A 72,089-nucleotide genomic window follows, 5' to 3' on the forward strand; every position below is an offset into this window, starting at 1 on the left:
ATCACTTTAAACTGTTTTGTTGGAAATGTGAAAATTTTAAATTATGAAATATTGCCCAGGTTTTATAAAATTTTGTCATTTTATTTATTTCATTTTTAAAAATTCCTTCAGTTGTTATTTCTCCCATTATGTTGGTGTAATTTCCCATTAACTATATTAATAGTGGTATTAATGTAGTCTTCAAATGCCAAGGTGGTTTTGATGACAGGCTGTCATAAAGATATTGGTGCAAATTTTTTGTATAATTAATTACATTATTGTTAGTAATCAGTAAAGATTGGATCTTGTTGTACTTCTTTATATATATATATATATATATATCCTTTTGATCGAGTAGAGTATACATTTTTTCTATGTAGTCTTTACGGTTAAACAACGCGATTTGCATTGTTTTATCACTAGGGAATTAATATAATGTTTTTATTCTTCCTAAAAAAAATCCTTTCATTTTTTGTGCAAAATGTGCTATACGGTCAAACCATTTTTATTGTTGCTAATGTATCAGTTAGTTGTATACAAATCTCTAATCTAGCTGAGTAGCACTGATGGTTTACAGCATAAAGCTGTTAGCTGTCGAAATAAAAGAACTAAATAGACGATAAGCAAACATTAAAAAACAGATTATGAAAAAAAGAATTCAATTTTGTAGATTAGATGAAAAACTTCCACTATTTGTATATTGTTGAATATTCTCTGTATAAAAAATTGCAAATAGAATAAAATGTGTAATTTTGAATTTGGGAGGGCAAAAGTTTGCTTGAAGTAGTTTCCTCTCACTTTCCTTAATTAACGAATTATCGGTCTTTTATGTTGCATGTTCCACGATAAAAATAAAGTTAAATTACATGTTTATAACATATTGGGCACATAGATGTGTGGTTAGAAATGTGGGATTTTGAATTTTGGCGGGCTATGCTGCGGCGGATTCAGGAACTAAAACGACGAAGAAAAAACGCGAAAATAAAATCGAGGAGTGAAGTTAAAATTAAACCGGGTAAGGAAATGGATAAAAAGTGAAAAATGTGATATTTTGGGTAGTAAAAAACAGATCTCGGTCCGATTGTATTGTCCGGGCTGCAACTGGGGCCCTACTCACTGGCGCGATCCCACTACTGCAAACCACGGGGACTTTTGGCTGCTGAGTTTCCCCCCTGGCCCGGTTCGCCCCTCCTTAGCAACCTGGACATTTCCGGCTCCCCGGAAACAACCATGTTGATGATCAGCTTAGTGCGGACGCCTGGTCAACGTAGAAACACCCAACCACAGTGGTTCCCGGACTCAAACCATCCTCGAGACCCGACCTCCAAGTAGCTGGATTACAGGAGCACGCCACAACTCCCAGTCGAAATCTACTCCTACCATTCGGGTTCATAATCTTAGACTCAAACCGATTTTCGACCATTTGGGCGGTTTTGTCTTTGTAATATCCGTATCCAGCATTTTGAAATAAAATTTTTTAATAATAATAAATTTATTTTATGCCAATTTAACAAGGAAAAACCTCTAAAATGCTTTAATTTCGAACGGATCTGGATTACAGCACACAACAGGCGCATGCGTGACTTTTTCCCGCTCATTTTTCAATTAATGCTCGTTTATTGATGTTAAAATTTATATATTTATAATAATAAATGTATTATTATTTTTATTTTCTTATTATATTTTATATATTTATTATTTCGTAAGAATTTCTGAGTTGTTCATGCAATTATAGTTCAGCGAGGAAAAGCTCATTTACGCTCCCGAAACAATCAAACTGGATGAGAACAACACTTTGAGCCCAACAATAATTAATTAACTCAGACACCCATTCTAGAGAAGAGATTGACTTCATTATCCCGGAATCACTCTTTACAACATACAAATAATAAATAAAGTCAACAAATAAGCAATAAAATCTCAACAGACTACAAAGGAGAAGAATTCAGGAGGACATCAGATACAAGGACCAAGACAATTGAAGGAACTGGATGCATTTTCTGTATAAGCCTAAAATAAGAGTAATAGGTCTTTAATCAGAGTAATCTTTCAAGCTGAAATACATCAATCCTTGTGCCTTAGAAAATCTCGAAAGTTAAACAAGCAATAAATGATCATAAGATCAGATATACGAGCAGCTATTAAAGCATTAGCATGTAAAAAAATATTCACTGGATGCCGCCAAAATCGCCAAAATCTCCAAAACCTAGGAAACACGTGGCGGTATCTTGGGTACCAGGACACAAGGGAATCTTGTAATGAAAAAGCAGACACTGGCCAGGGGAGGATCTGCAAGACTAATGTATAGGCCCAGAACACACTCTTGGGATTAAAAAAATGGATCTAAAAAAGGTGAAGCGGTTAAACTCTAATGGCACTAGACACACTGAACCTTGGAAGCACAACAACCTGGTGGTATCTTGTTGTATTGGTAGCTGGGCATAAAGGAATCTTGAGTAATGAAAAAGCATACACAATGGCCAGGGGAGGATCTGCATGACTAATATATAGGCCCAAAATCTATTCTTGGGATTTAAAAAACAATGGATCTGAAAAAGGTGACGTGGTTAAACTTTTGGGGCACTAGGCACAGTGAACCTAGGAAAGAACTATGGTGGTATCTTTGGTACCAGGACACAAGGGAATCTTGAGTAATGAAAAAGCAGACACAATGGTCAGGGAAGGATCTGCAAGACTAACATATAGGCCCAGAACCTATTCTTGGGAATAAAAAAATAAATAAATAAAAAATAAATAAAAAAAAAAGGATCCAAAAAAGGTGAAGTGGTTAAACTTTAGAGGGCACTAGACAGTAAACTTACACTAAAACAACCCTCACCACAAATTGTAAACTCTCTGCTACTGTTAGAGCTAAACTCAAAGGAGTAATAGGAATGTATACTGGTCACTGACATCTGAGAAAATTTCTGCACAACATGGCCACCTTTGAATGCAAAGCAATCGTTCAATGTAGACAACCTGGGATACAAAGAATACCCAGGGCATGGAATTACAGTAACATAGTCAATGACCTAGCAGTTTTTAAGAGAAGGATCAAGTCGAAATTGTAAGAAAATATATATGTATTACATAAGAGAAATAAGTCAATTTTAGATTCCACTGGCTGCATTAAAGATTTCTGACCTGTTGTGGTAATTGCCTTACCCATAATAGCTATTGTGAGTTTTCTTCACTTTGTAGATTGGTCATTTTGGTTGAAATAATTGTTAAAAATGTAGCTACAACAGTGAATGAAACTGGTTTGTTAGAAGACGCAGATGGTTGAACCACCTATCAGTTTTCCTTCAATCCATCCATCTAAAATGGTGAACCTTTGTCACCAGTTTGTTCAGCCTTTCACCAGCCACCACATGCAGTCTCAAGGATTTCGTCAACTGAACTTGACCACACAATGTAAAAAATTCCCAATTTTTTTTCTGTTCTGCTAGAGCCACATTGAAGTATACTTTAATTAAAATAGAATGAGTTAATGGTACAAGGTTCCAAAAGAGAAATAATTATTCCCATACAAATCTTCTCAATTAATTGGGTTTTCTCTGAAGAATACCACAAATTGAATTCAGTGTCTGGGTGAAAGCGTTCTTAGTTTTTAAATTGGATGATATTTTGAAAGAGTTACGGAGAAAAAAGAACAAAACATTTTTCTTGACAGTCGTCAACTTTGTTCTGGCAATGATCAGAAGAAGAGTTATCATTTATTATAACAATAAATAAAGGGCAAAGTCGATAAATATTTTACTAGAAATGATAAATGAAAGCAATTTGTATGTGGTAAACATTCCGTGGTGCTTAAAAAATATATAAATTGTGTAGGACATTCATAACATAACAATAATAATAAACTTTATTTATCAATGATTATTCAGAGATGCTTTATTTATCAATGTATAAATAAAATTTTAAATTATAAATTAAAATTTTAAAAAAATTAATCATTAGATAATGTAAAAAAAATAGTGTAAATAAAATTATATCACATCTACACATGAAATTTTTGGTATAAAATGTAAATAAAATTTTGCATAAAAAATAAAATTTTATTTATAAATTGCCTATGTACATACTAAATAAATAATATATAAAGTAGAAGGTTTAAGGGCGGACAAACAACTGTGGTCATCGCTGGCCCTCTGCATGATTTCCTCTTTTTTTCTGTCCTTTCGTGTGTATTTTATATTAAAACTGCAACCATTCAAGCGCCTCGATCTGGTTTCTAGCTCTCTGCTTTTAGATGTGGATATCCTAAAACACTAGTCTCTCACCTGTACTCAGGTTGTCAAATACAGAAAAGAAACAAAACACACAATACCTACATATACATCATCTAAATAAATAAAGATTATAAAACAAATTTTTAAAAAAATAGTTATTGTAGTTTTCAGTTGAAAAAAAATGGGTCTAAAAAGACCCGCCAAACTGTCCATGTTATTTTTTTTACAAACAGGTGAGTGTTAATGTACGCACAGAAATGACCATACTACAGCTTCATTCTCTACAGAACTCAACAAGAAATCTCATAAAACATTTGGTATTGGCTTATATTCAAATCATCTTCTACATTATGATTTACATTGTTGTTTTAATATTATTTTGTTAAATCTTCGTATATGTTTGTCACAATAATGTATTTTGCTAGAAAAATTCTTTGAAGGTCAAACAGTAATTTTAACCTATGGTAATTTTCTGTGAAGAAATTAAGGGGAAAACCCCCAGCCCAATCTGTACAAAATCATTTTAATCTGTGGTTGTTAACATCATTATCAACAGTGTTAAAAGTTCTATAAAATAAATACAAACAAATTATATTATAATAAAGGTATAAGAGTATAATGAAACACGTTTCAGATTCAATTGGTGTTTATTCATAATAAAATTGTAAAAAGCAAGTTCTATTTATTATACATAAACATAACGTCTGTGTGTGTACTCGGTGCATACAGTCTGAACAATCTGATATGTATAATTTGCGGTTAGCTTTTTCGCCTCTTCCTCCTCGTGACACACAAACTTTACATATAAATCAAATAAACTGTCCCAAATAAAATGGCTATTTGATTAGAAAAGAAACCAAGCCTACAAATTCTATGTGTTAATTAATCTGCCCATTAAAGGATTGGGAAAAATATCAGTCATACGATTTTTTACATTGCAATAAAATATTAAACATTCGCTTTTTTATTCATTTATTTTTTTTTTTTTTGCTTTTTATTTTTAAATATATAAATATTAAAATTACGGGGAGGGATATTGGTGTTACTCCTACGAAATTGGCCTTTCTCTCAAAATGGCACATAAGGCAATATGAAATTTAAAAATTAACTCATTTTAATCTTGATTTTTCCTTTCAAATAATGGATGTGTTATTTTATCTACAATTCAAATTCATTACGTTAACATAATCTCTTTAATTTTTTTCTTAATTATAATAAACTGATAAAATAATTAGCGATAACATGATGCAAAACGGAAAATAAAACAATAGAAACAAAAAAACATCAGTTTGTATAAATTGGAAAAATTATTTTTTGTCTAAAGTCAAGCCAAGTATATGTCGTGAAAAATAAAACTCAATGTCATATGTATATCTTTATAAATGCTTCAATTTCTGAAAAATCTCATTTTAAAAAAATGTTATAATAGTAAACTATATCTTAAAATTTAACATTAAAAATAAATAATTATAAATTTTAAACAAATAAAACAAGGAATATTGTGTTTTAAAGAAAAACCTGGTAAAATGGTACAAATATAAAAAGAAGAGAAAAATTAAAAATTAAATTCACCAAAAAAAAAAATTAATAAAATTCTAAATGCAATTTATTAAAATATAAAATTACGTTTTTAAGTATTTATTTCCCATTATTTTGAAATTAAACTCAAAAATAACAATTATTTGATACTATTCACAAATTATTTAATCACCAAGTTCAATTTATCCACAATATATATTTTCTTAGTTATTAAAACATTCCTCTGAGTTTAAAAACTTCTTAATGAAGCATATTTCATCATTTAATATATTAACTTTAATATAACAATATTTGTCTGCCCAAAGAAAATATGAAAATCGACAATCCCGAACGACGGGCCTCGTCAATTTTGATGTCGTCTTTAACAAATAGAAGGGATTCTTTCATATAAAAACTGTATACTATGTACATGAAAAGGAGCACCTGAGAGCATGGCACTGAAATCGAGTGGTACGACTTTTCTACTATCCTAACTTTTTAATTTTGATTGCTAGGAAGACGACGTTCTATTTAAACCTGTCAGTTCCAATTATGATGATATCTAAAAACCGCCCACTTAAACAATTTGCCAAGTGGTTTAGAAAAAAAGAAGAATAACTGGAACGAAATTGAAAATCCAAAATCTAGAAACGCAACGCTAAGTCTTTGACCGCACACCTTCCGAGGGTTTTTGGATGCTTACTCTGATAAAGTAGGTGAACTAAGATATTTTAAACATCAGTCACACAAATCCACTTAAGCAACACTCATGCTCTTTTCTTTATATAATAAATGTAAACTTTAAAAAAAAAATATTCAATCTGCTATGGGAGAATAATTAAAATTGTACAAATTAATTTAAAACGCTTAAGCATTAATAATAAATTGTAATCTCAATAATTGCTTGTAAATAAAATCCAAGTAGTTTAAAATTCTGAACAACATAATTCATTTTTTTTTTATGAAACTTTGAATAATTAATTAATTCCCATTTATAATAACTTATAATTCTGTTTTAAAGCATTCTTTGACAAGTATTGCTTATGTTGGTAACTTATCAAGTCACCTGAAATGGTAAGGTAGACAAAATACTCATATCAAAAATAAAATTGGCAACACAAGATTCCCCGTTCTGTTCAATCTAAGATTGTCCATATTTACATATACACCCTTGTAGAAAAGTGTACCGATAACTTCAGTCTTATTTTGAATAGGCCTCCTGTAAAATGAAATGTCCAAATTGCAGTAACCATGCAGAACTAAATTTTTCGCCTTGATACAGAAATCGTTTTAAAGATCCGCTGCTTCAAGTGAGTCAGAAGGGGGGGGGGAATATGCCGAGGTTTCTTAGGTGCTCGCTCATCATGCCTCTCACAGTCCATTGCCTCTCTCATTTGCTCCTCCTATACGTTTGTACTGCGATGTTCAACCGCCCTGAAATCAATTATTTACATTATAACAATATTAGGCATAAACCATCATCATATATAATCTACCTCCATGGTACAATAGTTAAAATTTTATTCTGCATAGTTTTGCATATTAGAAACTTTTTTTTACTTAAAGACAAAGAAAAAGAAATTAGGCAACTAAGAACATGACAGGGAAAAAACAAAAGGCCAAGAGTGAATCACACACTGTAGATAAAGAAAAGCCGAAACCATCTGAACCAACAAAAGAATAGACAGAACAAGATGATAGGTAACTAGCAAACAAAGCGTTTTTCAACCCAAAGACTACAAGAATAAGAGGACAAGAGCCTAAAATTTTGTTAAGGATTTCAGTTTACTTTTAAAGTTAACTGTTTGTTTAAGCATACTGACAATAAAACATAAAAACCGCACCTAGAAGCAAGGACTGAAATAATTAGCATCTTATTTAAGTCTTATTTCTCCGTACAATTTTTGTCTTTATCTTTATTTCTAAAATAACAGTTTGGATTTTTTCTTTCATCACAAAACAGAAATTAGTAAAATGATGCAGGAATTACAAATTTAAAAGAAAAAACCTTGACAAAAATACCAGATTAACTGTATTGAGGAAAATTAATTAAATCTTTTATGAAAACAATAAAGTTGTTATACATATCAACTTTCAAAAAAGTTTTCAAAAAGACAAATATTGTTGAACGATTAATGCTGTAGTTTCACAGATGCATCTCATTGTCAATTTTAATTCAGATCACGAACTTGATTAAGTTAGTTATTTATTTTTGTATTTTAATTACAGTTTTTGTGTGATGGACACTTTTCTGTCCTATTACTTTTCAAATTAGACCGGGCTATTTAGTAGCACTGTAGCTATGAGTGCAATGACAACTACAGTCTTGAAGGTGTTGTTGAACCTTTCACCACTACATTTCAACGGCTCACATGCTTATCAATGGACAACCATCTGCAAGGATAGGCCATGTCAACAAACAATACAAGAAGAATGGAGTAACGGGCAGATGCCATTCTGCATTACCAATCGATGCTCCTACTCCTAATAAACTTCACCAACAAGTAAAAATTCTTAGTGGGCCAAAGGAATATCTCTGATGGCCAATTCCTACTGGTATATTGATGGCTCAAAAATGGACAGAGGCATGGGAGCTAGAGTTCTCAGGATAAATCCAAAGAACAACTGACTTAGGTAAATAAGCTACAGTTTTCCAGTCTGAAATCATAGCAATTCAAGCACCAGAGAAATAAAAGGACTAAAAACACATTCCAGGAAGATTATTTTCTCTGACAGTAGGCAGCATTTAAGGCCTTGGCTTCATGCAAGCTAAAGGCAAAAAGTGTATGGAATCCTTGTCGGATGTCAGCGACACCAATGACCTGACCCTGGCATGTGGTTCCCTGGACATTCGGGACCTAGAGACAATGAGAAAGTGGACATGTTGACCAAAAAATGGATTGTTAATAAGTACAAAATCCTCTGGAGCAACACCCCTGTCGTGAAACTCGTGGAGAGATGCTTAGAACACTTACAAAGGAATTACTGAAAGGTAACCGTAACAGAACCAAGATTCTGGTTGGACCCCTGACAGGGCACTATCGCCTGACAAGACACAAACACCATATAGGAGTACAGACAAAAAAAAAAAAAAAAAAAAAAAAAAAAAAAAAAAAAAACAACTTTTAAATGTAGTTACTTGCAACAAGGAGAAGAAAAGTCGCAAGCAAGATCCTACACTAAGCAGGATGTTAATACCTGGCAAGGTTTTAAAGATTGATTAACAACTTTAGCTGACCAGTGAGTTATAAAAAATAGAGGAGCACAACAAATCTACTCACATTGAGGTCCAGAAATCCCTATCCCTATCCTTTCAAAAAATAAATAAATAAAGTTTTGCTAAAAAAAATGGTTAATTATTAGTCAGGTAATGTTTCTGACATTCATGCTGTGTATTTTAATATTTTTAGTGCAAATTATGATATATTTGAGTTTTTATTAGTGTATATTATATGACATATTGGAGGATTTTTATTGCATATATATATTTGTAATATCTATTTTGATATGTACAAACTACAAATAAATTATTTATGAAAAAATGTACATCTTTGCAGACATGTATTCAACATTAATTCCCAGCAACTATTATAGAAAATAGGAATTGTCCTGATGAAAACAAGAAAAGTTCAAGGTCAACACTATTAAGTTATTCTCAGAAACGGGAAAACAATTCAATAAACGCAACAAGCTAAAAACAGCAGCCGTGAAATTCACACCTAATTCACTAAGTAATTTGTCTTCTTTCTTATAAAAAATCTTTTAAACAACATGCAGATTATAATCTTAAGCCAGTTTTTAATAAGACCTTGTGTAATATTGTAGTAAAAGACACTATTAATTTTAAAAACCTAACTGAAACCACTTTTTTTTTTAATTCTCCTTTCTTACCTGTACTAACAGTGGTAAGGTGTGATATATGTGGCAGGGAAGAGGCCTCTTCGGGGCCCAATTTCTCCATGCCACCAGTGTTGGTCCGACCGATCTGTCACTGTTATGACGTCGCCTCGTCTGAAACCAAGTTCACCAGCCTCTTGCGGTGTGAAATCGTATAATGCTTGTACCAGGCACTGCAAATAATAAAAATAAATTTGCTTAAAACCTAACTGAATAATAAATGTTTATAGTTGAATCGACCGAAAATAAGAACCAGTAGCTTGATCGTCTCAACTCTCCCGTCTTGAGTTGATTTTGTGTCATTTCTCCATTTTTAATGCCAACCGAACAAACGTGCATGCACGCCCAAATCAGACAATCAAGCTACAAGTTCATCACCTCGCAAGCCTCAACAAAATATTTCATAATGATGAAGCTAATCCAGATATGAAGAAATTAGCAGTCAAAGTTTAATTTTAGGGTTTAAATAACTCCACAATATCAAAGAAACAATATTTCAATATTTTTGCCATATTCATTTGAAAAATATGAAATTCAATATACATTCTGTATTTTCCTTAGCGTAGGTCTTTAAACACCACTACAGATAACATTTTCTAAGCTTCACTACATATTATTCCATAAATTTACATAAGCGTTTTCAGTTTTGATTCAATGTCAAACTACATGGCTACTCCATCCAATTTTTCTCCAAATTCCCAACTGTTGATTAGCAATTTTCATTATAAAAATATTTTTCACACAAAATTAAACAGTATGACAGGAAATACACATCTGTGGGAAGGTGAAGAATTGAAAATGTCGTCTTTTTTTTTAATTAATTAGTTTTTACAGGATTCCAGATAAATAAATTTGCTACTCGCTTTTCATTTACAGAGAAATATGCACATTTTACCTTTTGGTAATTGAGCTCCCTTTGTAGTCATGCAACCCCCTCCACCTGAATGTCATCTTTTCCCTAACAGATCAAATTAACAACAACCAGATTAAATAAAAACAATGTTCCGCTACAAGCGCGTTAATCTAATTTTAATTCCTTTGACCCACTACTGGCTACAAGGGGAAAAAATTCTTTTTTCATTCATTAACTGGATTAACATAGCAAAGGACTGCAATATGGGCCTCAAATCAAATATATTTGCTCTATAAAATTCACGCTAAGAAGAATAATTTGAAACGTCCATTTTTACCTGAGACAAAGAAGCTTTAAAGGCAATGAGCAAATTAATAAATATGTAATAGGTTAAGATATAATTACTACACTACTTCCAGTTTTATATTTTTCTATTATAAAATTATTTTTTAGGGAGGGGGGGGTTTGTTGTGATGCCATTTTTTGCAAAATCCAATAAAAAATAATTATTACTGTCGTTTGTTGAAAATATTAAAAAAAATCACTTCTTTGTCAGAGATAGAAGAGACATGGTTGACGATAAGAAGTCTGAGGACCTGGGCAGATCACCTGTTGTAATAGTTACGGGAGAATGTTTTTTAATCAGAAATGGGACTGCTTTTTCCCTAATGGCTTACATCCCACAAAATTGTATATTAACAATTTTTTTGCAATAAAGCCCACAAGAAATTTAAGCTGATTTGGGTTAATTATTAATAAAATAAATAAATTTATTAAATAAATGAAAAACTATTAAAACAAAAAACGTTTTATTTTAAAACATAAAAAATTATTGTTATAATATAAATAACTATCCCAAAACTTATTAAGATATAATTTTAGTTAAAATAATTTATTTACAATAAATAAAATTATAAAATAATACAGTTGTTAAAACATTTAATTAATAAACCTCTCTTTTATGGTATAAAGATTTTTTTTTTATCTTAAACAACGTAAATAAACTCTTGTCTTCTGTACATTTCTTATCATGCTAGAATTACTTTAACCGTTCAAATGTAATCCGTAACGAGCAAAGGTGATAAAGCCGCTGGCCTGTCAGTAATATTTGGCCCAGTTTAACTCATAAACAAAAGACCAAAAGTCTCGATTCTCGCACTCGACATTTGGAACATCAACAATTTTTTGAATAAAGATCATTGTGTTTCTAAAACAATTAAGATTAATTTAAAGCAGATAAGAACTGAGCTCCCTTTATTCAAATCCAAACAAAACCATTAGCATAGAATAGAGATTTGTCACAGCTTGTCCGAAGAATGTCAGTTGTTATTCTTAACTTAACTAATGACCCAAATAATTAAAATAAATTTTAAAAAAATACAATTGTGAATAAATGTGCAAATTCAGGAATAAACTGTTATTGTGTGTGTTTGTGGTAAAATTATGATAATAATGTATTCAATTATAAACATAAATACAGTGAAATAATTAAAAATAATAAGACTGATGAAATAATAAGAATTAGAATTAGTAGAATACATTCAGGAAAAAAATTCAGATAACGACAAGAGAGATTAGTCACAAACTGGTATTTCCTAGTCCAAGGGGAGTATATTTTTTTATCTTTTATTTTTAATGTGATTCACTCAGCCATAAGCTCTCACAAAAAATAATAATCTTTTGAAATTCCTACCCAAGAATAAAAAATAATATTTAAATCTGGTTATATAATTCACCTGATGACATTTTACACTCAAAACAAAAAAATCAAGAGAACAAACAAAAAAACAGACAAATTACTTTTTCAACTGACCTCTTCAGGGACCATGTCCCTTAATTTAACATCCTGCGATCTCGACACCGAAGCCGTTCTGTGATATTCTACTAATTCATTCAAACTATTAAACTTAACAACCCATAAGAAAAATTTCCCTTGTGAATCCCTAAGAACTTTAAAGTGCTGAACTCCGTCAGAACATCTGAAAATGAAAATATAAAAAAAAATTAGACAAAATAAAAACTATTGTGAATATATATTCAGAAAAAAAAATACATACTTTACAGATAGAGAAAAGTCACCAGGGGAGCTTTCGCTAACTCTTATTAAAAATGCTCCTTCGTGTTTATTTAACAGTAGCTTTTCGGAATCTGCCCTTGTAATTTTGCCATAATACCAGCTGGAAAAAATCATTGATTTTGCATGTTGATAAAGCAATTTCAGGATGAAAAGAGACCCGGATATGCAACCTTCAATTAACCATTAAACAAAAAGGAAATGCAATTCAATTAATTTGCATCAAGGAAACATTTCAATTTAATTCCTTAGTTATTTTAAAGAAACACTTTTCAGACCTACCTGGACAAAAATTAGTTATGTAATATTAAATAATATTTTAAAAAAAGCATTGTAACAATAGAGTTAAGTCTGGAGAATCAAACCATGACATTTAATCAAAGCTGTTTACAGCAATTAAGTGAGATTTATATTTGAGCAGGCCTTGTGCTACTCGAGGATAAACCATTCAATGAAAACCAACTGACAATAGCATTGTAACTGATTTTTTTAATTGTCATCTTTATTCTACCTTGTACCAATTAACAAGCCAAAATAAAAGGTTCTGTTAATTAAAAAATTTACATAGTTTATAACAAGAAAAATAATTTAAGGACTAAAAGAAAATAAGTTTTTTTATCAAACCTGAAAATCAAAGTTGTACCTAAATTGTACTTTGTACCTTCTATAATAATTTTTAAGATCCATTAAACTGTACTTTCTAATTATATATTCAACCAACAATTAATAAAATAAATATTTGAAGAATTAGAAGCACATAAGGCAAATGTAAAATGCATATTATAATGGTACAATATAATGAATACAATTAATTATACTTTTTATTTAAGGTTTTGCTTGAGATGAAAAAGTTAGTGTCATGAGCAGGATTCGAACCAAAGACAGGCTAATAACTGCTGCTCTAACCACTTGAGCTATCGCGATTTTGATCTACCTGGACACTCGTCATCTAAATCTACAATGGGTGGGTTCGAATCCCACTGTGACACTAATTTTTTCATCTCAACCAAGACTGTTAAACATATATGGATTAATACAATTAGTTATAGTTTTGCCTAAAGTCTTGGTTGAGGTGAAAAAGTGTCACAAGCAGGATTAGAACCCACGACCTTCGGCTCAATACGCCACTGCTATAATCACTTGAGTGATAGTGATATAAATCCACTCATCTCATCTTAATCTACCAACTTTTTCCTTCTGTTTGCTATATTCTCAAATATTGTGTAATAAGGATTCGATTCTCAGTGACTTATGATGGGGAACTATTAGCAAAGGAATAGTAGTAATAAGTAGCAAAGCTTCTTTTTAATTATTATATTAATTCTTATATAGTTTAGCAGTCATAATTGTGCCATTTAATTATTTCAATTAATTACTTTTTTATCAAAAGTCTTGGTAGAGATGAGGAGTTGGTGTCGGAATGGATCGAAGTCACGATAGTTCAAGAGGTTATAGTAGTGGTGTATTGACCCAAAGATCGTGGGTTAGAATCCTGCTAGTGTCACTAACTTTGTCGTCTCAACCAAGACTTTAGATAAAAGGTATAATTAATTCAAATAATTAAATAGGTCAATTATAACCACTAAATATATAAGGATTAGTAACGAATCTATTTTCCAGACAATTATAAATATTTGACTTAATTGGCGTGATTTACATTCGGATTAAAATCGGCAATCTTCAAGCGATTTAGCTGAGATTGACAACAGTCCTTTCACAAGGCTAACTGCTTCTCAGAAAAGAGAAAGTACTTTTTACAAACAATTATCAAAGCCTGAGCAACAAGCTGGAGGTTGTAAAATATCATTTTCATTCATACTATTTAAATTACTACATTAACGGAGGTGGACGCAATGGTTAAGGCATTGGTGACTCATCAGTACATAATGATTGTGATCATTAAAAAAGGATTATAAGACAAATTAATTTATAATGTAATTATTTACCTTCTACCCGAGTTTATTTGGATTATAAACTCGAGTATACTCATTGACAAACACCGGTTTTAACGTATTTGTCAGCCCATTCAAAATGCTGTAAAGCCAATGAGAGGCCCAATGTCCTTTCAATTGGTTCAGGCTGCTAAATTTCCTGGACCTGGCGAAATAAAGGAAATGACTCATTATTGGCAGATTAGTCACCCGGGCCCAGGTGGAACCTGAACCAAACCAATCATCTGTTAATGATTCCTGTTTGTGCGCATGTGGGAATGAATTTGTGCTAACATGCTACAACAGTCCTACTTATTAAATGTTGTAATTATTGACTGATAAGTCAACACTCAATTTTCTCTTTAAACGATTTTTGGAATTTTAAGATTGAAAAATAAACTTACTATCTCTAATTATGATTTATTTTTGTAATATGGTTTATTTAGTTAAGTCAATTTCTTTGGTGTCGGTTAATTAATAAGCTAATATTCAATTATAAAATTGAAAATCTAGTCAAAAATAAAAAACTTGATTGCTATGACTTTTCATTCATTTCAACAAACTAAACAAACAGCAATGATTTTAAACTGTAAAAAAAGATCAAAGACATTTGCTCACAGTGTGTGCATGCCTATATTTTCTCTCTTTTCTTACAAAAGAGTATTGTGAAGTGATTGCTTCAAGGATTGTTTGCTTTTAAATGGTTTGTTTTGAAAACAGGCATGTGTAAAAATCTGGGTGAACTGTGATTTTACGGAAAATCCTTTTTTTTAACTATAATCCCAATGCAACTAGACAATTTGTTTTTCTTCAAAGAAATATTAACTCTCTTTTTATGGTTTATCTAAATAAACATGCTTAAAGATAAAAGTATATAAAAGACTTTTTAGCTTGGAAAAAAAATTGATATTTGGTTAATCTATAATATTCCAGGAAAAAATTTTCCCAAAGAAAGCTCCTGTCAAACAAAATATTTTTATAAATTTAAAACAATTTTATGCTGGCAATGCTAATTAATGCCGGAGATGTTCTGAAGATTGTTTTGGCCAGAAGATAAAAATGAGAATATATTAAAGAGTACAATTGACAAAATATTCTGACAAAACAGGTTTCCCCACCTTGAACTCAATTCATTAATTCAATAGGTAAACCATCCAAGGATTTTTAATATGCCACTGGCTAAGGACTTATTTTATATGCCAACTTTCTGTCCCAATCTGTTGGTTCCTTGATGGGTTCCTTTTGTTTAAATGTAATTTAGATTGAATGAAAATGTGGATAGTGTTATCAATAATATTTCACATAAATGGTGGACAAATAACCCAAAACATTTCATGTTAAGATTTACATGTAATAATTTATTTTAAAATAGGAAGTTGGACCTTGGATGGTTAAGCCCTACTGTGTAACAGGAAATACTTTTTTTTTACTTTTTCTTCTCTGCTACCCATCATGCTCAAAGAAAAAAATCTTACTAAATGATCAAATCAAACCTTGATGTGTTAATAGTGCTGACTATGATTGCTTACACAACATATTTTTCAGCTTGTTTACTTTTTGCAATTAAATTTTTTAAAAATTTGGCCTCCAAAATTTTATCGTTTTCAATATTTCATTATAATCAATAATATTTTATAATATTGGGTTGTCCGGAAAATAATGCAGGATTTTAAGTTTTCATAAAAAAAAATCTATATAAAATATTCTGTTTACGTTTACAGGATTACTCATTTGTATGAATGTCAGCACTTATTAATCCTCTTCCAAATGATATTGTTTGTTTACCTCTGTAGCATTCCGCTACTTGGAAATAATTCAGTCATCCTTATAATGTCAAAGCGAGAATTTCGTACGATTTTCTTTTACGAGTTTAAACTCGGCCGAAGCGGAGCCCAAACGGCTAGAAACATTAACCAAGTCTGGGGCGAGGGTTGTGTTAATGAGTGCACTGTGCAAAGGTGGTTTAAAAAATTTCGGGAGGGAGATTTCAGCCTTGAAGATGAAGAAGGTCGTGGAAGGCCTTCCTCTCTTAATGATGATGTTCTGCGATCAGTGGTGGAAGAAAACCCCAAAACAACTGTTCGAGAACTTGCAGAGCAACTCAAAGTCAGTAAAACGACCGTCGCTGACCACCTCAAGGCGATTGGAAAAGTGAAAAAACTCGAAAATTGGGTTCCACACTCATTAAACGATCGCCAAAAAAATCAGCGCTTTGATGTTTGTGCATCACTTCTTTGTCGAAACAAAAATGACCCATTTCTGGCCAGAATTGTTACATGTGACGAAAAGTGGATTCTCTACGATAACACTAGACGTTCTGGACAGTGGCTCGACAAAGGAGAAGCTCCAATACATTTTCCAAAGCCCCCAACTCATCAAAAAAAGGTAATGGTTACGGTATGGTGGGCTTCATTTGGTTTAATACACTACAGCTTCTTAAATCCTGGCGAAACCATCAATGCTGAATCATACTGTAACCAAATTAATACCATGCATCAGAAATTGGCAGTAATGAAGCCCTCTTTGGTCAATCGGAAAGGGCCCATTTTGTTGCATGACAACGCTCGACCACATGTGTCACGTGTAACGTCACAAAAATTATTGGAGCTTGGCTATGAAACTTTGCCTCACCCACCCTACTCTCCGGACCTCTCGCCTACTGACTACCATTTTTTTAGACACCTGGACCACTACTTACAACACATAATATTCAAAAATCAAACGGAACTGGAAAATGCATTTATTGACTTTATCAATTCTAAAAATTCTGAATTCTACTCAGACGGAATTAATAAGTTACCAACACGTTGGGAGAAATGTATTGAGAGTATGGGAAATTATTTTGATTAAAGAACATTGCTTTAAAGTAACTAGTTTCTTTTTTTTTGTTTAATACCAAAATCCTGCATTATTTTCCGGACAACCCAATACATATATAATATTTTATAATAATAAATTTATAACTCGAAAAGTCATTGTGGACTCGACTTGTGTATATAGAAAAAAGTAAAAATTTACTGTGGGCTCCTCTTGTGCATATAGAAAAAAAGAAAAATTTACTAATCTAGCAATCTAAACAAAATTTATTTATGTACATTTTTACAAGCCAACTTACTCATTTGATTCTGTAAGAGATGTTTTAGTTTTATAAAAAAATGGATAACAGTTATCAGTAAAGTGTAAAGTTAGACAGCAGATAATAAACAGTTATTAAAAAAGAAAAAATCTCTGTTGATAATGTAAAGTTATAACTTTCAATTAATTATTCATTTTATTAAGATCTTAGTTGAGATGAAAAAGCTAGTGTCACAAGCAGGATTCGAACCCACCATCTTCGGCTCAATACACCGCTACTATAACCACCCACTTGAGCTATCGTGACTGTTGTAGGTTGAGATGGGGAGTTCGAAGTCACGATAGTTCAAGTGGTTAGAGCAGCAGTGACACTAGCTTTTTTTATCTCAACCAAAACCTTACATAAAAAGAATAATTAATTGAAAGAAGTAATTTGGCCAATTAGACCACTAAGCATAATGGATTTTTTGTAAAGTTAAATGTTTGAATAAAATTGACTTTCTATCTTCCATTCATATGTTCCATAATTTTCTAGTTGTTTTTTGGGTAGTAGAAACTTATTGAAATCACTTGTTAAGCGTATGGGTACTTCAACTGTGAAGTTACATGAACCATCGGGCACTGAAAAAACCCATTTGTATGTCGGGATTGAATTCAGGGCTGCTGAGATCTGAACCCAGAACCCTTAGAGATGAGCGCTTAACTGTTATGGCCAATGGAGCCACTATAGTTTCATTATAACAGTTATGGGCCTTAAACATTTGCAGGTGGCCAATATTTAATTATCTACTTTTTGTAAATGATGGTTGTACTCACAAGATTTATTATTTACAACAATCCGGATTTCAAATATTAAAATGTTCAAAGTTGTTGTTGTTAAAGAGTTACAAACATTTTTCTTAACATGTGAGAGGTGAGAGATTTGTGTGTAACTCTGCCTGATGATGAGCATTTATTGCTTGAAACATCATTTGAATGTCAATGTATAGCCCAAGGTAGCAGGCTACATTAGCTGGTGGGAGAGGGATAGTGAGCAGTTCTCTGAAGGGTGAAAGTGACATGTTCACATTTTTGTATGTTTATTGCCATCTTCCACCAACTGAACCACTCAAGGGATGTAACATGGGTTTGCAGGTTTCTGATTGGGATGACAGGTGTTTGTCCAGCAATATTTTAAGAACTCTGAAATATCTGTTAACCTCCATGAAAGTCATTTATTAACGTATAGCCCAAGATAGAGGACTACATTAGTTGGTGAGATAGGGTTACTATTGTTGTAAACGGGACCAGTGGTTATTCTCTGAACGATGAAAGTGGCATGTTCACATTTTTAAATAAATTTAAAAATTTACTTCTTGATTTTTTTACTGCACTATATTAATTAAAAAAATAGATTATCAATAGCAAATTGCAGAAAATAAAAGAAAGACTAAGAAAAAAGAACCTTTCTGATCGTTTCTTAGTTAGTGAAAACTTGTTTAATTCAATTGTTAAGCAATAGTTTCTTTTTTACGAGGTTATATAAATCTTCAGGGTGCCTGTGTTTTTGAAGAAAGGCCTATTTCTCGGGGCCGCTGGATTTGAACCCAGTACCTTTACTAAAGGTTGAGTTATAGTTTAAAGGCTGAACCAAAATTTAAGGAAGACGACTAGATGCTCGCTTTAAAATAAATCTATTTGTAGACTAAATAGAACTTGTAAAAAACATTATTTTATTAAATTACTTCAAATAAACCTAAGATGTGATTAATATGCAAATTGCAGGTATATTAAAGAAAAAACACCTTTTTGATCCTTTTATAGAAGACAGACAAATTTGTTTCGACAGCTTGTTAAGCAATTTTTACTCTTTTTATAACACTCCTGGGCGTTTCAGGGTGTCCAATTTGTGCTGTTAATTGTTCTCTTCTAATTACAGGTGAGCATACATCTCATCCATACGATTCTATTTATTAATTAAAACCTTTACTTATTGATTTTTTACTGCAGCTTATCAAATGAAAAATATATTATCGATAGCAAATTACTGATGTATCTAAAGAAAAAGAATTTCTGGTCCTCTCTTAGGCAGTGAAAACTTGTTTAAATCTCTTGCAATAGTTTCTCTTTTTTTTTTTTTTTTCTTTACAAGGGTATTTCAACTACAAGATTATATGAACCATCAGGGTGCTGGTGTTTTTGAAATAAGCCCATTTGTCAGTATGCAGGGTTGGAATTCAGGTCAGATTCGAACCCAGGACGCTTACCTTACAGTGATGAGCGCCATGCCGCCAATATTTTAATTGTATATTCTGATTATGTAGATGATTGTAATATTAACTAAAATGTCTTATAATTTTTAAAAAAGCTTTTTCTAACAAAGGTTATTTCAACTGCGAGGTTATATGAACCATCAGTGTGCCGGTGTTTTTGGGGAAAAAAAAAAAAAAAGCCCATTTGCAGGTATGTCGACAGATTGGAACCTGGGACCCTTACGCCTTAACCGTTGCAGCCACTAATGCCATAACAATTTTTGGCCTTTTAACATTTGAAGGTGGTCAACATTTAATATCATATTCTGATTATGTAGATTATTGCAATATTCTAAAGGCTGAACCAAAATTAAAGAAAGATTTTAAATGTCTACTTTTTTCCTTCACTTATTTTTATCTATGTATTATATACAACCAGCAGTTTGGATATAAATTTATGATTGTGGTTACAGGGGTTATAGAAAAAGCTACCCATTGGCAGTCACTCTGGATTAATAAAATGATGTTAATCATTTAAGAGTCCTGTTATCCATATTCTTTTCAGTCGTTTACGTGGTAATTGTGGGAAATGGAGTCATCTGTATTTGTATGAAAACGCCTGTAATATGTTTTGATGGATTAATTTAAAATTTTGCATTGAAAACTGTAATCTTTGAACATTGGAATATTTGTCCGATCCATAAGCTTGGCACCCGTTCATCCAAATAAGTTTGTGAGGTATGTGTATGTTGAAAGTTTGAATTTTAATGATAATTTTGATCGTTGGTTGAGTAGGTAATAAAGCATTTTAAATCGTTTGTTGAGTGTCTGTTTTTTTTTTTTTTTTAATCGTGTGAGTGGATTCCAAGTTAGTTTTCTATCAAATGTAAGTCCTAAATAGTTAACTTTATCAGAACGATTTATATGCTAGGATGTCTCACGGCGGAGAGTAAAAGTGGTATGTTATGACTTTAAGGTGTTAAACTTTATTTTCCAAATATTGCTCCATTTTTAAATATTGTATATATGGTTTTGGCAAGTAGGTTGGCAAGTACTGACTCTTGTGGTACACCTGCAAGCGCTTCTTTCCGTCAAAGATACGATTGTACATAATCAGACTCCTGGGGTAAAAATAATTTTAATTTGTAAAATAAGTCCCTCGTGCCGTACTTTGTGGAAGGCCTGAGAAACATCTAAAAACAGTCATGTACGTGCTTGAGACATTGAGCAAGAAAATCTGTAACTGTGAAGTTAATGAGTAGTGGAATGATAGGCTCAAAAGCCAAACTGTTGGTGTAAGTTGTTTGAAGTATCAATAGAGATAATTCTTTAGTAAAAGTAAACGTCTAATTTAAAATAATAAATCTAATTGTACACTATTTTTTTAAGCATTTTATTGATTTATTTCAAATCAATCTAACGTAGGAGATGATTAATGTGCAATTTGCAGATGCATACAAAGAAAAACCACCTTTCTGGTCCTTTCTTAGAAGAGGAACTTGTTAAAATAGCTTGTTAAGCATTTTTTTAACTTCTGGCCGTTTGAAGATGTTCAAGTTTTGCCTGTTAATTGTTGGATTTTGTTGATTTTTTATTATAAAACATTATTTGAAGGTTGCCGGTAGAGCAAAAAGGTGGACTGTAAATGGCTAATAAAAGAAAAAAATCTCTCTGTTGGTAGAGCGAATCTAGAACTTGAGGTAGGTCCGAAAAAATGTATCACATCTAAAAATAATCATCTGTTTCGAAAATAGTCACATTTCCAGGACGGATCTCTTTTCCAAAGTGGTCTCTCCGATTGAAAATCAAAGGGGAATTTGAACAAGTTGTTTTAAAATTTGTGACATACTCGTGGTTCTTCATCTCGATGTAGTTGCTAGGTATCAATCCTTCGTTTCCGTCCAATTCCGCCCTGTACCAATTCATATCGTCTTCCATGTTGAGAATCTGGGGAAAGGAGATGGAAAAAAAGAAAAAAAAAGAAAAGGTCCTAAGTTAAATATTGAAATGAGTTTGAAATAAGAAGTATTTGCGGATCGGATCCGGTTGAAGAGAAGTTACCTTCAAGACTTGGCTTTTCCTGAAGCTGAGCTCATCTTCGGCCGTCGCCTTGAAGTCGTGCTTGGCCGTCGCCTCCATTTCGGCAGCCGGTTCACGCGACGAGTCGTCCCTCGTAAAGAAAACTGGTGGAACACCGTTCGGGGGGAAAATACAAAATCGTTTCCACGTCCTTGACGCCGGATCGAGGTTAGGCTCACCGAGTCGGCCGAGTTCCGTGCATGTCACTCCTCGCGGTAAAACTCGGCAATCGCAGCGTCGGGCGCTTCGGGGCCGAATGAATTTCAACCACCCGCGGCCCGAAGGAGGGGGGAGACGTCGCTCGGCAGACGGCACTCGGCAGTCGTTACTCCGTGATGAGAAGAACGATTCTTTTAAGTGAATCGATTCTCTACGATTCAATCTCTGGTTGTGGTCCATTCTTTTTTCCCATTCTTCCATTCCCTCCCACTACAGTCACAAGTACTTTTTATATATTGTTCCTCCCTTCATCCAAATTTCCCACCATAATTCAAATTTTTTTTTCTCTTCTGATAACGATTATTTGGAAATCGTGAGATGTGGTCTGGTGTGACGAAGGTTTAGAAAAACATTTTCTTTATCGTGCCAACGTTTCGATCAGTATTGAGATCATCTTCTATATTTGCAATATCTCACTAGCACTCTAAAAGTGATCGACGCAGCACTCTCGATAGGTTCGGGACTGAGAACATTGAGATTGTTATTGCCAAATTGAATAAAATATTTCGGAGGACTCGGAGAATGGGATCCGGATGGGGCTAGGAGTCGGGAGTTAGGAATCAAAGGAATCGGAGAGCCCAGTCAAAAGAATCAAACTGGGAGTACGGATCGTGACGTAATCCGTCTTGTCAGTTTCCTGAACTGAACCGCAACTCACTTGAGGGAATCAATTGAGTTGACGATTCTTTGAAACGATTCTCGATTCCTTTGCCCATCGGCCATCTCTAGTCGGCACACAGTCAAAACTCGACTCGCACCCCACCCCGAGCCTATCGCCTCATTCAACGCCCCTGCGATCTACCGGCACTCGCCTCATTCACTCACTAAAACTCAACAGCCCTCTTCACCATCCTAATAATTACTAATTAAACAATTAAGACTGCTCAATTAAACTGCGACAATTAGAAAAAACACACTTCAGTCCATTAGTTTTTTTTTAATCCATTTAGACTTAGAATTCTACTAAAACACCCAACTAAAAAAAAACCCCGACTGCATCTCACGATACCTGAATAACTAAAAAAAAAATTACAATTTTTCAGTCCCTTGTGTTAAGAATGGGCTAATCTGCTTGTGCACAAATGGATCTAGAATGCAAGAAGGTACTGGGGCAGGGGTATTTGGTCATGGAATCAAGTACTCAGAAGTCAGAACCCAAGAAAGCATCTTCCTGGGTGAAGTCCATGCAATTGAGAGAGTACCCAGTTCAATCTGAACACTGTACAAAAACAAGAATATAGCTACCATGTCAGCACAAAGCACTAAATCATATCAACAGCTCAAAGATGGTGCTGAATTGCAAAACTAAACTAATAGATTGTTATACGATTGGAGAATTTGTCAGGCTGACAGCCTGAGAAATAACAACTCAGTTCATGACTTTTATTATTGGCTACGTTTCGGACTAGTAAGTGGCTGTACAAGATTTTATCGAATAATGGATAGAAATTGTTATTTGTATTTTGTCTTTCTAGAATGTTTTGCCTGATGAAGGGCTAAAAAAAGTGTGAAACATCGCCAATAATTTTGGAAAAGTCATAGACTGGTGAGTTGTTCGTTCTCTGGCTGCCACCCTGACAAATTCTCCAATCATGTATCCGCCATCCGGCCGACAAGAAAACCAACTAAATAGATTGGGTTTGCAAAAAAAAGTTACTCTCTGTTGGGACCCAGTACTTGTACGAGTTGAGGGAAATGAGAGAGCAGACATCTGCCTCAAGAACATGAGAGGGAAATAACGTTATTTTTTAAGAATTTATTTCATGTATAATTAATTCCAAAATTAGCAATACTAAGTTTTACTTTTGAATTAAGTTTAAAATTCAATTAGAAGAATGTGTGTCACATCAAGTTATTTATTAACAACTACATTCTCACAATTGATTTTCAATTTTTTTCTAATTTTAGCTTTCTTCTGACAACAAAAACAAATTTGAAGTAGTTTGCTATAAATTAAATCATTACTTGTTGAAAAATATAATTTTTATTGCCACACCTGGTCGTCCGTATGAGAGGACTCCTTCCACCCACAGGCCACCTTCTACTACGAAATAGTAAATATTTTTAATAAAAAGGGAAAAGAGCAAAGGGCTTAACAGGTACCCACGATTAAGACCCGCCTGGCATTCAGAATAATCCATAGTTCTACCAGGACACTAAGTAACTGATCATGTATTGATATATTAGGCTTGAAAATTTGAATACATTTAGCTGAGATTCCTAAACATCAAAAAGAAAATAGTGATCATGTTTTAATAAATAAATTAAATAAACAAACATATTTTCAAAACTTTAAAATTACTTTATTGATTTTAATAATACAAAATTTAAATCTTTAAGTTTTTATCAAATTTATGGTCATTTTATATCAATTATTTAACATGTAAATTTTAGTAAATTAAAAAGTTTTTTTATTGGTCTAAAAAATTATATTTTATTACAAAGATGATATAACCCCACAGTTATTAAAAATAAGCTAAATTATAGAAATGAAATGGTATAATTATGAACATACAAATTAAATGATTATTGTCATTAGTCTTGTACGCATTTTCCATCAATGCACCTCAAGTTGTGCGCACAGTGGTATGAGGTTTCCAATGGCGGGCCCAACACAGAATGTAACAATACTGAGCAATCACCTCCTTCTTCTGAAAACAAAATTACACTACTATTTATCAGTACATTTATACACGCATAAACACACATTCCTAGAGAGGAAAAAGGAATAGATGCTTCATTTTTCTCCCAAATTTAAAATGATTGTATATAAATCAAAGTTCCAAAGAAAGAAAAGATATAAAACATATTAAACCTACAGGGTGTTACAGGGTTAAATTTCAATACTGCCATAGTGGATTCATTAAATAAAACATAGTTCAATGCCACCAGAAGAAGGTTTCTATCTTGACTCTTTTTTTGAGACATTAACGTTTTTGTGATTTAATGGATTTGATTTTTGTTACCAACTAATAAATGTTTTTATTAAAAATATAACATGTACGATGTTCTTGGGGGTGCTGCTCTCCTTGGGATCAATATCACGTTTTTCAACCTTGCAAAGGAGATTTTAGTAAGAAAAATTTTAAAAAATGTAAAAGTACGTCCTTTTAATACTTATAAATTAAGGCAACTTTGGTGAAATCCCTGAAATTTTTGAAGGAAAAATCACTGCATGAGCCACAATCGAGTATAAAAAAAATGTTATTCTTTGAGTGGCTACTATTTATTCGGAAACGTGAATTTTTCAACTAAAATGTTATCTTGTGGAAAATTTAATGTAATTTGTGAAATAAAGGTCAGATTTGTATTTTAATAATGCTAAAGTTGAGAAATTATGATTTTATGGAAAAAAATATGATTTTAGACTAAGATTACAAAAATGTTAATATATTAGGAAAGAGGCAAGGTAGAAACTCGTTCTGGTGACACTGAACTGTTTTATTTAGTGAATCCATTTTATATAATAAAATCAAAATTATATAATTTAAACAATAATATTTTGAGATAAGAAGTTTTGGTGAATCAAATTTTACCATTTCCTTTTTTTTTTTGTAGAAAGAAAATTTGAAGGATTTCAATTATAATTTAGCCATCATCTTAACATTCTTAAAATTAATAATAAACCCAGATTAAAATGTTTAATTCTAAAAGTTTGTACTGATATAAAAGTCAATGTACTTGTCACTTTATCAAACCTGATCATCTAGGTCTGCCTTCAGTTGATGCCCAATAGGCCTGAGAAAGTTTGCAACTTGCTGATATATTTCTGACAGATAAAACTACCTAGAATAGAAGATCAGGATGATCGGAGATGATCAAATTACAATTTTTTAATAAGTTTGCAAATACAATCTGATCATAATCTGCTTTGAATGCAATTATAATGAGGGGTAGTGTAGAAAAACAGAAACTGAAGTCCAACAAGCGAGATCAAGTAAAGGACTTCATTAGGCATTCCACCACATTCGCTTAAACAAATGAAATATCAAAGTAAAGATCGTCGACTGCAGACAAGAGATGTCCAACCTTTTAACCGTGGTGTACCCTCAGAAGCACTCCTCCCCCGCAGATAATACCAGGTTCACACCACCCCTCATTTGGGTGTTAGTTTATTAAATTTTGGGTAACAGATCAATCAGACTTTGACCCAACTAGCAGAAATATGACATATACACCTCTTGAGATCAAATCGAAGACATTCACTTTGTATGTGCTTGACCGTTTAGCAGTTCCTGACAGCTTTGGATCAGAGGAGGTGCCGCCAATTTATTTATTTACTTATTGAGCCACCCATCTGTGGAAACCGTAGGTGCTTGGTCTAATATATCAGAGGGATGTGGATAAAAACCATTTACATTATTTAAAGTGCAATGGATAAGCCCATATGACTCCCGTTGTCCGGGGCTCATAGCACAAGACACATATGTCCTTTTCTTAGGCATTCGTTATTTTATTTTTATGATTAATTAAACAGTTGTAATTTCAATTTATTTTTTAATTCACAGGTAATCTAAATAAATAAATTAGATTTGCTACAAAACAAATTACATTTGAATATTTACAAATTACCTTTTAAGTTTTACAACTGTAATAATACGTATTAATAATAATAAAACTTTATTAAAACATTTTTTTATGAGGGTATTTCAACAACAAGGTTATATGAACCCTCGAGGTGCTGGTGTTTTTGAAAAAAAAAAAAAAGCCCATTTGTAACTGTGTTGCGTTCGGATGCAGGGCTGCTTAATTTGAGCCCGAGACCTTTACACTCTTCATGATAAACAGTACTTATTTTAGATGGGAGCAGTGATAATTAAAAACCTTATAAAGACAAGTTCTGAAGTACATAAGAACTGACGAGAATGTTTTTGGGATGTGATATCCACCCGTTTGAACCAAAAGGTTTTCTTTTCTAATATTTGAAGCTTGGTAATTTTGGGAAAATGGAAATCTGGTAAGAAATAGAAGTTCAAACAGTATTTTATATGAAATGATAGAGTAAATGAAAACAGATTAAGACAGTTTCAACGCTCAACATAAAGTTTATGGTGACCAATGGCACAGCAACTAAATTTTTGTAAAAAAAAAATCACTGAAATTTTTGAAATTAACTCATACTGCTAAAAAAAATTTGACCACCATAACTAGAGCCTGGATTTGTGTGTAATTGCATATTCTTTTTGGTAACACTCGACCATGGTGACCAGATATTTATCCGAATCATACCTCTGTGGTTTGAATTTTATTCTGCATAACTTTGCACGCAAGAATATTGCAAATTTGAAATATTTTTGAGTATTTAGAAAATAAAAATAATCTAGGCAGCTAAGAACATGAATGGAAACAGACAAGAGCTTAAAATTGGATGTCAGTTAACTTTCCAGGAGCAAAATTTAAATAAACCAACATAAAGAATTCTCTTGAAATAATCTGCATCTTATTCAAGGCCCCCATTTTCAAAATTACTAGGTGCAGTTCTTCTGCCTTCTATGAAAAATAATTTTTCTAAAGTAGTAAGGTTGAAGAAATAAAGACCATTTAAAACACAAAAATAGTGTTATTCCTCTCATATTTTCAATCTAGTAAACCTAAGAAAAATGCCGAAAGTGGTCTGATTTTTTCTTCAGTTTCCAATTCAAACTACTTCTAGAACAACAGACTGGATCTTTCCTTTCAACATAAAACAGAAGTTAGTTTACATCACCTCTGTTCACAATCAAAAAATTTTTATCATGGTGAATTTTAATTCAGATCATAACTTAATTAAGCTAATATTTTATTTTGTGTAATATTTTTAAATTACATGATTTGCTGTGTGACTGAAACATTTCCTTTCAAAATGAATATGTGTTAAAAAAGAATATTTAAATCATTAGTCAGGTGATTTCTCTGCGTATTTTAGTATTTTCAGTACAAATTATATGACATATTTGAAGGTTTTGTAGGGCTGTGTGTAGTGATTAGTGACTGTTAGTCGATAATTATTCGGAAAGTGTGAGATGCGGTCTGGTGTGATGTAGGTTTCATAAAAACATTTTCTTTATCTTGCCAACGAAAATTCATTTTTTTCCATATCCTACAATTTGTTAAATTTAAAGAATCCCAGGCCCTGAAGACGGTCTCAATAAAGATCGAAACGTTGGCACGATAAAAAAATGTTTTTCTGAAAACTATATCACACCAACAATTATCAACCAAAATATTCCAACAATTTAATTAATTGGTATACCGGAGAACATTTCCCGAATTTTCTAAAGTTCCTAATAACATTTTTCACATAAATCCATGCAGAACTAAAAATAAGCTTTATGTACTGACCAATATGTATGTGGCACGTTGAGCAACATCCACAAAGGGATGAATTCGGTACAAGTTCTCCTTTGCATGTCTTTTCAGTCGGGAACTGAGCGCAGTCGACGGTACTGCAGAAGTCTGGTTGACAGACGAAGGCGCATGTCGCTTCTAAACAGCAAACCAGCAGAATGACAACTGCTATCCTACAAGTATACATTTGTAAGTTGGATAAATGTACAGTAAATTTTTTTCCAGTGTTTTTAATTGACTTTCCTATTTTTAAATGTTAGTAAAAAAAAGTTACCTTGGTAATAGTGAGCTCATCTTAAACTGTAGACGATACATTTCAATAACAAAGTTGCAAGTATGTTGATTTGTCCAATACTGAGCTGTCGTATCACTTATATATTAAAAGAAAACTTTTTACCCCTCCTAACAATCAAGATAACTTCGTTAATTATTTCCATTAAAAATACGACGTAAAAGGTTTCTTATCTTTTCTTATCTAAAGGAAAACAGGATAAACAGAACATTTGCATTTTTCATATTACCATGTTTTGGTTAGCAATATTAAATCAATCACAATTCTTAAACAACCCAGTAGTACACAATTCATTTGTTATGCATTAAATGAATAATAATTACATTAATTGAAAATTATCCAGATGTGTAGGTTTTAAAATCTGTAATACTTGTTTCTTTTATAAAAAGAAGCCAAAATATTTATGTTTTAATTATTGCCCCTGGTGAGAACAATAACCATCCCACTCAATTGTCTTAAGTTATTTGGTAATTGTTATTTGAAATTAAATGATATCTAGATACGGAATGTTTTATGTCTAATGTAAATTTTTTAGTATAATTGCAATGCAAGATGAGGCTTGGATTCGTAGGCCAATACATCCAAAACAAAAAGATTGAATATTTCTACAGAATTGTGTATAATTTTTAATACTTTTTAAGTAAATTTCTCATGGCTTTATCAAAATTTCTCAATCCAAAATTGGACTTAACCTTCAAGAAAATCTTTGGCACTGAGAAAAACAAGAACATTCTTATCCATTTTATACATATATTATACATAATTTGGATTTTTTGTTTTTAAGTAGATATTGTAATGAAGATGTTAACATAGTGACCACAGGACAAGTTCGTTTTTTTTTTTTTTCACTCCTGCATGATTGGCAAAGCTGGTTTTAACAATGCTTCGTAACATCAGGGGAAAATTTGTGATTAAAAAACCAAACCAATCCAGGTTTTAAAAACTTCCTAAGCTTTTCAAGTGATGTTGTAATGTTGAAAACATTGGTAAAGCTTACGAACTTTTTCTAATTCAGATTAGACCTATCCAAACAAAGCAAGAATTATTATACATAATACTTTTCATTTATACTTGTACATTTTGATTCAATGTTTTCACTTAAAATGTTCCAAAATTGCAATGTTATTCATAGAAGTGTTGAATTCCTTCTCTTTTTATCAGCACACTCTAGATTAATTTAGTTCATATATAACGTGACCAAGTGCATACTTCTGTAATTTGTCATTTAATTAAATAAAACCTTTATATCCTGTTGTCCTTTTTTTAAAATAAATTTATTTATTTTATTATTATTTAATGTTCTTTTGTTTATACATTTTTTTAAAATATTAAAAATACAAGGTAATTTGGAGATGAGATCTTTGGACAGGTCCTAAATTCTCTTTCTCATTTTTCCTGCTTCCTTTACTTCAACACATCTAAGCTAGTCTTCCTCGTTTGTCTATAGACAACTTGGTCTATTTTTGTGTATACTGATGTGTACAGTCTAGTTCCACGTTGAAAGTCTTTTGTTTTCTAGGTCTCGATAGTTTTGATTTTGTTCATTCTTCTATAGGGTTTTCCCTCCAGCTTGGTATTATAAATATGCTTAATTTTTATTTTATTTATTTTTATTGTAGTATTTTCTATCTCCAAATGTGATATGTTTCAACAAAGAAATTAAGTACGTAGCTGTAACCCTTGACTTCAAGACTCAAGCAGAGAAGCCGTATAGACAATATACTACATAAGGCCAAGGCACTACTAGCATTGACAAGAGATTATGCAGTAAAACCTAGGGAATAAACACAAGACGTATTAATTATACAGCACAACTATCAGATCTCTAGTCACATGTGGAGAGGAGAGTGCAGTACCTTTCTTAAAGCAAAAAGTACTCTTTTCAGGATATGTTTATAATTTATAAGCGTTCCATAATAAATTTACAGGTGGAGGAAAGCACTTAAAATACTTATTCAGTACTCCTTCAAAAACAAAAAATAATTTTATTTATCGTGAGATGAGGTCTGATGTGATGTAGGTTAGAAAAACATTTTCTTCATTGTGCCATTTCAATCTTTGCTAAGATCATCTTCACAGCCTGGGATTTACAAACATTATTTAAATTATACAAATATGTAAAAGATATTAATATGAATGTATATAATGATGAATACAGAACTTTAAGATTTAATCAAAGTATTTGTACTCACACCAGACCACATCTCACATTCTTTAAATAACATTAATTAATGGTCACTAAATATTACACAAAATAAAATATAAAAAATTTGCAATAATAAATTAATAAATATGTAAATATTTTTTATAATTATTAAATTGTTTATTGAAGGGTTTTAGTTATTTTTTAGTATAATTTTTCATGTGATATTTTAACTAAAAGATCATATTTAAAGCCTGGTGGATTGGTTTTTACAAAAAAAGAAAAAAAAAGTAGTATGTTGAACCCAAGACACTTACAGTGAACACAACTTTTGTGGCCACCAACCAAATTGATGGTTTAAGGCTTAAGTGCGTTTTTATAGATATTTAATTTTTTATTATTGAACAACCAAAGCAAAAAAATTATCTGTAATTTTATTTTTACAATTTTAATTAGGTTATTTTCCAATTTTCAGCATTTGAGTACCATTTAATCATATCTAAAACAAATGTTTAATTTTCAAGAACAAATTTAATTTCAGAATTATTCTTCAAAGATCATTTTGTTGGTTTTACAAACTGCTGATAAAGTCAGCCAAAGTTCCACAAATTATTTATAATCAATTAAGCTCGTCATATATCACAAAACCACAATTTTAATTTTTGTAATCATATCAATAAGAAATCAAATAGAGGCCACTAGGTGACCAAAAGACTATTATCAATTGTTCAAATCACTATTTCTCGTTATGATGGCGATAAGTGGTCTTATCATGCTGACCTATGTTCTTTGACGAACCTTTGCTTTGTAATATATCAAGTAAAACCTATTTTGACACAAGCCTCGTACTTTAAGGGTCATATCGACGAGCCACCTTACAAACCCAGAAATGTGACATTTTTTAACGGCATAAAATAGTAATGATGTTAGAAAGAGGGGGATGAGGGGAAAAGACAATTTTTGACTTTTGATCTTATTTTATTTAGTGATTTATTGACAGAGGTATGAATTTGTGTAAATATGTTCTTATCTTAAAGTTGCTATCTATATAAAGGCAATTGGCGTTTACTATAATTTTTTATACTTTAATTATACATCATGTTGTCAACAAGTGAACAGCCTCAAAATTATTAGAATCAGTCCAGTCAATCTTTGAAAACCAAGTTTATTAAAAGTGAAATTTACAAAAATGTGTTTTATTACTGTTGTTTTTAGTTTCCACTTTTTTTATATATTTTTTTTTAAACCTTAACTGTTACGGATAAAATTTAAGAAATAAAAACTATGAAAAGACCCATTTTATGTTGTTTATCAATTAGCCCATTACAATCATTGACCATTCATTGTCAATAAAAATAAGTACCAAATTTAATTACAACTTACAAACTATTTCCCTGACAATAAAGGGAATAAAAATAAAAAAGAAAGGAAAAAACAAGACAATACATGGAATAATTTAAACGAACATTAAACATTCTAACTGAACAAAGTATAAATAATAATGACAATTATTTTCAAATTTATTTTAGTCGTACAAATACAGTTTTGCAACCTAACTATTCATTTAAAAAAAAAACATAAATTAGAAAAAAAATTCAAGGCTTGCCGAAATTCCACAGGGTGAGACAACCAATGGAGAATTGATTAAAACAAAGAGAAAAGTTGTAACACCCCTTCCTTGTTGCACTATTTTGTTAAAATTTATGTACATATTTAATTCCTTCTTCTGAGAGTTGGTCTGCATTTTATTCTATTCTGATACACTAATTCAATTAAAGACTTCTTTTTACTTACAGTAGTATAAAAAGGCTGAATATAACTTGTTTTTTATTTGGCAGTAAACAATTTAATTATAATTTAAATGTCAAATGGCGAAGTGGAGAAAATTGGTTACATCGCCCCAGCAAAATGCCAATTGTGAATTTCCCCCCATTTATTTGCGATAAAATGGCTCAACATTCGACGATTCAAATTACCTGCAAATTTATGTCGAACAGAAAACTGTTTTCGAGCAATTGGAATGTACTATGAGTTTATTCTCTTTTGTAAATAAAATATATTACGAGATAATCTCACTAAAATCTTTTGTAGTGAACATTCTGAATCCATTCACACACACAAGCTAGTCTAATATTCTTGCTTTTAGTAGCGAGCAAAGAGTGGCGCTCTCCTTCATTATTTTTTTTGTCAATTTTATTTTTATTTTTCAAAAACTACGATGTGCGGTAAAAAATAACTATTTTGCAGAACAACCTAAAGTCTAACCCACTCAACTACCGAAAAAGTTTTGGTTTTTATATATTTTCCTCTTTTTTTATATATATTTTTTTTTAATTTTTAAATTTTTTTTAAGTACTCTTGCATTTGAAATCTTTTTCTCTTTATATATAAATATAAAAACTGTGATCTTCGCTATGGTACACTGTACATTATACATTATCTGTTATTTTGCTTATACTTTTGAATGTAAAAACTGAAAATTTCAATGGTGGGAACTAAGATTTTATAGGCCCATTCATCTGGTCTAAAACCGAGGGAGATTGGGACTGGTGGCGCCCTAAAACATTGATATACATTCCGAACAAACAATAAATAATAGAAATAGCAATTAACCCAAGAAGCCCATTGTAAGATAATAAAACTCTGTGGGCTGAAAGGGCCAAAATGCTTTGCATATCAAAATTGGCCTTGAACCGTATGAGTTGAAAAGCAATTCCCTAAACTTTATTTATTAGTAGTAAAAAATCACAATTGGAGGTTGTGTTTAGAAAATTGAGAATTCAAACAACATCGATGATACCATCTGCCCCCACCGATCAAAATAAATAAAAGAGAGGTACAATAATATATATTTAAATATATATATACTAAATAAGAACGAGAACGAAAAGTACAATGAGACTATATCTGAGGTTGAGAGGGGAAACTGTAATACACTTAGAAAAATCTGTTATGAGGTCACTTATAATCTAACTTAGTTTTCTTGGCAGAAGGTTCATCCTCCGAGCGATCGTCCTGGTTGTTATTGACAGGCGAAAGCTCTTCAGGGAGGGATGTCGACGTGTTTTCATCAGTTGCTGCAACCGACCCTCCACTCTCAGTCGCTTTACCGTTTGCATCCAGAGAGCTCTCATCCGAAGCATCTAAGGCATCCTGTAAGTAAGTAAGTAGGTAAATACATGTTATCTCACACTATTATTTTCTAACAAGCAATCCAAAAATTTACTTATTCCACAGATTTAAATTGGTAAAGAACTTAACGCATTTGTCAGGGCTGTCGTTCTGTAACAATGAAACTCTAATAGGAACTCCCACTTTTCGAAGATTGTTGTAAGGTGCTGGGTATGTTTTGGAATCGAATCGATGTCTGGGGGGTATGTTTAGTTTTCACTTTGTCAACATTACTATGAAGTGTGTGGTGTTTAGTTACCGTTAATTAATGATTATTTGGAGATGGGGTTGGGTGTGACAGGTTCGTTCAGAAAAACGTTTTCAGTTCAAATTTTAAACTCAATCAAAGTATTTGTACTCACTCAAATAGTCTAGGCATTGTAGAAATTCATTTTTTTACATCCTACATGTATTTGTATAATTTAAACAATGTTTATAAACCCCAGGCTCTGAAGATGATCTCAATGAAGATCGAAATGTTGGCATGATGAGGAATTTTTTTTAACCTACGCCACAACACCATACTGCATCTCACAATCTCTAAATAATCATTTCTGTGAAGTCTGTTTTTGAATTTTATCTTCTAGAATTTTTTCTGTTGTCTTACTGTGAAGACCATTTTTCAATTTGACTTTTGGATTTTTTTATCTCTGTAAAGACTTTTTTCAATCTGATCTTTTGAAAATTTTACTGTTACTGTGAAGACCATTTTTCCATCTGAACTTTTCGAAATTTTTTTGTTACTATGAGGACAATTTTTCAATTTGATCTGGAAGTTTTTTTTTTGTTTTGTTACTGTGAAGACCATTTTTCAATTTGACTTTTGGATTTTTTTTGTCTCTGTAAAGACCTTTTTCAATCTGATCTTTTGAAAATTTTATTGTTACTGTGAAGACCATTTTTCAATCTAAACTTTTCAAATTTTTTTTGTTACTATGAGGACAATTTTTCAATTTGATCTGGAAGTTTGTTTTTGTTATTATGAAGACCATTTTTCAATTTGACCTTTTGTACATTTTTTTGTTCCTGTGAAGTCTTTTTTTTAGCTTAATCTTTTGGAATTCTTTTTACAATTTAATTTTTTTAAACAACCAAAATTTTTTCCTAATTCAGGAATTAAAAATCAGTGCCACATAACAAATGTGCTAAAAATAAGTCAAGGTTCTTTATTATTTATCTATAACAATAATACACACTAATTTTTCTTAAAAAAGAAATAAACAACTTACTGTACTAGCAGCATTGGACGATTCAGATTCAAGTTTGTCTTCGCCATTTGCATGACTAGTTGTACCATTCGGAATTGAGTCTAGCAGTTCGGGCTGAAGCTCGCTGGCTACATAATGGGTCCAGAGAGCGAGTTCGACCCTGTGTGGTGACCAACGCCCATTTGAGTCTGAAACAGTAAGGTTTATTTAATAACAATAATTACAACCCATAAAATATTAAACTTACTATCACTATTGAGCCTTTGAACTGTACTCTGAATGTGAGCGACGAAATTCAGATACTCTTTTGTCGTGTAGTCAATTCCTTCAATCTCGGGGATCGCCATCAGGCACTCGTCAGCCATAAAAGGGGCCATCTCAGGGGCAGCGGCAGCCAAGAGTGCTTGAATAAGGGAAAAACAAACAAAAAATTAAATTTGATTTTCATATTTACACATAATGTTTAAAATACTTGAAAGAAGGAAGTCAAATAAAATATTAAATTACTTCTAGCCAATTTCTGCAAAAACTGAAAGAATGAATTTTTGTTAATTAAAGACACTCTTAGAACTAGAAAAATTTGAATTAATTGACCTTTCAATTATATGATAATTGAAACTTCAAATGTCCAATGGAACAGAGAGTATTATAATTTCTAGTAAATATTTCTGGTAAATTTCCAAAATTCTAAAGGAAACATATAAAATCCACTGGCGTATGTGATCCACAAGACTTGAAACCTAATCAAATTACATTTTTATGAATTAGCCAATAATTTACAAGTGTAGACTAATGGCTTATTCCCTTTCATCAAAATCTGACTGTGAATTGGTTCAACTTTTACAGACCTGATGCCATTGTTGTTCCGACACCCTTGAGATTGCTCAGCGCTGTGATGGCTTGTTCCAAATTTGGCAATTTCCTGAAAGCCTTTTTCGTCTCGGCTACCACGGCCCTTGGGGTGTTGACTTTTACAAGGTAATTGAGTTGTGGGAAAAATTTTCCACGCTAAGGATAAAAAATAAATAAAATAAGAAGTATATTTTTTCATAATACATGTCATTCGAGTTTTTCTGCAAATACTTACTGTTTGTTTCCATTTCATTAACTGTACCAATTCTTCGTGTATTAAATGTGCGTCCTTTCCTCTAGCTTTGATTTTTTTTGGCAGTTCGTTTTGGTACCTAGAATTAATTAAAAATCATGACTTTCTGCTATAAAAATAACCAAGTTAAAAATGATAATTTAAAAAAAGCCTGTGACCATTTACAAAAACGACCAGAAGAAAAAACAGAGACAATTGAAACTCCCAAAGAAAGAAGTAATGTTATTTGTCTTAAAGCAACACCCACTGAACTTGATTTTAATCACTCGATTCCGATATAATTTAACCTGAGAATTTTTTTTTTTTTTGTGCCTGTGTAGTCTACAGGGTGATGAACCTGTAATTTGGTCTGCCTAGGGTTGGTCTGTTACAAAATACATTTCTGAAGAAATTCTGGCAATTCTCTTTTATTTTATAAAAATATTTCTTTACTCCATTACATTTAGTGGTCTATTGACCAAATTACTTCTTTCAATTAATTAGTCTTTTTACATTAAGGTTTTGGTCGAAAAGTCAGTGTCATGAGCAGGATAGTCTTAACCATGGAATTGCTTTTGCTGGCATTATTCGTCGTTTTTATTAAAAGTTAGACTTATTTGTTACCTGTGCTTTTACTTAGGTATGTAAAACTTGGCTGAGGTGGAAATGCTTATAGGCTATGACAAAAACTGTAAGGATAGGCTGAACAAGAATGATCAGAAAGAACTGAGCCTCCAGGTTCATCACTCTGCAGACCTCAAGAAGAAATTTCACAATAATCTAATATTTATTAGTGGATTAAATTTGACAAAAAGCAGTAACATGTCTGACAGACCAAAACAGCAAGAATAGACGTTATTGGAAACGACCAAACTACACATATTAATTTAGCTAAGTAAATATTATTGATTCATTACTATGATAACAAAAAGGGTGATGGAGGTGTAGTAAGGAGCATTGACTACGGTTCTGAGGATTTTCTGAGGTTTTAGTATTGTCTTGTAGATTGTTAGTTTGTTTTTTGTTGAAACATTTAATTTACATACCAGTAGTTTGCAGACTAGTCTGAAATGTTTGCTTAATTATTACTGCTAAATTCATGTTGTTTTTGTGGTTGGTGATGGTTCCAGGTTAGTCTTGAGACTAGATAAAACTCAATGTAGTGGATGTAATCTGTTCTTTTGAGAGAAATATTGAGGAATATCGTATGAGAGGTTTGCTTTCATTAATCTTTATAAACAAGTGTTTGCCCCATGTCTAGAGCACCTCCAAAGAAATTGTGGAATCAGGATGAGAGGACAGCACAGCTGTGTCGTCAGCAAAGGTGCATGAATGGTAGAGGGTGAAGTTGAAATATCTGTGGTGTAGAGGAAGTAAAGGCCTAAATACACTGTGCTGAGGTACTCCTGCTCCCAGAGGACAATGGAGTAGGCTGATCCTTCACAGACTCTGAAGAATGATTCAGTTAGGTACAAATAAAGGATTAGGTAGGATGCGATTTAGTCTGTATAGGAGGCCTTCATGCCACAGGCGGTCAAACGCCTGTAAGAAAGGCCCCCACAACACAATATTCTTTGTGCCCAAGCAATGATATGCTGTCCACAATGTGAAACCCTTGCTGGGTAGTGGAGTATTGAGGTGGGAAGCCAAACTGATGGTCTGGAGCACGGTTGGCAGTTGAGTATAGGGATTTATCGTTTGAGAATCTTCTTCTTGGGCTTAGTGGGGCTATTTGTCAAAAACTTCAGACAAGAGTTAGGGGTTAAATTTGATTAACCATCAAGATTAGACCATGACTGTGATTATACAATTTACATCAAGTACCGCATTATTACAAGCACTCTCATGACTACAAGTTCCTTAAAAAAAGTAATTTATGTTGAACTTATGGGATTTGTAACAGATTATCCACTGATTTTATGTGAATTAAACTTTTTTTAGAAAGACAGATTGGTGCATCAAATGATTTTATTAAATATTTTTCATCAAATGATGTACTTTTCTTATATTAAAAAAGTGTAGAGGGGGACTAGACAAAAATGTAGTTAACTCAAACCAGGGTGCCATTTCATAAAAAAATAAGGGAAAAAATTAAATCAAATCTGCAATTTTTTGGGTAATTCAAACGAACTTGTCATTCTGTAAAATGTGGTTTTGAGTTGTACTTCTTCAAATTTAAAGCGGATCATTGGAATTGTGCCTCAAGTGTTTTATTTTTTGGCAGTGAAAGAACTTTCTCACATAATAAAGCTTTTTTACAATTTGTTTAATGCCAGGTATACTTGAGGCAAATAGTTTCACAACTGGCTCAATCCAGTAAAACAATTTTTTTAGTTATCTCAAGTTTTTAATGAATTAGACAAAACCATTTTGATCAAAAGTGACTCAATCCAATATAAAAATGTCTACAAACCCATTGGTTTAGATCAATACGGGTTTAATCCAACGTTCACCGTCTAGGCAGTTTTTTTTTTTTTTTTTTTTTTTCAAGCACTGAAGCAATCAGAATATTGTTTTGTTTTTATTGAAACTAGGTTTGCAAAATAGGATAACTTGGACCAATAAATTCAGAGTAATTTCATCTTATTCCGACAAAATGATTTGTTAGCTACACATTGTTTCAAAACCGGGTCAATCCAAAATTCAAATTGTCGCAACCTGGATGTAATACAATATTGGAAACTATGCCTTAAATGTTTGGCGACCATTCTTACCAATAAAAATTAATGGCTTATTAAACCATGGCTCTAAAACGTGTTTTGTGCCTCCTGTTAAAAAATTTTGAAAACGGATTAAGCCGGTTTTGAAACCATTCGCCTTCCTTGGTCATCTAAGGCTGACGGTTGAATATGCCATTTGAAATTAGTATTGTTTTTATAAAATGTATCATTTATGTTGTTTTATTTTCCTATTTGAACTTCTTCAGCACCAGACAATTTTAACAAATACTGTCCAATATATAATTTGATTATTTGCAAATTCACTGGAAAACATTTACAGTATTGTAATGGGGGGTTAAAAAAGACAACTTTTACAGAAAGAGTGTACCAAAAAATTAAACCGACCAACCCTTAGAAAAATTAGGCCGTGCATTGTTCTTAACAAAAGAATATAAATTTAAATATTATTATGAATTGATTAGACGGAGGTTTTATTTATTTTTAAAACAAAAACACTTTTCAGTCGTAAAACTTGGAAATAACGGTTTTTCGTCTCGAGTACTTTCTAGGGAAGCACGGGTCGCCCGGAGTGAAATCGGACGAGTTTCATTTACGATCGGCGATGCGGATCCTCGCCAAAAGTGTAAACAACTTCACAAAAATTCCGATTCGAAACCGGGTAGGAAAATGTGAAACACAAAAAATACAATGTGAAACAACGGGCTATTGTGGAAAAAAACTAATTGGGACTTTCCATTATTCACGGCGCTTCCTCTTCCCTTCAATTAAGCCAGAACACGATTAAAAGGTGCTGAGTCCGTTTAAATACGGTAAATACGAAAAAAAGGCCTGCGTATAAAAGGGAAAAGTGGGATAAAAACTAGAAAAGGAGTAAAGTGAGAGAAAAAAAAAAAAAAATTAAAAAAATACGGGGGATTTTGTCAATTGTCATGCATCAATAAGTCGAGGAAGCGGAGCGAGCGGAGAGCGCACCCTCGCTTAAGCCTTTATTTACAATTTAATTTCTCACGATTCCCGGTCAGGCAGCGGACCCCTGAATGGGAAATTAACAGAATAAAACTCTGATTTGAACTGTAATTCTGTTGTGAAACCCGAGGTTTAAGCTCACGACTCCATTTTGGTTCGGAGCGACGGGAAAGCAGAAAGTAGTACAAATACACTAGTTAGAAAAATAAAGCCGGAAAACGATTTTCGCCCGTTGGGAAGTCGTCCGACCTTGTCTCCCCGAGGGCCGGGAAACTGGGAAAAGCGGCTGACGGCGGAAAACGAGGAAAAGGGAAGCGGTGACTCGTAGGTCGGAGTTGGGTTATGACGCCGAGTGGAATCGGTTGGTGGCCCAGGGGATCGGCGTCTCGAACCGCCTCCCGGCGTGCCGAGTCGGGGGCCGAGAGCCGATCCGCGCCGCCTCCCAGAGGCCGAACACCGCCCCGGGCGTCCCGCACGGAGGGAGCAAGGTTCAATGACACAACCCGATGGAGCTACGGCCCCGATGCACATACGTGAAAGAGTTAAAAAGACTCACCAGTTGTCCAGTTTGATCAGCTCCTCCGGCTTCTTGTTCTTCCGCTCCGCTTTCAACCTGAGCGCCTGCGGGTAGAGGCTGAGGACGTGTTCGAATTGTTTGGCCGAACCCGCGGCGAAGAAAGTTGCCGTGTCTTTTATGGAGGAAGCCATTGTGATAACTAGACTTGTATCGAGGTCCGCTAGAGCGCTGCCACCACTTCGGAAAACTTGAAGTTCGACTGGGAAAAGTGTTTTTCCGATCGGAAACGCGAGCCGAGCGGCCTTTTAACGTTGTTGGAGATCGATTGTCGTTGTCCTAGGTGAGGGCGATAAAACTGTGTCCGGCGGTAACCTCCCTGGGCCGAGCGACGGCAGCTGCGTTTCATGAATAGCCGAAACGGGCGTGGAGGGGGGTCGAAATGACCTCTCGCCACTCGGCAGTCGGCAGTCCCCGACGGCCGTTCCCCCCACCACGCCGGCAGCTCAAGCCTCAAGGCACCGTTCGCTTTTCCCGTCCAGCCCACGGCATTTTTACTCCCACTGTCCCACAAAAACCCTGTACGGCCCTTTCCAGTTCCAACTTCCAGCACTAGTTCCATTTCAAAGCCCCTTGGCCCTTTTGTTCTGTTTTTCCAGTGGCTCCTCGTCTTGCCTCATTTCATACCGCACCCCGTTCTTCCTCCCCGGCATCGGATCGATACCACCGACAAATATAATTATTTAATAAAGATAATACTGAATTATTCATTTCTGGACGAGGAAGCCGGTGTAAAGCATTCTCCCTTTTCTCTCTCTATTTTTTTACCTATAAATTCCCTTCCTGCACCTCTGTTGAATTGCACGTTTAGGGGCCCTTCCATTATCTGGCATCTGCAGCTGGAGCACAACCCCTCGACCCATCCGTTTTACTTTTATTCCACTTCGCATTACAAATTCATCTCATAGGTGAATTTATTTAATAAATTTATCCAACTTACACGGAAACACAAAATAATAACACTTTTAGTGTACATTCTTTATGATTCATACCACCAGGTCTTGAGGCATGCCAGTTCCGGCTTCACTCCATCTTCAGACAGACTTGTCCGTTCAACCAAGAAACATTCCACGGAATATGGAATAGATCTAGAACTTCAGAATTAATAATTATATGTTATAATTTGTTAATAAATTTCTTACTGGCAATTTATCGTGTTAAATAGCAAGATAACGGTTTTTTGAACAAAGGTACCACGCAGGTACATGAAGATATTTCTTTAACCTGATTCACGTTTAGGACAAATCAACTTATTTTTCAATAAGTTCTACACGTTTTAAATATTCACTCGGTAGATTATATTCGGTACATCGTTAGAATTTCGTTGATATTTCATAAGACAGTTAGGGCTTCACATCTTCAGACAGGCTTGTCCGTTCAAACAATTAAACCAAGAAAGAGCCCACGAAAGATGGAGTAGAACTCCATAAGCAATAATCATTCAGTGAAATTAATCATACACCTGGTTTTTGGGAATTATTTTTCTTTAATATTATCGTGTACCCAAAACCTTTGGATCATAAACTAGACGATACAATATTACGTTTCATATAATAAAACGAGTTAAGGCTTCACGACATCTTCAGGCAGGCTTGTCCGTTCAAGCAATTTAACCAAGAAAGATCCACAGAAGATGGAGTACAACTCCGTAAGCATAATCATTCAGTGAAATTAATCATACACCTGGTTATTGGGCATTTTTTCTTTAATATTATTTTGTACCCAAAACTTTCTTTAGGTCATAAATTAGACGATTCAATAATATATTTCATGTAATAAAACGAGTTAAGGCTTCATACCATCTTCAGGCAGGTGAAAGATGGAGTACACACCAGAAATAATAAACCTACATTACAATTTATCCACCGTGCATACATTTTATTGGAAATGCTATTTTTTTAAATTGTTTTTTTACTGGTAGTTTGTAGTATTAAATAGCAAGATGTTAACGGTTTTTGAACAAATGTCCCACGCAGGAACACAAAGGTGTTCATTAACCTGATATACATTTTCATGTTTAGGATGATCCAATTTATTTTTAATAACCCTCCAGGAAAAATTTTATTTACTCGATATGATTCATATCGTTCGTGTCCGTTGGTATTTAGAAAACGAGTTCCCATTCTACAGTCCGACAGGTTTGCCTTAAAACGGGTGAACCAAGAACTCATTCATGGAAGTCGTCCTAGATCTGGAACTCAACCGGCTAAAATCTGACTTTTCAAACAAAGAACATCACTCATTATATTAAACTAAAATATTAAAACCTAATATTAAAAATAAAGTAAGCTATAATTTTATGCAGTGTGATGTACAAGTACAGTCAGAATGGTGCTTTAGATTACTTAAGTTTATTTTAAATTTTATTGTTTACAAAATGTAACATTCAATGGGGTAAAATAAGATTACTTAAGTTTTTATAAGACTTTGCCACGTTGACTGAAGAAGGCTTCATTTCATTTTAATCTCAGGTTTGAATTACCTAATATTTTTGTTTTAACTTCTACCTTACTTTAATAAAAATATTTAAAAAAAATAATGGTGATTCTGAATATGAATCACACCGATGCAGAAGTTCGTTCTTCTTAAGTCAAACGAGTTCCGGTTCTACGATGTCTTCTGTTGAATTCTTCTTGATTGAATGAAGCCTGCTCGCTGAAGATGTCGTAGAGGCGGGAACTGGCTTGAAATAAAGATTAATGGTTTCTGGCAGAAAGGTCAAAAACCCTTTTTTATTCATGAAAAATTATTCTTTTGGTTCACCAACTAATTATTCTATTATTCTCGCGGTTTTACTGTTTTTTAATTTGTCTTTCGCTAAACGGGTTTGCAAAAATGCGTTCTTTTTAAATCCGCGTTGTTTTTATAGGAATAGTGGATTTATGTGTTTTACTCAATATTCTGGTCTCCATTTTTGCGTAAAACATGATCTTTCTCGACCGCCAACGCACATCCTTTTATGATTCATGCCGCCGTGCTAGTTGCTCACTTGTGGAACGAATTCCCTGTCTGCAGGTTCGCCTTAAGACAATTCAACTAAGAAAAGCACAATATTCTTTATATTAAACTTTATTTAGATATTAAAAAATAAATAATGAAACATAGGAAATATAAACTCTATAAATAATGAATAGATAAATTGTCCATTATTCTTTCTTCTTTGTTTTTCAACTTTATTTTAATTTTCATAATAATCAATTAAAAAATTAATTTGAAATGTTAATTATATGTGGTAAAAACAATGGCTTTTTGTCCAATTATGCCACGTTGGTACTTTCGTCAAGTTCAATGGTCTTTAGCCCAAGGAGTTCCGGCTCTACGCCGAAGATGGCGATGAAGATAAAACTCGCCAGTGCTGTTACAACTTTAGTTTATTTAATTTTATAATATTTAAATTTATTTTAAAATAGTGTTTATTAAAAGACGAAAAACTTACAACAAATCAAGTCTGATTCTTATAAATACGACTTAATTTAAAATTAAGTTTAAGAAATAAACTCATAGTAGGAAAAGCGTTGTTTCAAGTTTTACCGGACATACTTCGACCCATAAATTACGCCAAAACTAAGTAGGTATTAATTTGTTAGTATTTAGACAAACCTGTGTTTGTTCCAGCAATAATTCATCAATAAAATTACAAGTATAATTTTGTGCAAAATCCAATTACCTAAATTGTTCCTAATTGATATCCAAGTAGTGGTTATAACAAGGAACAGGACAATCGGTTCGTTTTACAGATAGCATCTATTGGAGCCAGCTCTAATATATATGCTCTAATATATAATAGATAATTTTCAAAGTTAGTCTTGTGACTTAAAAATTGTGTCTCACGCTTGGCACATGAAGCAAAGTGTTTTCCACTTCTTCTGTTCATTTCTGTCATTTTGACTTATGTTGCACGGTCCCGGTCATCAGGCACAAACCAAACCGACACTCATTTGTGACTTGAACAGCCCACCATTGACCAAGTGTCCAAGCGACATGTTCATTTGTAAATGATGCCTTACTACTCGATGCCTATCCAGCGGGAAGTCTAGAGACGGCTATTCTCGCCTTTTGATGATTGTTTTAGAGCTGATCGTTATATTACGAACCGTTTGTAGTTGACTTCAAGGAAGCTGTTAAATGAGGGTTCCATAGTGCGGTAAGAACAATAAAACGATCACGTCTAGCCGTCGTACATCGCGGTCGACCACCTTCTTTTCGGTCGAGACTTCCGGTGCCCCTAAACCGCTGTAGATCATCGAGGATGGAAGAACGCCGCACACCCAGGACTTGGTCTAGGTCCTTCGTTGGCCGCATCTGCCCGGGCGAGATCTCAACTTAATACCACGCTTTTAAGGAAAAAATATATATTAATGTAATTTAATTAAGCAGGTAAACAAGTTATTAATATTGTGTTTAAGTTTTAAGTCAACTATTAATCTTTATACCTAGTTATTATGGAAAATAAATAAAGTGTCCGGTTTTTTTTGGCCTTGAAGAAAACAATTAATAAAAAAACAAATAAAAAAAATAAAAAAAAAGGGCCGCCCGGGCCCCAAAAGGTTAAAAGGTGAAAACGAACCCAACAACGGAAAGGAAAAAGCCCGGGTTCGAATCCAGCGGCCATGCATTCGAACCCGATATCCTTACAAATGGGCTTTTTTTCAAAAACACCGGCACCCCGAGGATTGATATAACCTCTGCTGTTGCGAACCCTCGTAAAAAAAAATAATAATAATAATTACAAAGAAATCCTTAATTCTTACTTAATTCGTAAGGAATTTGTTTTTATATCATGGTATATTTGTAGTCTAAACATCATAAATATAGTAAAGAATGTCCGTCCTTGTATTTAATGTAAAACAAGGGCTTGCATTCTTCCAGAGCGAACATCAAATCTGTTAAAATTGTTCCTAATTGAAATCCGACAAGTGGTCATGTCAAGCAGGACGGTTCGTCCTTTTTATATATGGTAGCTATGTAGCCAAATTTATCTATTTATTACCTTGCTTCATTATTAAATATTTTTACAGTCTAGCAACGCTGATTTTTCACTCTCTTTTAGTTTGGATTTTCCACTTTAATTTTTACATTGTTTGCTGGAAGAACAACAATGGTTGTCAACTCCCTCACGACAAGTCATTTGCAAATTTAACCAATTACATGTTGTAAACAATGTTACAGATTGTAATAATTATATTAAATTTAAAAAAAGATTACAACGAATGAAATGTATAAGTGAAAAATAGTAACACACTTTTTAAAGCATATTTAACTTGAAAATATGCAAAGTAACATTGTTTGCTAAGCAACAACGATTGTAATTCACACGTTCCAGTTCGTTAATCAGCAAAAAAACAATAATTTTGATTTAATTTTTTAAAATATTTACTTTTGTAATAATTGTCTTTTTTGCTTTAAACAAATGTATTGTAGAATTTGTTTAAAAATGGCTGTTCACTTATAAAATATGGTATGACAAACGATGAAAAAAAGCCTGTTAAACAAATCATAATTTTCAATACGCTCGAAGGAAAGAAAAGACGTACAAGCTTTATTGATTGTTTTATTCTACAGTTGTCCAATTGTATAAATGGGGTGGGTCGAAGGCAAGTTACATAATAGCAGTAGCCTGTAACATCCCAGGAAATTGGAATGTTGGTTAATTTAGATGAAATGTTTCATTTTTCTCTATCCAGCGCAAACGAGATTTTTTTGTACTTAAGAATTGGATGAATTGTTGATCATCGAGAAAATTTGTCGTATATTAAGATAGAAAGAATAACTAAAAACTAAGCTGGACAAAATAGCATGGTAGTCGACTATTAGTAACTTGGCCCATGTTCAAACAAGCTATATTCTCACAAGCCCAACCTCAAAATTTCTTGTTTAACGTCTAACATTAAGTAAAAAATAAAATAAAAATTGGGATTTTTTAACTTTTCCTTTTTTTCTTGGAATACCCTGTATTTAACGTGTTGGATAATGAGGCGAAATATCCGTCAGCCCGAGCCCAGCATCCAAGTGGTCTAAATTCGGCACTTTCTGCGTGTTACAAACACGAAAATAACTCGTCTTATATATTCCAACGGTGAAACTTAACGAAACAGTTTTTAAAATGTTTTTAAAAAATTTTTCGTTGAGGACACAAGAAAGATTAGATTAAAAGATAAAACTGCGTTTTCTAAGAAATATCTTTTCTAAATTTACAATTAGAGCAAGCAAAAAATAATAGAAGCGTTTTGGTATTCTCTCGTTTTAGTTCCATTATTAATACAAAATAAAATCCGACTATGGATGAAATTAATTACATAAATAATATATTATAACTTACAAATGGAACAGGGATTCTTTGAATGGCGTTTGAATCTTTCTTCTGTTTTTCATAAAACGGCGACCTTTTGCGAAAGCGCCCTTAGTTTGGCATAAACTACCATAAATGTCGAACTTTTCCGTTAATGTTTTATTTGACATTTTAACGAAATCATATTTATTTCAACATATTCAATTATTATTGTTATTGTTGATACTTATTATTTTTTAGAGAATTCGACAACAATGGTGTCTATTTCAGGGGGGGGTATCCTTTTGATTGTTTTTTCCTCGTTTCTTCAGTTTAACAGTCAACAATTAGAAAAATAGAAATAGGCTTTTAACGAACCTTCATGTTGCCTTTAAGCCCCTTCTTAAGAAGAGAATGTTTCTAGGTTAATTTAGCAAAAGTAGAACAAACCTTTAGTGGAGAAAAGTCCTATACTCCACTACTTCCAATGCAAATTTCTTTTCGTCTTTTTTTAAAAATATTTTAATATAGTTATTAATGTACATAGAGAGTCAGTTTCTTTTTATATAAAAAAAAACAATAATAAATAAAATGTAAAACCACACATTTTTCATCTTCATGACTATAATGCTCGATCCCATAAGATATTTTACAAATTAATTTTCACTTGATAGTATTTCTGTTAATGACAAGTCTTTATGTAAAAATAAATAAAAAACAATTCTTACAAACAGTTAGAGTATGGGCATGAGTCTTACAAGGGTTCACAACAGCAGAAGTCAAATCAACTATCAGGGTGTCAGTGTTTTTGTATAAAAGCCCATTTGTAAGTATGTTGGTTTGAATGCCGGGCTGCTGTATTTGAACCTAGGACCTTTACCTTGTGATAAATGCCATATGCCTTTAACTGTTCCAACACTGATCCCCCCAAAATGGTTGTTTTGTAGGCTAACATTTATACAAAATATTTTGAATGGACTGTCAATTTTTTAATTTTTAGTACATAATCAACAAATGAGAGAATTTTCAAATAGGTAAATACAAATTTCAATAGCAGAAAGACAAATGGAATATTTTAAATATGTTCGTCCTGCTAAAAATACTTGAAACATTAATATTCTACTGCAGTTAATGATTAATTGAAACTTGACTTTTTGAATTTCATGTGCAAGTTTTATAAATTAAGTAAAGAAATTCCTGTCGTATGCAACCATTTGACAATACATTTTTCAAATTACATATTTTCAATTAAAATGCCATAGCGTTTACACAGGGGATTTGGTCCCAGAACTGCTAGCTTGACAAATATGGTTCGGACAACCTAACCACTCAACTACCACGGTCCCCTTGCTCAAGTTTAATATAATTAATTTTATATAATAACTTTGCTGTTGCCTCCGTACTTTGCACATTATGTATTATTTATCAAACATAGGTTGTATATAGATTTTTTAAAATTCTTATTAGATAATTGTTTAAATATTTTAAACTTAACCAATTCAAAATTACAAAGTTTGTGAATTTGGAGAAGGTTCACGTTGTGAAGCATGACTGGATCGTTATCATGACAAATTTCACATATTAATTTTTCTTCCTTTCTTGGCTTTTCAAATAATTTCATAAAAACTTGAACTTTTCATAACTTATGTTAATTAACTTCTGTCACATAAATGTTATATGCATACACCTGTTTCAGAGGAATTGAGAAAATGAGAAGAAGCTTTTGCAATTGCTTTGGTTTAAACAAAAACTAGATCAAGTGAAAAATGTTTAGGCCGTATCATCAAGATATGGCTCTATTTAATATCCAAAGACATCATCAAATCCTTTAAACTACTGAATAAGGATAACTGACTACTGATAGAATAGAGATTTTTTATTCAATAATCAATTTCTCTGAGGCAACTCATATCACATTATTCTAGATATCACCAATAGGATAATTTAAACAATTTAATCCATCCAAATGGAATACATTTTTTTACATTTTTAATGTAAAAAATATAAAATAATGTAATATTACATATTTCTATTCTCATACTTCAAGCTTTACAATCTTTCCAAAACTTTAAATTTAATTCTACAAAAATAATTTAGCCTCTGTTTTAAACTTAGAAATTATATACATGTATGTTAGAAAAAAATTCTCTCAGTCAAAAATTGTATGTATTATAACATTCTAAATACTTTTAGCACCAGGGGGATTTTAAAATTATAAAACCAGTGCCATAAATATGCCAAGTGATTGTTTAACAATTTCTTGGGTTTACAAAAGGGGCTGAAGTGAATGGCAAAGAGGGGTTTGGAGAAGGGTGATAGGAGTGAAGGGATTCCCTTGGTTGTATAAGGCATAAGATTAAACTAAGTGTTAAGCCCTTTGCTTGTGCTTCTGAAAGCCTTTCACAAGATGCCAACAAACTTATTTCTAAGTTTTCATTTGCTAAGCACGAAACTGAAACTAACTTGTAAACTTAATTTTTTTAGTAAGAGTATATGGTAAATTTGTTTGGTAATGCTTGTTTGAAATGTAAATTTATATTGGTGATTTATGCTTAAACACGCTCATCAGATTTAAATGAAACATCTGACTATTTTTTTAAAGGAATAATGACTGTGCAAACTATAAGCCAAATAGGTGTCTTTTTTTTTGTTGTGATTTTTCAGAAAATTTGTGCCATATTGAATTTTTGTGCAATAATAGGGCATAAACATTGCATAAAATAAAAATATATATATCCTATTTGGCTAAATCGAAAAAAATAAAACATATTAAAAAGTTTTTATGATACTTTGTTTTGAAACAATTCTTGTTAAAAGTGTGTGATAGGAAGATGTAGAAACAAAATAATTGAACAAACCAAAATATAACAACCCTGATATAGTTTCATAATATTTATTATTAATTGTCTGTGTATTTTCATTTTTCAGTGTTGCTTTTAAAGACAATACTTAATGAACTTTTTAAATTTGAAAACATGATAAAAGAATTGAAGACGGGAACAACCTGAATCTAACAAAAATATAAATAAAATAAATCGAGTTGTGAAATTGATAACTTAGTAATCAAATCATTAATTTACTATTTATTTCTTACTAATGAACCAATGAATGAAATAAATTTATGACTTAGTCTTTATTAATTAAAGTAATTATTATTAATATTATTTAATTGAACAAGACAGAAGTTTTCTTTCAAAAAAATTGAAAAAAGACCATTGCCTCCAAAAAAGTAATGGGTTTGAGTCCAGCGGCTCTGAATTCAAACCCGGTACCTTTACCTTACAGTGCACAGTGCCATGCCTATGCCTAAACTGTTGCGGCCACTGACTATAAACTTTCACATGTTGCTTTGACTTGCATTTTCAAAAAAAAAAAATAAATAAATAAATAAGCTTCATCCGGTTAAGTTCAAGTTAAGAAAAAAGAAACTATTTCAATGATTTCACAACATAAAAATTTACTAATGATATCTATCAGGTTACTGATTACTTATTATATTTCAATACTTCGTTATGGAATGGCAGATAATTTTGTAATTAGCAAAATAAGTAAATAAATTGTTGGATTTAATTAAATCTTAAGGCTGAATAACACAAACACCGATATACTCAGAAGACTGTTGCTGCAAAAAGTTCCTTTATAGTTTTATCAACTTTGATTACCAACGCACAATTTAGTCTATAAAGATGTGTGATAATTAGAATCCTAATTAAACTAAAGACCTTCGACGCGATGCTGCAGACTGATAAATGTTAAAGATTAAAAACCCTCTCTGTGTTCTTTGAAATGGGAGTTAACAATCTATGAAATTAAGATGCCCAGTGAAAAGAATTCATTAGTACTAATGTTAATTTCTAGCTTTTCTCTAGTAATTCTTAAATAACTTAAAATTTAATTAATATGTAGATTTTACAATTTTTTTGAACCAGAAAAAGATTTTTAATCCTCAAATGGTACAGTGGTTTGAGATAAAATGAGGTTTTTGGTAGTCCTAAGTTCACATTAAGCTTTTTATTGTATAATAACTTTTATTGATAATTATTTACATGAGGACAAAAAATCGTTTTTGTACAAATAATATATAACCATTACAGTCTATTGGCCTTCAAATCCAAATCAAAGTATCTACACACAATGGAATACAATTCTAGTCTTTTTTGACAAAGTACAAAATAATGTAGGGAGAAAGAGAATTTTTTCTGGTTTTTCACTACAATCATCCATACACCTAATGCATAATACTGTTTATGATCGTCACACAAGCATGAATTTCATTTGGCAAAATGTAGCACTGGGGGCACAAAAGTTACATTTGTTTTTGTAAATTCTGATAGACTGTGACCGTGAATCATTCCCTCTCCTCTTCTTTTCCAAAGACCTTAGCAATTGTCAAAGAAGAGCCCTCGCAATTCATGGGTTGTGTATTTGTTTTTCCATCAAGGGTTTGGCCAAAGCCTTTTTTAGAAAGGCTCATGCATGTAGGAGAAAGAGTCTTGTTGTACATTTGAATAAAATGTAACTGTTGACTGATAAATAGAACTGTATAAAACAGTGATGTCTAGGATTCCAAAAAAGTATCTCATCTCAAAAAGGCCACATTCTGGTTTTCCTTTTTATAGCCTTGTCTTTGCAGTTTTTCCGACATGTCCACTCCATTTGTTGTTAGGTTATACAATTCAATAATCACTGGCTTGCTCCTCGCTTAATGGCACATTGATGCCATTAGAACATTTTTTGTAGGATTGAACGAAACCTACATAGACAAACTTTACAGTTCCAGCTGGGGCTGTTAACAACATAGATAATTGTTCAATTCATTTTCATTTTGAAAAATCGTGTATAATTAATAGAATATACACTGAGAGGGCAAAAAAGTTGATATCCTCATTTGTTTTTAGTAAACACTTGCAATCATTATAATTTTTTATTTTTTGTTGTTTACTGGATATTTTTAAAGAAAAATGTAAGATATAACTAAATTAAAAATAAAAATTAAACTGAGTAAAACAATTTTACCAACAATACTTCTATTGAAACAACGAAGAAACTATTCAATTCAAGTACGGTGTATTTCCTCCTTTTGCATTGATCACTGCTTGCATTCGACTTGGCATTGATTTTATGAAGTTTTGAGTGTAGTGCTGTTGAATATTTTCATACTCCTCCAACAACTCCATTTTTAAATCCTATAAATTCTCTGGCATCATTGGGCTACTGTTTACCCTATTTGACAACTCGTACCAAATGTGTTTGATAGGTTTAAGTCAGACTACTGCTGGCCATTCCAAACATAGAATTGAAGCCTGTATCAAGTAGTCACCAACAATTGTATGGGGCCACTGTCATATATAAAAATAAAACCGTCGCCAATTAGTGACATATGAGGAACAACTTTTGATAAAACATCTTTAATGTATCATGGAGCTGATAGGGGACAACTACATCCATAGCTTCTATGAAGTGAAAATAGTGCAGGATATTACTCTCCTGTTCTTCTCCAAAACCTCTCTCAGAAGACCTCATTACAAAACCTTGACTCATCCGAAAACTAGGTTTTAGTCCTTGCTATCAATTTATGTGATTTCTTGCGAAACTTAACTGAGCTGTGCTGCATCTTGTTAGAAGTTTTGGACCAGTAGTAGGCCTTCTCGCACGTAATCCAGCTTCTGAAAGTCTTCGTCTTACAGTGCATAAACTGACATTAACAATTTTTATCTCGAAGTTGTTGCTTGATCTCAACAGCTGTAGAATGTCGAGAGAACATTCAAAACAATAAAACGATCTCTGAGATGTCTCTACTCTTTCTTGAGTAACCTTTTACCCCCAATTCCAGTTAGGTGAGAATTCACATTTGAAGAAGAGGTTCGTAAATACTTATAGTGTAAAGGCTTACCAGTTCAGATTGTTTCATCGTTCGTCCATAACTCAAATTTTCTAATGTCTGTTCCTTCTCCATCACTCTTGGAGCTCTTATCTTTCTAGTCACAGTTGAAAATCTGTTCAATTTCCAATACTGTTGATCCAGATCAGAGTCCTTATGCTCTGAAACATCTTCTAGACGATAAAACTTCTTCAGGAGTGTGAAAAATTGTTGCAAAACCATTTTGCGGTCAAAACTGTGAAAAAATCCGTCGTAAAATTTTATATTATTGGTACACGTTTCGGAAATGACCTGGAATAAAATAGCTCATGAGAAAACTGGAAGTAATAAGACAAATTTACTTACCAGATAATTAGTCACTAAAATAGCTGTTGAATGACTGGCAAGTAGAGACCAGGCCGACTATCTGCAATGAAGGGAAAATGAACCATTGGGTCGGATCCGACCCGTACCATTGAGGTTTAATTAAAATGTAATAAATACTCAAATCAAAAAGAAAATAATAAAAATTAACTATTATTTTATTTCACATATATACAGCTCAAGATAACAATCAACTTCAATGTAAATAATATGCTTATAAAAGGAAACAGTTGAGCTGAATGATCTGTCAGTTACTAGGTCAGTCTATCACATCTAATTACACTTTTCATTTTGTGAAATTATATACAATATTGTGCTCTCACTTTCAAGGGCAAAGTCCTGTTTGACCTCACAACATTAACAGTGGGTGTGAAAATGTGATGCGACAAAAATCGCTCTGACAATCCACCCATTTTACAAGTTTTACTATTTTGATTTGACACTTTATAAATACTGTTTTTTTAAATTTTTTTTACGAATCGGCTTTACTCATAATGGTCGTCTAATATCATCTAACACTAATTTCCATTATGGCGCCGATTTGAATTTTATTGCATGCATTGCTATACTTCAGTTAATTAAACACCAACTAAAGCTTTACTATTGTTTATAAATACAAAGCTAAATATTTATAATGGGGAAAGTTAAAAAAATATTTTTACCTGTAGGCTTACTAATAGTTTCAGCATTTTTTTAAAATATATCAGTAAATATATATTATACATAACATATATATATAAAATCATTTATTTAAAAAAGTTTTAAGAGAGCACATTTATTATTTAACTTTGTTTTAACTTTACCCCAAAATTTAAGTAGTGTGGTTCATTTTTTTTCTATCATTTTTATTATCATAAAGTGTTTTAATAATTTGCAAAAATATGTTTATTACACAAATATAAACTCCTTGTTAAGCCTCAAATCGTGCTGGATATATGTTTTTTCTTCTTCTTGTATTAGGAAAACTTGTGCATATGAAAAAATAAAATGCAGATCTTTCAATACTACTTTTTTGATCTAGGCCATAACTTTTAATACAAAATCATTTCTAATTAATAATTATTTTTCATACTTTACAGTAATACCTTTATGGCAGTGTAAATTGTACATGATTGCAGTTAATTATTTACGTTTCCTAATGCAAAATTCACAGTCAATGAGTGGGAGGTGTATACTTCCAGGTTTAAGAGGAAACGAGAACTGCAAAGGGTAAAAACACAGGGAGACGGAAAACCAAATATTGTGACAAAAGTGTAGATTGAGCACAAAATGTTTCTTGGTCAATTTAAAAAAAAAATTAATGATAGCAAGAAAGTATGTATTATTTTACCCTGAAACAACTTACTATTTTGTGCTCATAATAGAAATGAGATATATGCCAAGTAATGACAGGTCAACCCTCACGTCAAATTAAAAATCGCTCCTATCTACTATATAAAATTAACGATTACCGATTTTGATTTAAAAAAATATCTATTAAAAGTGCAAATGATTAATATCACATTTTTCACAAAAAAATATAATAAGAAAAATTAAACAAAAATCTATCCCTCTTAAACATAACAATAAGAAAGTTTTGTTAAAAAAAATAAACTCTCCCCTTTTTATAGCCCAATGAAAAAACAGAAACAAAACACAAACTTCACATAACATTTTTGTTATATATAAAATTTACAGATATTTCATTTTAATTTTTCTCTGTTTAGATTTTAATTATCCAGTCAATAAGAACCCCAATATCTAAATATATGTACAATATATGTTAAGACAGAGTACGCCATATTAAGATTTGGCTCTTTCACACAAATATTAATACAAACATAATTAAATATGTCAAGTGCAAATTTTTTTCTCCTCAATTGCTCCCTTATTAAAAAGCAGTGGCTCCAATCATGCTACGCATCTGCTCGAAGGAAAGCCAGAAAGTGAGTGACCATGGCGCCATTCGGATCCACACTGGGAGGAAACCCTTGTAGAGGGCGAACAAGCCCTCGTTGTTCACAGTCTTGACCAGGCAGTCGATTGAAGACTTGTACAACTGTCCCCTGTGATAGAGAGTCAATAAGAAAAAATTCAGGATGGAGAAGACATGGTAGAAAAATTTACCGCCCCTTTCCATCAGTCGGTTGGTTCATGACTCTTGTTTTCACAACATCTACAGGTGTTCCCATTGTTGCAGCAACCAGACCTGCACATCCACTGGAAAACAATAAATAATCATCTGTTTAATAAATTTAAACTTTAGAGTAAAAAAAAATTCCTGTCATTCAGAAGGGATGCCTTTGAGGCGATGAACCTGTAACTTGATAATCTCATATTTTCGTCTCTATTTTTGTATACTTCAGCAATAGATCTGATTGCTTTGACACAATTGATGCTGAGTATCTTAACTTTAATGTTCATTTGTACATATAATACACTTAAACTTTTATTAATAATGTTGTTATTCCATACAATTCTTGGTTTATTTTGGTTCCACCTGTTACCAGCGTTCGAGGTGGTCGAGTGGCTCGGCATGTGTATTTGCCACATTAGCGGTTCTGGATTCGAATCACAGCATTCAAAATAAATGTGAATTGAGAATTTTAGGCTTGTTCCAATACATAATCACAAAATAGTCGTCAACTAATCCGTAATTTATAATTTCTCACAGATTGTTAACTCTGTTGGAATGCTTTTTTCTAATCTGACTCCTTCAGTCAAATGGCACTGAAGTTTGACACGTATGGTTTGTATAACCTGGTGATCGATCAGATATTTATCCGAATCATACAATACATACTTACAATGGTACAATTGTTTAAAATTTTATTCTGCATTTTGCATTTGAAGAATATTGCATAAATTTTAGAAAAATTTTAAAATTGTAATATTTGGGAAAAACCTTCAACAAACCGGGCTAAAAAATTAAAGAAAATTTTTCAATTATTTTGCTTTATTATGTTATGCTATTAACATAAGCAAACTGACACGATATAATTCTCTTGAAATAATTGGTTATCTTATTTGAAGACCTCTAATTTTCCTAAATTAGATTGTGGAAGAAAAATCACTGTCAGTTCTCTTTCTATTTATCATAATTTATTAATATAAAATTTTGTAAATCTCTGTTCTATTTTCTTTCAAAATGAAAATGCTCTAAACCGAAAAAAAGTCTTTTAAAAATAAATTCTTCAATTATTCGTTATGTTATGTCCCGATATTCATCCTGCATATTTTAATATTTTTAGAACAAATTAATTGTATTTGAGGATTGCATTTTAATATTATTAATTATATATTTGAGGATTTTTATTGTAAGTTGGTTTCACCCCCATCCTCCACATGCAACAGGTGGTTGCATGTTACTTTTTGTACTACTGTAGGTTCTGGTTTTATTCATTCTATGATTTACAGCTATGAATTATCTAACCTTTATATTTTATATTGCAAAAGTTGGTCAAGAACAACAAATCTGAACATTATTTGACTTTTAGAGATTAATATTTTTTTAGTAAAATTACCTTGATAAAACATGTGTTGTGTGACTGTCTTCGAGGTTGGTGTGTGACAGAATAAATTGTTTGGCTGTGTCATACGTCGTTAGGTCGCCAAGGTTGACCAAAGCAGCCCTCTGGACATTCGGTATTGAACCTTTCCACAAGCCTCGGATTCCTCCTTCATTCAAAATTTTTTGAAATGCATGACTTGCACTTTGAACTCTGAAATTAAAGTAAAACAATTTTAGAATCAACAAAATCACAAATGATTTTGTAATCTGATAATCAAGGTCTCAATTTGGTAATGGAAAGGCGCGTTTCTTAGAGTCATGATTAATTACAATGAACTAAAATGCTAAATTTATTCTTTAGCAAACATTTAAAATTCTCTGGTACCACTTTTTGTCTTTTCATTAAAATTAGCCTATACTAACACTTGTTATTATACCTTGCTGCTTTGCCTAACAGTCTACGCTTGCCTTCCATTTGAATTTGAACTTTGACTAGATCAGCAGGGCTAGCAAAAAATTGTGCCACAACCCCAGATGTGACTCCGCTGATTGCAGACTTCCTACGGAACATATGTTAATTGCAGGATGCATGATAGAGAAAAAATTTGGGCCCTTCTGGAATCAGTTACGGGGGCGTGGGGCAAAGGGCGTAAAATGTCCAACTCACCATATTGGGAAAGACCCGTCGTCATTCTTTTTCAGAACGCTCCTCCTCATTTTTTCGTATGAAACTATTCGTATTCCTGAGTAGATGACATGCCTGTAAATAGCAGGCGTAATACCCTGCCATAACTTCAAAAATCCTTCCTCTCGCACTATACCAAGGGCAGTACCCAACATACCCCGATATGGTGTCTGAAACAGATTTGAAATGAATTATTTTACTCGTCTGTTAATATGTTAATCCATTAAAACCGATTAATTCATTAGAAACCCAAAACAGCAACAGTCAAGCATTAAATAATATATGCAAAAGTGACTATTCGTTTATTTAATTTGACTATGTACATATTTTTCATATAATTTTTATTCACACAAGATGACATAACATCCAACATCCTACTGGATTTCTACTTCATGGATGATGCAAAAAGAAGGGGGAAAATATTGCAGGAGATCAAACTCAAGACTTGTCTATGGCCAACACCTAACCCATTTGCCACCAAAGCTGATTTTCAGGTAATAAAAAACAACCTGATAATATTGAACCTCAAAATCCATTTGTGGCTTATAAGGAGGCTAAAGAGGACTTTGCACTTATAACCTAAGATAGAGAAAATGCATTTGATTGTGAATGTAACCAATAAATGATTATTTGGAGATTGAGAGATGCAGTCTGGTTTGATGGTAGGTTTAGAAAAATATTTTCTTTATCGTGCCAATGTTTCGATCTTTATTGAGATTATCTTTTATTTATCTTTTTGCTAATAATCCTGTCTATAATAATCCTGCAAGGGTAAAAGGCCTTAGCGACAAACCATTACCCCTTTTTTCAATTGTCAGTCTGTTTCACCTCAAAGATGCCAACTGCTCATAGAAAAATGATTTCTATCCCTACTTCCTTCTTAATTGCTACACAATATCAATAAACGTGGACAAATGATCAAAACACGTTTTAATTAATTTTTTAAATAAGCAGATATTCAAACTATAAAAAAAGAACTTTAAAAAAAAATTGGATTCAAGATCTGCCTTACACTGTATCACATTTGTCAAAATAATTTTAAAAGAAGGAAAAGGTTGAGAATAAACCCTATTTGTCTTTTCATACCTAACAAACATCATCAAAACAGTGGGGGACTATTAAATTATAGAATAGTAATATTATAGTTACAGTACTGCTATTGTTATTAAGTTGATAACCAATTTAATAGATTATGTTTTGATATGAAAGAATTTACTCTGAGTGTGTATGTGTATATTTTTTGGCATTTCATTTAAATGTTCTCAGATTGGTGCTTCTCTTTAATTGTCCCCGTTGATAACCACATTTATCTTTTATATTTCTTAAGAAATAACAGTGCCATCCATTTCTTTGGACTATTCGGAAAGCAAAATGAAAGCATTTCATGTTTTGTGTTGATAATTGGTTTTAGATTTATGTTGAAATTGCAAGGTTAGCAGGGCAGAAGTAGGAAATGGTTTCTTATCCTTCTTTCATTTGTGCTCAGGGCCACTTTGACCCTGGTAACACTTCTACTTTCACACATTAACTTCCGGATAAATCCTCTTTTTAACCCAAAACTATTTCTTTTCTTGTTATTTCTTCGCATGTTTGAAGCATTACAAGTTTTTATTTATTTATTCATTTTTTTAATAAGAATGCAATCAGATCACTTCTTCTGGCGTGGGGGACTCTTTAATTAAAAAAAAAAAATCTTTTTGGGAAACCAACCGTCCTGGAACCACGAAAGGTCAGGATGACGCCTCTACTTATCTCTTATGAGTTCTACTGGTGCTGCAATTCTCAACCTACACTGAGATTTTCTTCTTTTTCATCTTTCGGGCATCCTCAATCTTCAAGGAACACACTGTACCCCCGGGGGGTCTTTTACCAGACAATAATCTACTAATAATATTGTCTGGTTTATCTCCTCTCTCCTTGAGCCAACTTGAAGAATGTGTGATCGGTGTCATCATTTTGTGAATCCCATCCAAATTGGCTAGCCCGACTCCATACTTGTCCAGGAGGGCTAAGTATTCATGCCCTTGATTACCCAGTAATTTTCATCTTGTCATCAACACATGAGAAAAGCATTTAAACTTGTTAACTTCGACTAAAAATAGAAAATGATTGTAAATACCTTGTGTGTCCCATTTTGTGCTGCAACTTCACCTTGTATTTGCAACCGGGTTTTTGTTAAATCCAGAGGGTATGTCACTAAAAACATTAAACAATATATATTTTTTATACTGTTATTTTGTATATATTTTATGTTTCAAAAATATGATCTATTTAGTTATCTAGTTTACCAATGATTTGATAAATTCCTAATTTTTATAGGAAAAATTTCAAGATAATATTGGATAAATGATGGACAAATTTAATGTACCATTCAATTTATTTAATTTAAAATTGAATTCATTATCTCTCTACATTAATGTTAATTAGGAACTATTGTAGTCCAAATAAACAGTAAATAATGCTTTGTTTACTTTGGTACTGATTAATCCCATTTGTACAAAAAGTAGCATTACGCCCTACCATTCTGCTACGTATAAAGATTGCTTCATGTTAATTTTTTCCTTTGATGATTTAATTTGATATTCTTATTCATAAACCTTTTTCAATGGCTCCGATCAGGCATTTCAGTGAGTATGACAGTGTCAGAGTCATAACATTATTAGAGAAAGGATACAGCCAGCAAGGAGAATGTTAGTATTCTACAATAGGAAAGGGTCTTCAGTGCTTCAGAGAAACAGGGCTTCACAATAGCCCTGTTAGAAGGTCAGAACAGCGTCAACCTTGGTGTACAGACCAGAGAGATGCTAGATTCATCCGTCATCATGCTCTACGAAACTGCACCATTATGGGAAATGAGGTAAAAAATTTGATAAGACAAGTTTGAAATGTTTTGATTTTCAGAACTGTACGAAAGGCTCAATGAATAACCTCAAGATCCGGCACCCAGCTCATGGACCTCTTCTTACCACAGCTCAGAAAATGGCCAGGCTTCAATTCACACGGGAACATGAATTGGACATTGGAAGATTTGGGAAGAGTTATCTTTACAGATGAGATGAGAGTTTTTCATATGACGCTTAGGAAAAAGGAACACCCCATGCTTCCTCAGGTGGCATTCCATGGTGGGTTATTGATATTCTGGGGTGACATTCCCTGGATGTCTGCTCCAAATCGGTTGTTGTGTGAAGAAGATCTCTAACTTCACAGGGACATAACTTATAAGACATAATCAAAGTGCCATTTGCCCCCCACATCAGTGACAGTTTCTTGCTAATCCAGGATAATGCCAGGCCCCGTAGAGCACACATTGTGGATGACTATCTGAATGAGATTGGAACTGAAGCTTGAAGTTCAAATCTGAAACCAATCAAACCAACTTAAGCGACAAGTATGACGGCGAAACTCAGGTACTAACACCCCAGAAGAGAAACTGCTGGTCTTGATGAATGGCAAAGAATTCCTCAGAATTTTATCAGAAATCTTTTCTAAGGAATGCAAAGGCGTTTAATGAACATGATTAATGCCAAATGTGAGAATACACTGTGTTAAAAGGGACAAAAAAAAGTTTTTTTTTTGTTTTTTTTAACATTTGGTTATTTGTTTTTGATTTTTTTAAAAACTCAATAAGTTTTTTTTTTAGAATTAGGTAATAAATATTTTCTTTTCAAATGTCTTACTTTTTATAATGAAATTTATTTGTGATATGGAAAATATGAATAAACCTAAATATATTAAAATTTAAGGGCGGTGCATTGATTTTGCCCATCAGTGTATAACGAATGTTTATTGCTGACGACCAGTTGCTCAATCCACTTTCTTCTACAAGTTTTATGTTTTCCAATGTATTAAACTTTTTATTTTATTTATTTACATTTTTTTAAGAGCAATACCTGGAAGTCTGCAGGAGCCAGTGGGTAACTTAGAAGCTTAATTCTATCAATTTCTGAAAGTTGTTTTAATGCAAGAAAGTGAAAAAAAAATGTCCTATTCACAGAAGCTGAGTGAAGTATTGCAAAATCTCGTTACAAGCAACTATCTTATGATGAACGTTAATTGTAATTAATTATATTCCATAATTAGTGTAGCAATTCACAATGGCTGTGATAATTTGTTTGATTGTTCATGTGTTTTTTTGGTTGCATTTGTCTCATTAGCCCCTTATCGCCCTACTAGAAATATTTTCCATACATCTTGAACCAATTACAGACATTTCCATTGAGAAATGAAACTACCCCAGTACCGTCTGCTTATTGAGTATATCTTCCTCTTTAACTCGGCAAGTAATGATTTTCCTATATATTTTTGCATACATAATTTTTCAATATTACCAGAACTGTAAACCTTAATGCCATATTCTTTCAATGAACTTCCTATAACACTGAGCAGACAATAGAAGTATTATTTGTATAAAATGATTCAACATAGGAAATGATTAAAATGATACCAATAAAATGATAGTGATAACTAAAAGCAAACTATTTTAATAAATCTTTAGACAATTTGAAAATTATAAACAAATTTTCTAAGTTGTTTTAGTTTTCTCTCTTTTAACATGAATTTATTCTAGTTGCTATAAGAAATAATCATTGATAAACAAGCTTAATATTAAAACTCAATTAAAAAAAATACTTACAGACTTCTGCTATGCTTGCGGCAAATACCGAAATTATGTACGTGCACCATAGTGTATCTGCGTAACTGTACTTGATGTGAGCGTGAGGTACCTGTGTCTGCACCATTTCAAATGTTTTCCCTGCAAGGTTCTACGACGTATTCTGCAATATGATTACAGCTTTTTAGTTAACACATTCTGAAGAAAAACTTTTTTTAAACTAATTTACATCTTTCTCTAAATCTGTGTACAAATTATAAAATGTAAATCCTTACAAGTTAACGAGATGATTTTGAAATACATCAAATTAAAGAATTTTGAACTCTATTTTGCTGAATGGCAAGTAAGATTTTAATAATTTACTACTAAGCTACGCTTATCTAGAAGCAGACAACAGTATTTTAATTTTTATGAATGATAACAAGCAATGTAAATTCAATAATTTCAATACTCAATTTTATGGAGAACTGTGCTGTCTGGTAAATTATTCATAATTTTTTTAATGCACTAATTTAAAAATAATTTTTGAAATGTGTTAATAAAGGCAATCAAGATAAACTATCATGTCATTCATTTGTCTAGTGATCTTATTTTCATGTGTATTAGTTGCATTTTTATCTAAAAACGACTTTACTTTTTATTTCAATATTTTAATAATGCATTAACCAACATTCATTTAAATATCTAGTAAAATTATTGGAGTTTGTGGTACAATAGGAAATCACTCTAATTCCCTATCAGAAAGATAGAAGAAAAAAATAAATTTTGTTTTTCACAAGTCAGATATTCCCAAAATCTCATAGTTAAGTCACTTAATTATAGACAAAATAATTTTACAACTGGAAACAAAAATAATAATATAAGAAATGACTTCTATCATTCATATCATTGTCTGGCTAAAAGATAAAAGAGAAGAAAATAAGAGCAACCTCTAAAAATTTATAACCCAAGGGCAAATCACTTGCATACGTTAAACTAATCTACAAAGTCTTGATTAATGTAACAAGATGGTAATTTTAATGGATTGTATAAATAAATTTTGTTAAGTGATTAGTTACATGATTGATTAATTATTAGTGAATTAACATGAAACATTATAGCCAGAAAATAAAAAGAACCAAATAATGTTTATATTTTAAAGTAGTTTTAAGTGTTCAGTTGTTAACAAAAGTTTTTTTTTAAAGGATGTTTTACAGTAACTACAAAAATATCGAGTCTCTTTTTTTTAGTTAATTTATATTTTATTAAACATTGTAACTTTGATTGTCTCTGATCATCCTGGTCTGCCTATTCTCACTGCATTCGTCTATCAGTCGCCGATCGTCATTTTCACCAACTTGGTCGAGCTGTGTTCAGAGTAGGTAGAGCAGAATGATCAAGCTTTACATTACAACACAGATCTCAAACCGTCAACCAGAATAGTGGATCCTAGGCTCATTCAAACAATGGAAATTGAGGGAGGAGATACAGGCAGATGCCATACAAGGTATGCCAATGATGCCACTACTCCAAAATATAACTTTACCAAGTACAAGGTTTTCATACCAGAAAAGAAAGAGTGGACCAAAGGTATACCTCTGAAGGCCAATTCCAACAATAGAAAGAGGCGCAGGAATCCTCGGGGTGAATCTGAAGACCAAACTGACTTTAAACTTAGGTAAATATGCTATAGTCTTCCAGGCGGAATCATACAGCAATTGAATACTGGACCAGAGAAATAAAAAGACTAGGAACTTATTCTAAGATGATTTTTTCTGACAGGCAGCCCCATAGGACTTAAAGCCAAAAAATGTATGGAATGATCTGACCCTGGCATGGGTCCCTGGGCATCGGGACATACAGGCAATGAGAAAGTGGACATGTTGGCCAAAAAAAGGAGCTAATGTTAATTCTCTATGCCATAAGCTCACTGTGGACTTGTATCTTGCCACAAAAAAGATCTTTAACGAGTCCAAACCCTGGTGGAGCAACACTCCAGAAGAGAAGGGCTAAAAGGGCCATCCACAAGACTTACAAAGGAATTACTGGAAGGTAACTGCAACAGAATTAGGATTCCATTGGACTCCTGACAGAACACTACTGTCAAAGAAGGCACATGCACTGTACAAGAGTACAGACAAAAGAAACACTGTGCAGATACTGCTAGGAAGACGAAGAGACTGTAGAACACGTTCTGTTTTTGTGAGGGTATATGCAGGTATTCTTGTAACTAGGAGATGAAAAGCTGCAAGAACCTACACTAAGGAGCCACTGGCAAGGGTATGGAGGTTGACTAACAAGCTGAAGCTGGCCAGTGATTTATAAAAATTAGAGGAGTACAATAGCCTACTCAGGTCGAGGTGCGTAAGTGCCTGGTGGCCATCTCATTTATCCCTATCCGTACCCCTACAAATCATCTTTCTCTGCCTAGCCTCGCAGGGTTGTTTTGTCACACGCATATTTCAGTAGATCAATTCAACCAAATCACAAGTTCAACACTTCCAGAACACAGGAGGAAATCCCACAGTACTTTTACCTACAAGTGAAACATTTAGTTTTCTTTAAAATTTAATACTAAACTGGATTTTTTTTAACTTAAAAAATGTATAACTCTGTGAGGATTGAGAAAGAGGATGGTGTTTTTACTTTTTCTAAAAGGGACTAAGATAAAATACAAGAACTTTTTGAACCTTTTTGCATTTATTGTGACAAAAACTGAATTAAACATGAAGCTCCTAGCCTTGCCGACTTGTCTAATTTTACATTGATTAACAAAATTGGCAAAAGCAGTGATAAAAATCCATTGCTGAAAATAATTTTGAACTTTTAAATACTTTGTATGGTTATTGTTTTCTCAATAAAACTCTATTATTATTACAAAGTTGGCAAATAGAAAAATTCTTTGGTTAAAGATGTGACAATGTGTAACAACTGATTGACTTTTAAACAATACAATTTACAAATATATTGAAATAGAAGACCAAGGTAGTGAAGAATTAAAAGAAAACAAAAACTGAATAATTAGGAATTACTTTCAACAGCGGAATTATCTGGCGAAAATGAGAGAAAACATATCAAAGATGTATTTCTTGTAGAATTTGTCTGGTTCTTTTAAAATCTATTTTGGCTGTAAATTTTCAATATTTTGAACATTTATTGAGTATTTAAGCTAAAATTAATAATAATATTATTATATACCTTAAAAAATAATAGGTTTTATATATTTTTTAATACAAATATAGTCAGTGTAGGTTATTTTTATAGGATTTGTAATCACAGCTCAAAGTGTGATAAGAAGAAAGCCTTTCTTATCTCAGGACGGGGTTAACGAGGACTTTCGAAAGTCACTTTCTTCTCAAATTTAACATTTCCGGCAACGAATTCATTTGTTAAAAATTCCGAATTTGATGTTTTTTAAAAGAAAAAAAAGTGTGCACGACGCTTTTTGTGTTTTTATTTACAAAAGAAATATGCCGATAATTAAATGTATATGTTAATTACCTTCAGCGGAGTTGTGCTGGAGAGTTTGAAATTCGGAAAATCCACTTTCACGTTTTATTATGAAAGTCATTTCTGACAACGAAAATAGACGAAACCTCACCGAAAGCGTCCTCCGAGTTGAATTGGACGAGGAGGCGGCCGAGGTCGGAGTTGGGACTGGGACCCCTGCCGGCTCTCGTTCAGTTCCAAATGGGAAAAACGACTTGGGACGTGCGGGCCTTCAAGAACTAGTAATCGTGTTTTCCGAACTGGCATCTGGCACTCGACCGTCTCGAAACTCGGCCGATGGGTGACGGTGGCGTTGGAACTCGAAACAAAATGCCGCCAGATTTCAAAAAAATGGCCGAGTTAAGATTTGCCGGATTTATCGACAGAAAAACTTTTGGGCAACATTGGCCAACCAAAGAAAATTTCTTGAACAGCGAACAAAAAATAAATTAACATTACAAAACAAAACAAAAAATGACTTACTTATCCCAGATGAAACCTTGATTTGAAGTCTTATTAATTTTCCTTCAAAGAGGATTGCACGATTATTTGTAAATTATGGTTCTAAATACAATTTAAATTATAATTATATAAAAAATAAATAAATTGGCTCACACTATCATGCTTTATTGTTTTACAGTGTATGAGTATGGTGTTGAGCTGTCTTTATATAAATGGCTCTAGACGTGTGGTAATCGCCGAATGGCAATCATTTGCCATCTCGAGATGCTCAACATTCGCCAAATCGTGTGCCTATTTATACTTTGTGCAGATATAGCGAATACATATTTGCTAAGTGCAAATCCTCAACTTATTATCAATCATGAAGGACAAAAATTAAGCTGTGGTTACTGTTTTGTGTAGTGGTTACAAACTCAGTCACAGAGTATGTTGCCCATCTTACTTTTGATCCGTTTCCACGCACTGAAATCCTCGTTCTAATTTTTGTGATTCGGAAGTATGTTCCAAATTATTGGTTCAGCTTGGTACATTTCAAGGAACTCCAAGACTGAATATTGGGCCAATCCATTCCTAACTGACAGAAAAAACGCAATGGTGTTTTTTCATTAATACATCTATGCTAGTTAGGAATCATGTATTATGAAAAATAAATAGCAGTGTTGATTGAAGATTACAGTTGATATCCATATGTCAGTTGATTCCTGAATATGTGGATGTGTTGAGTTCGGCTACTTCATGAATATGTGTGCATTTGAAGCAGACAAGGAAACCGACAATAAGCCGAGCAAGGTGAGCACTGAATACTGTTACTTAGTGAATAACCGATCACTCAACCCCACTAGTCCGGATTTGGTGAACCATTGCTCGGCATTCAGCAAATCGCATATCTGGAGCTACCTTGAAAGATTCTCTGGTGTGGACACAGTGAAGTATCTTGTTCTCTGCTAGGATTGAGACTAGTATTTATGATGTCCAACCATGCTATCAATAGTTTGATAATTACCTTTTGTTTTGGTTTGCTTATCCTTGCTGATTTTTTGGAAGCGTTTCAGCATTTCGCCATTCAATGTTGAGTTTGGGTGGTTTCTATTATTCTGTTCTATTCCGCAGAAATTACCCAAACTCAACTCATTGTAAAGTGCCGAAACGCATCTGACTGACAAAACCAGCGAGGATAGGCTGACCAAGATAACTATCAAACTATAGCTTTATCACCAGGCAGACCACAGGAGTAAATCTCACTAGTCATAGAAAATCTTCTAAAGGCGAAAAAAAGAGGTTGCACTTAAAAAAATCCTTATAAGATCAGATGTCCAAGCAACCATAAAAGCATTAATGAAAAAAAGGTCACACCTAAAATTTCTAAAACCTGGCAATATCTTGGGTGTCAGGACATAAAGGAGTAAAAAAAAGTGGATGAACTCCAGAGGTGTCAGATTAAAGAACCCTCATCAAAAATGGCAAACACATTGCTTCAGTTAGACAGGGGCTATGATTACACATATTGGCCATTGGTATCTGATAAAACACCTACACAACATGTTAAGAGTTATGAGCACAATGTGCAAGCTGCAAGGTGCTTAGCACATTACTTCTAAATTGACACCCAAGTTCAGATTTGGTGCACATATTGGATTCTTTTTTTATTGATTGTATAACATTGATAAATATTTTGCTTTAATTGATTATTGTAATTAATACATACTTATGTTATTTCTTCCAATGTAATAAACTTTGTGATATATATGTGTTTATAATATATGCAAGATATGGCATGCCCTAATGACTTATATAAAATTAATTTAGGAATTGGCATTTGTAGACTAGCACAAATGATCAAGGTCTCTTCACCAAAAACTTCAGGTTGACTATAAATGGTCCAACTTAACATATTACTTGAGAAACAACAAGACTGCCTGCCAAACCATGTATTTTTTAGAGATTTGATATTTTTAATGTACGCATTTATTAAGCTAAATTAAAGGTTTTATGATATACAGTATTTACAAAATAAAAATAAAATAAAGAAATAAAATTAAACTTGTGCTCCATGGAGTGTAAGAGTGATAAAAAGGTTATGAAAAAAGTTACCATTTTTTGTTAAAAAATTTATATTAATTAATAAAGATCCATTTCATAAGAAAGCTTAAATTATAAAATATTAAGAATGAGTGTTAAATATATATTTAATTACGCAAAGATCACTCGAGGATTGGTGGCCTCGGGCCCTTGTTTCCAGACTTGGTCCTCTCTTTCATGTGGGCGTAAAGCTTTGCCCTCAGCCTCCCATTGCCTATCGGCTGGGCTGTGGCCAAACCGGCAAAGTCTGGTCGTGGCTTCTGTCGGCAGAACTTGGTTATCCACAGTTCTAAAATTGACTTACTATGTACATTTGGAACCACAGCATCAGGGGACATTGGCGAATCTGTCGTCGCCCTTATCACACTTGCTCTTTCTAAACTTTTAGATATACTGGAAAAAATATAATTATTACAATGACATAATAAGTTCCGTATTGAATATGCTTACTGGTCTAATTCCTTGAGAGCAAGATCCATGTCGATTTTTTCTGTACCCTCTACTGCTTTGTCCTTATTCCTCACCTCAAGAAGGCAATTTAAAATATTTATATGCTTGTCCGTCACACAGTGGGCACGAAGGAATGCCTCCAACTCCGACCAAAGTTGTTTATACTGCTCTTCTCTAGATCTTAATAAAATAATTGAAGTAGCATGATAAATATACCATTAAATACTTACGTTTTTGATCCTTTTGCTCGCTGACCAGAAGGTGCTATGTGCAACGGCTCGTGTTTAGCTTCGTTTCCAATCAGTGAATATATACACTGCTTACACTGGGCGACATCTGCTTCCCGAAGTTCAGGTTGTAGCATAAGAGTCAATATTGGTTCTAAATGCTTGATTGATTTTGTTTAATAATTAACATCAATTAATGACCCATAATAAAATTCATAATGTACTCACTGGTCTGTAATTGAATATGACAGTAGAAGAAATAGTCATAGGCCAGAATTTTGTGTGCCTCTCAAGCCGGGAGCGAGTGCGTTTTAATGTTGTTCCCACTCCTTTGCCTGGTTTCATAGGTAGCAACTTGTTCTGTTGCATAAACACTCCAAAATCCTGATAAAAAAGAACAAAGCAAAAACAATGTAACCAATCATTAATGACTTGCTAAGAAAAAATAAATAAATAATATATGTATTAGAAAATGGTTAAAATAGAAAGAACATTCTCAGTTATTTTACAAGCTTTTACTTTTAATATATTCCCTTCATCCCTTCATCAGGTCTTCAAAACTTTAATTAATAAAATATTGAGATCACATAGCACAAGAGCGAATGTGATTAATGCATTTTATAACAAACTAATTATAACAATGGAAGGACTCTCACTCCCTTTGGGCTAGCCTGGAGAAGAAGAGAGAGACCTGCATTTTTTGGAATCTCAATCAGCTTGTCCAAAATAGACTGATACAGAAAATTTCTTTTGGCTTCTATTAAGCAGCCGTGAGCTTTTATTATTTGATTTAGCTTTTGAATTATTCCAACACTGTAACTGCCTAAGCCACAGTAACTTCAATATCCGAGGCTTGGTCTTTCTTTCTTAACAAATGATCTTATGAACTTTTGAATATTAGCCAAGGAATGTGATATCACATGTGATGTGTATTCTTTTTGGGGGAGAAGGGTTTAAAGAAAGAGCCAGGGGCGACAGTGGGAATTGAACTCTATCACGCTGATCACTCGGCTTCCATGGTCCCAAAACAGATAGTTTTGATGCAATCCCCTTTTATTGTCAACTTACACTTCTCATTATATAGATGTTTAACTATGTTAATTAGACATTGATTGTAAAAAACTGTAAAAAAGAATTTCATTTATATATTTTGTCTTTATTTGAAGGCAATCCATATTGTACATAATTAAAAACCAATTTTAATTAAAATTACAGTTTATCAATAAGAAAATAATAATTGTGAGTTGTTTCTGATGAGGGATGAAGGTAGTTTTAATAATATATTGATCTCTCTTAGAAGTTGGCCTTTTTTTCATGAGGCTTATGCTTAAGCGAATGGTAAAACATTTGTGTTGTTTTCCCCCTTCAAAATACATGACTGATTTCAATATTGTAGGAGAAAATTAAGCAATGAAAATTGAATAAAAAAATAAATTATGTACAATTAATATTGTAGAGTAGGCATGTCAATAAAGTATAAAGAGAAAATCATACAATTAACACATAATAATGAACATTAATTTTGTAGTGTATAACATGATTAAAGGTGCATGGAGGATAAAAGTAGGCAATCTTCAATTTGGTTTGCTACTCAAAATTAAATTTAAACATAAAACAAAAATAAAAGCAGTGTTTAATCAAATATCATAGAACTCATAAAAAAATCCCTCATTAAAACACTAAGTTTAAAAACAAAGGTTATCTTAAGACAGGAACTTACACCTACTAAGAAAAAAAAAAATCAAATACTATTCTGAAGAATCTCTTCCATCTTCCAGGCTTCAAATGGGAACAAATAAAAACCCTACAAAAGGTTTGATTAACCATTGCCTTCTATATAGACTTATATAACTCTTTTTCAAAATTATCTAATCTGTCCAGTCTGAGAAGTTCAATTGTCAAAAATTGTGTTTAAGAAAGTTAAGGAATATAAAGAACTAATTATTATTTTTCTAATATTGTGCATCTTACACAATATAAAATGTCTGGTATTGTTCCAAAAATGTATGATATAAAATTTATCAATTTGATCTTGGACAAAGCAATGGGTGCAATAAGTAAAAAATAAGTAATCTGTATCCTCACCCTTATAAACAGTTTCTTTCTTTAATTATTATTAATAGTAAAACATCATAAATTCATAGTGTCGATCTCAAGGGATACCTTTAAGAGCTACACCATTCTACACTTCGGTACACTTGTTAGCCCTACCTTAATTTTTTCTTTAATATGGAAGCAAGCTCTTACCGTTATTCTATAATCGGTTACTCGCCCACCTATACCCTCACTGATTGAAGGCGGGTCATCATGTAGCGTTCTACCAAATGCCAGCGTGTGCATGTAAATCTGACCTGCATGGGCTGCGAGCAAATGTGAAAGCGCTTTTGAACCACCGGCCCTGACGACTTCAAGCATGACTGATCGCCCACCGACGAGGAAGTTTATCAAACAGGATGAGGGCCGGCTAAAAATTTATAACTTAAGAAAAAATCAACAAGAAAAATCAATCAATAATGAGTACCTGTTAACGTCGACGGGTGTGATGCGGTGGGTTGACGTGCAATTGTGCATTTCTGATGCAGTGCAGCCTCTCGGTGTGCTCCATCGTAATGTAACTGTTGAATATTCCATTCCTTCTTTCAACGTCCTGATTTGCTTCAAATCCACTCCACATCCTAAGAGTTCATTTATAAATATCCTTAATTAATGTATATTTAATTTTGAATAACATTGAGAGCAAAATGACTTCTGTTCATAATTAAAAAACTGTAACCCATACTTTTCAATAATTAAATATATTAATAGTTAATTTGACAATGGAAACTTAATTTACTTTTTAATTTACACAATGTTGTATTATTAAGATTTTTTAACATACAAACAAGAGTGAAATTATTCAGCTTGTTGAAATAACTGAGGCAAAATTTACAGTGTTTTTAACTTGCCTTTGAATAAAGTATCATGAGCCTTAGCAACATGAAATATTTCGACATCATAATTTGCAGAAGAACTGGCGTTTTGTTCCTCTTTCATCGGTATTCCAGTAACAGTGGTGCTAGCCAGGTCATAATGTTTTAGAATTAAAGACGCTAGTTTATTTGCGATCCCTCCGGATGCTTTCACATGATGTGTTTCACTAACAATTGATGAAGAAACCTAAACAACAAAATCTCTCTCTAATAAATTTGTATAATGCTATTATTATTATTTTTTTTAAAATTACAGAATGCATTGGAATATTGTTCATCGGCTCTGGCTGGATGTTTATTATTACAAATTCGCAGTGATCTATAGGAATTAATCTGGAAAAAAATCAATAAGAAAAAGTTTCATATTGAAAGCAATAATAAAAATTACAAATCTGATGATGTAGCGACTTTGTTGCTTTCCATAATCTCCTGCCTCAGTCTTTCTTCTATAATACTAATGCTTTCATTGTCTGCTACTGATGTTATACAAATTATCCTCACTCTGTTTACTACCTGTCAGATACGATCATGCTGTATTAACATATCAAAGATAAATATTTTCAATGCTTACAGGTATAACATTTTCATCCAAAGAGGTCCT

At 32.7% G+C, this 72,089-nt stretch overlaps 5 protein-coding genes across 7 annotated transcripts in view; all 5 read right to left on the bottom strand.

Annotated features, from left to right (window-relative positions):
* Positions 1-6,369: 6,369 nt before the first annotated feature.
* Positions 6,370-22,176, bottom strand: LOC106663478 (protein enhancer of sevenless 2B). The gene is made up of 6 exons (XM_014388340.2): positions 21,852-22,176; positions 21,640-21,737; positions 12,537-12,656; positions 12,293-12,458; positions 9,621-9,799; positions 6,370-7,163 (listed from the first exon to the last, which is right to left on the bottom strand). Exons 1-5 carry the CDS (start codon positions 21,927-21,929, stop codon positions 9,626-9,628), a joined length of 636 nt encoding a protein of 211 aa, XP_014243826.1. The 5' UTR covers positions 21,930-22,176; the 3' UTR covers positions 6,370-7,163; positions 9,621-9,625.
* Positions 22,177-24,374: 2,198 nt separating this feature from the next.
* Positions 24,375-28,876, bottom strand: LOC106663510. Its single transcript, XM_014388391.2, has 3 exons — positions 28,690-28,876; positions 28,410-28,588; positions 24,375-24,739 (listed from the first exon to the last, which is right to left on the bottom strand). The coding sequence occupies exons 1-3, from the start codon at positions 28,728-28,730 to the stop codon at positions 24,624-24,626; spliced, it is 336 nt and encodes a 111-aa protein (XP_014243877.1). The 5' UTR covers positions 28,731-28,876; the 3' UTR covers positions 24,375-24,623.
* Positions 28,877-31,807: 2,931 nt separating this feature from the next.
* Positions 31,808-40,930, bottom strand: LOC106663486. Its single transcript, XM_014388349.2, has 6 exons — positions 40,517-40,930; positions 36,317-36,413; positions 36,078-36,237; positions 35,477-35,632; positions 35,251-35,417; positions 31,808-34,003 (listed from the first exon to the last, which is right to left on the bottom strand). The coding sequence occupies exons 1-6, from the start codon at positions 40,666-40,668 to the stop codon at positions 33,809-33,811; spliced, it is 927 nt and encodes a 308-aa protein (XP_014243835.1). The 5' UTR covers positions 40,669-40,930; the 3' UTR covers positions 31,808-33,808.
* Positions 40,931-54,828: 13,898 nt separating this feature from the next.
* On the bottom strand, positions 54,829-65,752 carry LOC106663485 (mitochondrial uncoupling protein 4). The gene is made up of 8 exons (XM_014388348.1): positions 65,314-65,752; positions 61,855-61,996; positions 59,341-59,417; positions 57,204-57,391; positions 56,974-57,096; positions 56,550-56,747; positions 55,153-55,245; positions 54,829-55,091 (listed from the first exon to the last, which is right to left on the bottom strand). Exons 2-8 carry the CDS (start codon positions 61,958-61,960, stop codon positions 54,917-54,919), a joined length of 960 nt encoding a protein of 319 aa, XP_014243834.1. The 5' UTR covers positions 61,961-61,996; positions 65,314-65,752; the 3' UTR covers positions 54,829-54,916.
* Positions 65,753-67,931: 2,179 nt separating this feature from the next.
* Positions 67,932-72,089, bottom strand: part of LOC106663516 (integrator complex subunit 13) — a 6,473-nt gene continuing 2,315 nt past the window's right edge. The window contains exons 4-13 of one of the 3 annotated variants that reach the window (XM_014388397.2): positions 72,060-72,089; positions 71,877-72,001; positions 71,743-71,821; positions 71,465-71,675; positions 71,041-71,194; positions 70,767-70,983; positions 68,748-68,903; positions 68,523-68,680; positions 68,293-68,466; positions 67,932-68,235 (exon numbers count right to left, since the gene is read on the bottom strand). The exon at positions 72,060-72,089 is cut by the window's right edge and continues 132 nt beyond it. In XM_014388397.2, the coding sequence (XP_014243883.1) occupies positions 67,965-68,235; positions 68,293-68,466; positions 68,523-68,680; positions 68,748-68,903; positions 70,767-70,983; positions 71,041-71,194; positions 71,465-71,675; positions 71,743-71,821; positions 71,877-72,001; positions 72,060-72,089 (1,575 nt within the window). In that variant the 3' untranslated portion in view covers positions 67,932-67,964. Of the gene's footprint in view, positions 68,236-68,292; positions 68,473-68,522; positions 68,681-68,747; positions 68,904-70,766; positions 70,984-71,040; positions 71,195-71,464; positions 71,676-71,742; positions 71,822-71,876; positions 72,002-72,059 lie in introns of all 3 variants that reach the window. The other 2 variants (XM_014388396.2, XR_001340042.2) reach the window with 2 other exon arrangements.

The sequence above is a fragment of the Cimex lectularius genome, unplaced genomic scaffold (genome assembly GCF_000648675.2).
Source record: "Cimex lectularius strain Harlan isolate CLEC.00 unplaced genomic scaffold, Clec_2.1 scaffold2, whole genome shotgun sequence".
Classification (NCBI taxonomy): Eukaryota; Metazoa; Arthropoda; class Insecta; order Hemiptera; family Cimicidae; genus Cimex; species Cimex lectularius.

Bases quoted from the DNA above. Each gene is read 5' to 3' on its own strand.
- LOC106663478 (XM_014388340.2), bottom strand. From the start codon at position 21,929: ATGGAGGCGACGGCCAAGCACGACTTCAAGGCGACGGCCGAAGATGAG. The intron at 12,657-21,639 runs GTATGTCACAAA...GATTTTTTCCAG, and splicing joins ATCGAGATGAAGAACCACGA to CTGGTATTATGGCAAAATTA. The intron at 12,459-12,536 runs GTATGTATTTTT...TTTCATTTTCAG, and splicing joins GACTTTTCTCTATCTGTAAA to ATGTTCTGACGGAGTTCAGC.
- LOC106663485 (XM_014388348.1), bottom strand. From the start codon at position 61,960: ATGGTGCAGACACAGGTACCTCACGCTCACATCAAGTACAGTTACGCA. The intron at 55,246-56,549 runs GTAATTTTACTA...ATTGTTTTCCAG, and splicing joins ACAACACATGTTTTATCAAG to TGGATGTGCAGGTCTGGTTG. The intron at 55,092-55,152 runs GTAAATTTTTCT...TCTCTATCACAG, and splicing joins CCGACTGATGGAAAGGGGCG to GGGACAGTTGTACAAGTCTT.
- LOC106663510 (XM_014388391.2), bottom strand. From the start codon at position 28,730: ATGTATCGTCTACAGTTTAAGATGAGCTCACTATTACCAAG. The intron at 28,589-28,689 runs GTAACTTTTTTT...GTATACTTGTAG, and splicing joins ATGAGCTCACTATTACCAAG to GATAGCAGTTGTCATTCTGC. The intron at 24,740-28,409 runs GTCAGTACATAA...TTTTGTTTTCAG, and splicing joins AACGTGCCACATACATATTG to AAGAAGGAGGTGATTGCTCA.
- LOC106663486 (XM_014388349.2), bottom strand. From the start codon at position 40,668: ATGGCTTCCTCCATAAAAGACACGGCAACTTTCTTCGCCGCGGGTTCG. The intron at 36,238-36,316 runs GTAAGTATTTGC...TTTTATCCTTAG, and splicing joins TAATGAAATGGAAACAAACA to CGTGGAAAATTTTTCCCACA. The intron at 35,418-35,476 runs GTAAGTTTAATA...TTACTGTTTCAG, and splicing joins TCAAAGGCTCAATAGTGATA to ACTCAAATGGGCGTTGGTCA.